The sequence below is a fragment of the Nilaparvata lugens genome, chromosome 3, assembly GCF_014356525.2.
Source record: "Nilaparvata lugens isolate BPH chromosome 3, ASM1435652v1, whole genome shotgun sequence".
NCBI classification, from domain to species: Eukaryota; Metazoa; Arthropoda; class Insecta; order Hemiptera; family Delphacidae; genus Nilaparvata; species Nilaparvata lugens.
In genome coordinates, this window is record NC_052506.1 from 29,764,385 (window position 1) to 29,832,201 (window position 67,817).

The 67,817-nt window shown below is 35.0% G+C and overlaps 1 protein-coding gene across 1 annotated transcript; it reads left to right on the forward strand.

The window, feature by feature from the left end:
• The first annotated feature begins 4,847 nt into the window (after positions 1-4,847).
• LOC111057107 lies at positions 4,848-40,629 on the forward strand. The gene is made up of 2 exons (XM_039422761.1): positions 4,848-5,172; positions 40,466-40,629. Exons 1-2 carry the CDS (start codon positions 5,085-5,087, stop codon positions 40,627-40,629), a joined length of 252 nt encoding a protein of 83 aa, XP_039278695.1. The 5' UTR covers positions 4,848-5,084.
• Positions 40,630-67,817: the final 27,188 nt, after the last annotated feature.

Here is a 67,817-nt window from a genome sequence, read left to right on the forward strand (position 1 = left end):
AGTATCCACAAGAAAATCATCCAAATTCATTTATTTGCCATAAAATAATACAGATTGATAAAATAAATATTCTAACTTACAAAATGGCACTACCGGCAAAGGAAACCTGTGCGCCGGCAGTGAGTTCGAACAACTAGGTACAGCAAACAGGTAAATAGAAAGAAAAAGAGCTTATTCAAACCACTAGAATTAATAAAATTATGGGAACCAGATCACATCTCAATACTTACAAACTGAAGACAAAGTAACAAAATCACAAGCAAATGACCAATTCAAGGAAGCCATGGCAAATATTTTTTTTCAATTTATAACACAAGACTGAAACACTACATAATGGATATAGAACATAATTTAAAATGAACATTTATCCCAATCCAATCCAGTATACGATTCATTAAGGATTTTGTAATTCTATTTATAATGAATTCATTTGGGACTTTATTTATAAACAAGTAACACTGATATCCAAACTGACGTCTGCATACACTTAAGCTGGTAAAGTCAATATCAAATTGTAATGGATTGGAGGGACGCAAATTATATGGATTATTTCTTAAGTTGAATGTATCACTATTCTCATTAATGAATAATATGATTCTTTTAACATATGTTCGCCTCACTGTAAGCACCTGGAATTCTTGAAAAAGAAGTCTACTAGGGTACAATCTTGGCCTACATAATGCAGCTCTGATAAGGTGTTTCTGTAATGTGAATCATTTGTTCATATGGATATCATAAGCAGCCCCCCATATCTCAACTCCATATTGGAAAAGAGATTACGCATAAGCATAATAAATATTTTTCATCATTACCATATCAGCTATTCGATTTAGTTTATAAAACTTATAAATTAGATATTTAAGCCGTCTGCACATATATTCAATATGAGTATCCCATTTTATATGATTATCCATCATTATACCCAAATATTTTAAGGGTTTCACCTTTTCAATACAAGGGCAATCACAATCCACATGATTTAACAAAGCGTGAGAATGCATTTGTGGAGACAAGGTTTGTACTGGTTGACCTATTCCAGTAGGAGAAAAAGTCATAAATTTAGTCTTCTCCAGGCTCATGGTAAGTACATGTCTATCAAACCATGATTTTACAATTCTCAAGCCCTCATTTGCATTGTTATATACATTCCCCCATGAAACACCAGAAAAAACAAGAGCCATGTCATCAGCAAATGAAATTTCTCTGCAGTTGGGTATTTTCAGATTCAAAAGGTCATAAACATGAATCGAAAAGAGCAATGGTGAAAATACTGTGCCTTGAGGGAGAACCAAATACAGAAAGATTTTTCAAACTTGTTTTACCATTAATTGTCAAATATTGAGAGCAATCCGTTAGATAACTCGCAAACAGATCGTTTGCTATGCCCCTAATTCCACAGTTATGTAGTTTTTGCAATGATATTTTGTGTGGTATGGAGTCGAACGCCTTTGCAAGGTCTAAAAAAACTGATAGTGTTTTATGCTTGGATTTGAAATTATTATTTATGATGTTAGTTAAGTGGAGAACAGCATCAGTGGTAGAATTACCAGATTGAAACCCATAATGGTTATTATGAATAAATTTTATTTTATCTAGGGAACAAACAAATCTAATTTTTCAAATATTTTGAAAAACCACTTAAAAGACTTATAGGTCTATAATTTCCGGGTTGTGTATGATCCAGCTTTGTGAAGAGCTATCACTTTTGCAATTTTGAACTTTTTTGAGAAGTAGCCTGATAGAAAACATTTATTAATTATATATTCCAACGGTTTAACTATGAACTGAGAATTTTTTCCAAGAACGACCCTGACATACCATCAACACCTATTGCTGCAATGTTTTTCAAAGATTTTATCACATCAAGTATTCCAGTGCTGTTAGCTGGGTTGAAAAAAATGCTGTTATTAGGACTGGGGGATAATGAGTCAGGTATTTCAATATTATGGATATCATCCAGGATTTGACTCACATATTTTTCACCAATTCTTGTGAAATGATCATTCAAAATATCATGCTGATATTTGGCGGAACGTGTTTTTTTATCTATATCAAGCATTTCATTAATACAATCTCATGTCTTTTTAGAGTTGTTTTTACTATTTTCCAGTTTCAGCTTGAAATAATCTGATTTAGCCTTTTATATTGTATTATTTGATACATTTCGATACGCTATATAATCCTCATTCAATTTTATATTGAAAGGTTGTTTACTGAGTTTCCTATACATATTGTCTCTCTTTCTTATAGATTCAATTGAACTCTTAGTAATCTATTTTTTCAACGGTTTCATTTTGTGGGGAATTTTGACAAAGAAAGAATGCTTCTCGATATAGTGAGTCAACCTGTTAATGGAAGTGTCAACCAGGGAATCAATATCATCAGCACCGCTGTAAATATCTTCCCATGTTTTATTCTCTAGGTCGGAAATGATACTGGGCAAATTCATTTTAATGACATTACTTATAGGACTGGGATTTTTGTTTGCTTGGCTTTATTTATATGTAGAGAAGTGGAATAATGGTCGGTTATGGATGTTTTTAGTATTGCACCAACAACCTCACCATCATTGACAGTATCTTATTGTTTAAAAAAAAAACATGATCTATACAATTATGTAATCTTGTGGGTTTATTTATGAAGGATTTATACCCATTTAAATGCATAACACTTAGATATTCATTTGTGAGATTGGTATCATCTAAAATATTCAAGTTCATATCACCAATGATAACAACATTACGTTGATTTTTTAGAGATTTCAAATGATTATCCAGACTAGTTATGAAGTTTTTTATAGATAATGGAGGAGAACGGTACGAAGCGATCACTGTGAGGTCATAACCATCAATATTGCAACTGATACTCAGAGGATTCACATTATCAATCATACGTTCCTTTAAGCCTGTATGCCTAGATTTATTTATAAAATATTGCAAATGATTATGTTCCATAATGAGCTGGAAGGTAATCAATTATTCTGATCCAAACGAAATTTACTTTTAATATTCTGATCTGATTCGAAGATATGAATCATCTCAATTACAATGGGAATATTCTTGCACTCTCATGTATCAGTATTTAAGGAAATCAATTTTCACCATTTTATTTTCATTATATCTATAGACCAGGTTTTGTCGTACACCAATTGACAATTAAAAAGTCTAGAATGAGTTCTGATACTTTTCAGCAAGTATAATCAGTGTGTCAACTCACAAATAGAAGAAAAGACTAAACGTTGAGAGCGTTTGAAGTGATGTCAACCCCAACTCGGAAATAATTATATCACTGATTACCTAATCAAGTTCCAATATGAAGGCCTCTCTTGATAAAGATCAGGTCATGATAATCATTGTCGATTGTGCAGCTCGTGGTGACAGAATCTGTTTGCAAAGCACTTTAAAATTGAGCCGGGCTTTATGAGGCCGTTGATTGCGGATGATCAGGTGCTTCGTGAGCGCAACCACAAGGCTGTGCTCACGCTTCAAAGGTGTTAATTGCACCGCCTGATTGAGGCCAAACTGGACTACTGCAACTGGATTTATCTCTCAAAGTTGCAGTCCAGGATAGTCTAGTATCGGACATGGAATAAAGCATAGAAGAGAAAGAACAAGTCATTTCATAGTAATATTTTACTTTATAAGGTACTGTTTGGTTTGTAACAAGAGACTATTTTGTTTTTGTTGAAACTTCTCTAATCATTGCAAGTTCATAATTATAATAATTACTGTTCTGATTTTTATCGATTTAGGATGTTATCAATGATGGTTCCATGTTAAAAATTTGTATTCTCCATGTTTTGATGTTGTGTAAATAGTTGTTTGTCTTTTCATGAGTATTGTGATTGTACATGATGAAATAATATTCAATAATGGATAATAAGTTTATTTCTTCTGAAGCAAAACATAATCAATCAGATAACTTCACAAAGAATCACATACAGAAAAAACTTTACAAATGAATAAATAAAATATACGAACATGGTACAATACATCAATACATGGATAAATAAAGTGTGGAGTTTTATCTCCATAATCAGTCTAATGACTCTAATATTTTTGGAGATCTTACATTGTTTACTCTGCTCTCCTTCTCGCAATATTCCCCCAGAATATTGTGTTGTGAAATGATAAGTATTCAAATGATCATAATTATCTGTTATAGTATCAAGGTATATAAGCACATAATCGTGTAACTCGGTTCTTGAATACAATCTTTTTCTTGAAGCTTGCACTATTGAAGCTGTTATTCTACCCAATATTTACACGCTATAGGCCCTAAGGCTATTTAATAATATTGATACGGCCAAATTTATATTGTAGAGTGATATAATAATAATATGTCGAAGAATAGGAAATAATTTATCATGATCACGGCAATTCCAAATCGAAAAGTTAGTTTCTTCTCAATCAAATACTGGTGAAACAGAACATTGCTTTGGTTTTCGAAAAATACAATTATTTTGTTTCTGAGGTACAACTGTAGTCAACCGCATGAAAATAGTCCGATGAAAATTGGAACAGTTGAGTCCAACGTTGTCGAATAAGAGTCGATTGAAGTTGTCCTCAGCTGATTATGAATGACTCAACACACCTGACGAATCGTTTCATTGATCAAACGTCACTTGTTGCGGGGGAGGAGGTAATCAGCATTTTCAATTTCCATCGGACTATTTTCGTGCGGTTGACTATAGAGAGCTAGTTGCAATAAGCGTAATTCTATTCCCCATATATCTTAGAAATTTAATCAAGTACCTAATGCGCAAGAATAGAATATTGAGCACGCACGCGCAGACAAGGACGCTGAGAAAACTTTGCAGCGTGATAAGGGCAGAGAGCTGCTTCAGTCAGACGCGTGACTTGGTTCGTATCGGTCATCGGGCTGTTTCTTCTGACTCACGCACGCCAAGTCACGTCCTTCACGCGCCGATTGAGCCTAACTCGGTAGGGATGCCGCTCGGAGTTGCGAAAATCACACTCTACAGGGTTAGCTCGTTTTTTCGGATGAATGTAATTTGCTTCGCTTGAAAACATCTAGACTGTGACATTTTATACGAACAACACGGCAAGAGGATTTTTTATGCAATGCTGTCTGTCACAAACTTGATCGTAACTGTTGTTTGTTCTATTCTGCTAACCCTGGATTTTGGTTGCAGCGCTCTGCCATCCAGAGGTGAGTTCAAGTGAATTTCTACATCTTCACATCCCAGGAGTATTCAATTTATGCATGTAAAGAAAGTATCAAGATAAATCACAATTTGTAACTGGCTCAATTTGAATAAAACAAACGATCTATCAGTAGATTGTAAGTTTGAGCCGAATCTTAGATTGTTTAGTATTGTTACCCTATTTTGTGATATCTATTACTACTGATAATAATGAGTTCCAGCCTTCATGGATCCCAGTTATAATTTATCAACCTGCAACCACCACCCTTGCCGACTAGGATTATGAATAATTCTTTCGACTATCCACTCTTCATAATGATTAATGATTGATGAAACTAAGAAAAATACTATGATTGATGATGCTTTTATCACTTGGTTCAACGTTTAACTAGATGGAGAAGTCTTATTAGTATTGTACATTCCATAATGTGGGGATCTGACATAATGATATCATTATGTCATGATATAAATAAACGTTTTCTCAATTTTCTCAGTCACAATAAGCAATGAGAATAATAATACTATTGATTATATATTATATACCCCACCATAGGTAGAATTCAACTCATTGGGTACAACAACGAGGACATTTCTAGAGCTAGATAAATTAATTTAATCTTCATTCATAAAAAAAGATTGAGCTGTGAGAATGTAGGTCTATGATTCGTGAGAGGCGGAAGAAGTGATTACTTTGTCATCACAAGTCAATACTTTTATCCAAATGAGTTCCACAGAGAGGATGTGGAAATACATGGAATCTCAAAGTCACTATGCTGTGATAGAGCAAGTAGCTATGTAAGTGAACCATGTGTAGCAGGAATATGGTTTGTATTCCACTCTACTGGTATCATAATGGAATGTTCATACTTGTATTATAAATTTGAAAATTCAGGAGCATTTCATGATAGTTCAGAATTTCATAGAGACAGCTAAGACTGGAGTTCCACAACACACACGTCATCATCCATTTTATTTATCAGAATTAACAGGAGATTGTGAGAAACTTGCAATGGTACCACATGAAGCCAAAGTCATGTTTGCTTGGTGAGAGAAACTAAAGAGGACCCAAGGGGTGGAGTTCGAACGTTCTTATCTCTGTTGTTGTATGTTACTGTGACACGTGTATTAATGTACAGTATTATACAATTCAAGTTTCCATTACAATCCAAGTATCAATCACAATACTCTGCTATGATAGCATCAGGAAAATCATGCAAACCTTGGTCCACGCAGAGAATAATTTTGGGACTTGAATTTTGAATCCATTGAAAATTGAATAATAAATAAATCCTGACCCATAATTGAGCAGATACTTGTCAGATTCTCATACAGCAACCGTATAGTATTAATGTAGAAGGTCGAGACCAGTGATAGAAATAAGTCAAATGATAAGGACCTCCTTATGATTATATTTATAGAAATTTGATGGGACAATTTAGAACCAAATCTTCAAATTTCGAGATTTATAACATGAAATTGAACAGTAATTCAGTCATTTCATTAATTCAATAGTGAGGTGAAGTCTGTAGATATCGATCATAATATAAATATTCTAAAACGACCAATCGTTGTACAGGAGACTTGGACATTGAAAAGGAAATTGGAAATTTCCAAGAGGTATGTTAGCAGCATTAACAAAACCTTGGGGAGCAATGAACGAATAAATACTCTAATGGAATTTTATGAAAGGAAAAGTAAAAAAAAGGCTGATCCTGTCCTTCTCTACAGTAGTGAGTCGTGGGTAACAACGGGACCACATGAGAGTAGATAAGTGCACGCGGCAGAGTAGCGATTCCTTCACGGAACTAGGTCTGCGATGGAAGAGATCTTTTTGGAAATGGCGATATCCGATCAGAGATGGAAATATACGATTGGAATTGAGAAATTATACAATATAAAATATACAATATTATTGAGAAAATATACTACTAAAATTGAGGAATTGGAGATTACTGCATTCAATGGAAGGAGCATAGAATATACAAAGACTGATACTACAATGAATATAATGAATATAATGGATATACAAAGAATATACGAAGAGCATATACAAAGAATGTTTGGAGAAACGTTTCCCTCACAGCTACTGTATTATATACCAGAAGGCAGAACATCTATTATTGGAAGACCACGTAAGATGACAATAAATATTTTATGTACCATGTTATGTATGAAATGTAGATTTATATACTTCGATTCAAATAACTATGAGCAGTTTGTAAGTCGTAACAGGCAATAGCCGAATCGTTGCACGTAAGATGCTGACGTCGAATCCTTTTTAATAAGTTAGTTGAATGAAGTTGATCTGAATTATTGATAACCTATCAAATCTATCTAAATAAAATGAAACTCGTATGTAACATGTTCACTTCCTATGCCAAAAAATACACTTTATCGCAATCAAAGAATACACTTCATTATGAGAAGAACAAACTATGAAAAGAGTAATTTCATCTCATTATATTTTGATTATGTATTACGTATCAAATACATATATTACGTATTGATATTTTCATTATATATTATATCATATGTGGAGCGGGTCATATTACTTCTTGTCCAACTTCAATATTGGATTCTCCTTGGAATCGCTAATGGGGTTGTTGATGTTGGATGTTGGTTGTCTAGCCGGACGTGTTGGATCAACTGAAGGTCTAATACAATCGACACCCGAAGGTTAGCCGCTCAATCCGAGTCGAATTAAAACGTCAATCATACTAGCTCATGGACAAACAATCGGAGTGTGAGTTTTGATAGATCCTACTAGTGGTCCTACTGCAGGTCAGACATTGTTGGACCACCAGTCGGATAGTGAACTACCGCTCTTTTAAGAGGCAATCCCCATATAATGTACGATCAAAAACAATGAAACAGTATATTACCGTTCCTACAATGGAAATTTTACACAAAATTCAAGTTTTGATAATCATTGAGTTACCCTTCGTCCCTTTATCCGTTGATTCATCAAATATCGAATGAAGGGGTTATAATACAAGGGGTCCAAGAGACATACTGTTAGTTTCGGGAAAATTGAGCCTAAAGTTCACGTACATTGATTAATTCTTCATTTATGAAATGGATATAGAAATGATATTCACCTATTCCTATTCAGTATACTTTTACCAAATCAAACGTACAGTTTCATGTCTCAAATTACTCTCCTTTCTCAATTATCAGCTGAATAATAAGAAGTATCACTTGTACCCCTTGTTTACCATACAAAACTCTATTGTCTAGCTACACATAAATCAATCAAATTTACCAGCAATTGAACAATGATTAATGACCTCATTGCAATATTATAGGATTCGATAATTGGTTTTTGATGTATCTTTTGCTTGGTGACATGGCTTAATCAAGATTAAATTTAGTTTGATGGATACGAGCAACCGTTGTCCTGTAAACAAGGGATCGAAGTCACTTGAACCCCTTGTTTAATCAAATAAACAGCTGTTTGAAAATGTAGTTTGAAAATTTTACACTAGATGTCAGCACTGATCAGACTTACGCTTATACATCTTGTATACTAGATTTTTACCACTTTCAGCTATCGATTACTGTAGCTAACTCAAAAAAATGAAAAATGTCACTTGGACCCGTTGTATTCTGACCCCCTCATAATATGATATTATTATTATTTCAATATGGATAAATTTTGAATGAAAGGTTGAGATGGAACTAACCTAAGTCTTAGTGTACCAAAGTACATAAGTAATACAATATATTATTTCTTCTTCATTCAACTTCAGTCCCTAGATTTGAAAATCAAACAATCTATTCATTATTTATTATTCTCTCAGAGTTCCATTTCCTGTTAATAACATGAACCTCTAGAAGGTTAAGTATGTTTTCACACTTAGCTCATCCAACTTGAATTTGAAGGCAGTCTTTCAATTATATTCCTGGTTGGAAACCAATTCTAGAGAATAATACTTTCTACATTAAACAGCCATTAGAGTTCGGAATCGGAATCAATAGTCCCTATCGATTCAAATTCGAATTCCATTGAAAGAAGAAAAGAGAATTGTTTGTTCAAAACGAGCACTCCATCAGTCTCACTACAAATTGATACTTGAGTTTTATTAGAAGTGGTCTTTCGTTTCTCAAGGAAAGAAAATAATGGTAGATTTTTGTACAAGGGCATTCTAAGCATTCTTCTATTTTTGAATATTCTTGTTTCTCTTCTTGACAAAATGGGAGGACTTGAATTCTTGATATCTATCCTTGCAGCCCAACATCTGTCAAAATTTCATCTTCATGATATATATTCATTGACCAATTCAGATATCATTCTCCAATCGCTTGTTCATCACAAAATTCTTATGGAAGATGATATAATTTCTTCAAGAGGAATGATTTCACTGAGTGATGAGCATCAAATATTCCATCCTCCTCATAATCTATAAGTATTCTATCATCTGGAATCCAACATGAGCTGCCAATTGAAATGGCAATGTGGAACTTAAATTTCAACAATTAACGGACTCAAGTCTATGTCTAAATAATAATTTGATGGGGAAATCACACTCTTCTCAACATTATAGAAACTGAGTAGAGCTGCATTTGTAGTTGATAAGACAGTCTACAGGGCTATTGACAACAACATTTTATGTACTAGTTGATCATTCATATTTTCAATACCGCTTCAATTTTGATAGTCTCTTATTGCAAGAGAACAGAGTTTGTGGCTTGAGAAAAAATTATGAGACGGCCTATCTGAAATTTTCAGATACTAGCTCTTGCAGACCCATATTCAGTGAATATAGCCTATCTACTGCTACAGTTATTCATTCAATAGATCAATAGAGCTAGCCCTTCCTGTTCTGGTAAAAATAATATTTTTGGAGAAAGATGTGTGATGGACACATATCAATCATACACGGTTTAGAGATCTAATTGATCTAGGTGAGAGACTCAGTTTACTGGAGAGAAGTCCGTGGTACATGAGTATGATATAATGTTCTATACATGAGATTCAAGAGAGTGCTACACCTAGTCAGTTCAGAAAAAAAACTGAAATCTTTTCTCTTGAATATCTTGATAAAAATTTTGAAATCGTCTTTTGTAATTTGATGTCATCGACTTCCACCCATGGATTTGAAAAGGGTGTCATGATACCATTCCCCCCATGGAGATTTGTATCATAGAATAAACAACAGTGGTGGTGATAGCGGGTCCGCAGCCCACTATCTTCATTCATTGAAAAATGAAGATAATCCTTTTATTTCAATGACGGAAAGGGTCCACAGGAATAATTGGATGAATCTCTCTCGTGAAAGTTGGATTTCATATCTGGACAAAATATTTCCAATTTCATTGATGACAGAAAGGAAAGTTTTCCACGTGAATAATGAAGAGATGACGTGTTGGTTTTTTGTAACAAGGGATCACACAAGAGTATTCAGTTGATAAGCTGACAGAGTTGATAGTCATTTGTATCTTAAAAAGAAGACAGGAATCTGATATATCTCAAAGGTATCAACTCCAATTGGAAGATCTCTTCTATCAAGTTTTCACTGGATATGTCATTGTCTGAACGATACAAAAATCATATCCATTCAGAAACCTCTCAACAAATGAAATTGAATTGCTGCACGTATGAAGTGTCCTACTTGGAAAGAGGATAAAATTTATCTGGAAATTATGAGCTCTTGGGACTCTTGGATTTCTGTTAATATTCTCTCTATTGAAAACTGGAAGATCTTTTATAGTATATTCGAGTGAGGTTCATTCTCATGATATTCTATTTGGTAATGTAATGAAAGAAGCTGAATATTAATATCTCCATTCATGACTTAATAAGGATCACTTGATATTGTTATAGATTATTTTTTATCTTAATACGTAAATCCAGTCAATTCCATCTGCAATGAATGGGCAAATTGTGACATTTTCCAATGAAATTCCATCGTCGAATGTCATCTTTGAGGTAGTCAGTTTGCAATGAGGATACAGTATCTGATTACCTGTCAATCAATACTGTAACGGAATGGTTTGAGATATCCAATTATTGGCAATCGAGCGAAAGCTGAAGTGAGCTGATGAACAATTGAACAGCCAATTTCGTAGCTGAAGTGACGTTAAGTACTTCAGTACTGGATTTCAAGTGTCAGTTGATCAGTTAGAGATATTATCAGTCAAATAACTGAATTCCATCTCAAACTCATATAACGCAATAAGGAAAATTACTTAAGCTTTCATACAGAATTAAGTGTTCATGCGTTTGTAAAAGTTATTTCGAGGAGATATCTCTCATTAAACTCCACCACCAATCATTGTATAAATGGACAATGGACATGTCCTGAATTCCTATTTCTGTCTCTTCAGTGTCAGTTTGTCTGACATTTTGCTAAATGATTTCCTCTCAGCTTCTTCATAGTGAAGTGATCTTGGATTGTAGCTATAGATTCACAATGAAGAGAGTGATTTTGTTGATGCTGACATATAATTTCAAATTTATTAACTATATGATACATTTTTTCAAAAAAATTCAAAATATGTCGAATGTGGATGTAGCGTTCCTTAAAATAATAGTGTCTAGTATTTCAATACAACCATAATAGTTTGCTCTTTTCATGACATCATCATTTTATATTCCAGTTACTTTCGTTATATATTTTTATAATCAATATTCTTTGCCCTCCTTGCCTTTTGAAATTTTTCTTTCCTCTTTGTGGGGAATTTCCAAAATGATTTATTTTGCACTTGCACCTTTCTTTTTCTTCTATCAGCATTTTTATCACTCTTTTTCTTCAAATGATCCAATTGATTTGATTTGTATCATTGAATGTATTCTTAATCAAAATATATTTAATTATAAAAAATCATGTTAATCGTATATGGAACTTGACTATGATAGAATAAAATCACTGCCTTTATTTAGATTTAGGAGGCCGGAGTTCACTCACTAAGTTCGGATTTGGAATGATAAGACGAAGCCGTGTGTACATCACTGCGATTTGAATGACGATCTCAACCATCTCACTCTAGTTTTAAAATTCTCGCTTTTCTTGCATGGGATCGTATTGATATGAACAAGGCAAAGAGTCGTTGAATTTCCAGCTATAATCTGCATACTGGACTTTTCAAAAATACTATTAATTGATGATGAATGAATGATACGGCAATCGTGATACAGGTGAGTTTATAGTTGGTGGAACTAGGAATAGTGAGCTGTCAACAATTTCGACATTGAAAACACAATATCTATTTGTTCCAATATTTACAGTCTGATCGACCTCCACTTGCACCTATGCACTTACACCTAAACAAGCAAAATGGTTATCAAACCGCGAAATGTCTAAGTATACTCAATAAGTTCGTGGAGTCATTGCTATCATCACAACAATGAAGTCAGTATGAGAATGATTGTGTACTTCTGGAATATTCACACTTGATGGATTTCAGTAATGTGGAAATTAATTCGTAAAAGTTGTAGGCCTGAAGATTCAAGTATTCTCCAACAAGCAAGCTTATATGCTTATATATATATATTAATATTAATCTATATATATAAAAGCGAAATGGCACTCACTCACTGACTGACTGACTGACTGACTGACTCACTCACTCACTCACTCACTCGCAGAACTAAAAATCTACCGGACCAAAAACGTTCAAATTTGGTAGGTATGTTCAGTTGGCCCTTTAGAGGCGCACTAAGAAATCTTTTGGCAATATTTTAACTCTAAGGGTGGTTTTTGAGGGCTTGAAGTTCGTCTTTTAGCATGTATATTCTTCTTCTCCCAATCTCTTAATTATAATTGATATTTCCATATCATATATAATATGTTACTATAGAACTATAATCTAGATAGAGTACCTCTTCGAAACAGTTATTGACTGGCAACTAAATCAATAGTTTTGTCAGGTTGGCATTAAGTTGAGTTGACTTTGTTGGTTTGGTACCAAGTTGAAGATTTCAATGCATTTATCGCGGAAAAATTGATTGGGCACTGCTACTTCAATCCTGGGAATATTATATTACTAGCCGTCAGGCTCGCTTCGCTCGCCATATCCGTTTAGCCAGACGTTTAGTCTGGACCCCCGACTGGATTGTCCTAACATATGATAAAAATGCCCAAATGAAAAATGCAGGCGAGCGAAGCGAGCCTGCTGATCTAATTCTTGGACGATCCAGACGGGGGTCCAGGGGGCGGTGCCCCCTTGCTAGACGGATATGGCGAGCGAAGCTAGATTGACGGCTGGTATTATATATATTTAATATTTATAAATATTGACAAATCTGTAAGCCTCTTGATAGACGGTTAGTAAGCTGATTCTAAGCAATGAAATTGAACAAAATAGAATGAGAAAAGTAAAGTAGATAATATCATACATTGTGATACACATCTGACAGGTATATGATATGTAAATTGTATAGCCTACATATCAGAAAAGTATGAATACATATCTGATATAAATCAGTGATGTATCAGATAGGTAGAAATATCGACCTTTGTGATATGTATCAGCAAGTATCAGTGATACATATCTGTTATGTATTGCTGATACTTGTTTGGTACATATCACAGAAGCAGACATTTCTACCTATCTGAGACATAACTGATATACATCAGATATCTATCTGTACGTTTCTGATATGTATTGAAGGTTTCAACGATATGCATCCGATACCTATCAGATACATAACCGTGCTGTGTGGGTGTGATATTTTATTGTCCTACATTGGAAGCAATAATTTCATGATTACTTTCAGGTTTGTTCTGTTACGACCCTTTTAGACCGTGACATTATATGTAACTTGTTGAAACAAGTAAACTGAGAATATATTTCCTCATAGGGTTCACGAAATAGCAGACAATGCAAACAGCAGACCCCGCGCATGGCACACACAATCAGCTAATGGAATCGGTTGCCCTAATACCAACTCTCGTACAGACCACAAGCCTTACGCTGAGCTTGATTGATTATGAACAATAGATTTGGTTTACAACAATGCAGTATTGTACACTAGCCGTTGCCAAGACCGTGAGTACCGCTTTCGGTAGAGGAGGCAATACATACTGGACGAGGAGTCAGTACATGAGCGAGCTTGGCACATGGACTAGACCCTAGACTAAACTAGACCATTATAAGATTTTGTGCCCACAATTGAAAACTCTACCGTTTTAAGTAGGATTTCATTAATATTATTTCAAAAGAGAAAATTTATTATGCAATTGAGCTTATAGGTTTGTAATGGATCCAAGTTTATTTTCTACCTGTAGCGGACAGGTAGCCTAAAGAGGCTGTTGGAAAGGTTCAGATATTGTTCCTAGGTCTATGACCATTGTTGGTGGCTAGTATGGAAGTTGAACCCAAAGGTAATTCGTCATCTGGAGAGAGCACGATTTGGAGTAATGTGGAGTACTAGGCTACACATGCATATTGGCAAGTGGACCTATGGATTTAGGAGTTTGAGGACTATGATAGTAATAAATTATTACAAAGCGCCCCCCACCCCTAATCTATCTTTACTCACTGGTAAGGAATTACACAGCTTACGAAATTAAATGAAATTTTATGTAGATATTATTATCATTACAATTACTAACTGTGCTTTTGAGTTGATTTTTCATTAGTGAGGACTGTAAGCGAATCATGATCTATTTTCACAAAAACAATAATATATCAAAGCTTCCCTGGATATTGTTCCAATTATGAATGATGAGGATTATGCTGATTGTCATGAGAAGTTAGTCTGTTATGAAAATTTATTTCGCTGCTTTGCTTTTCTGCGTTGTGTAGTGTCGACTTTGTTATTGTGTGCGTGGAAGGCACACTACTAAGAAAATCAACGATTCTCCTGGAGCATCTGCTTGGTTCATGACCTTATAAGGCAAGGAATGTGTGTTCGATTGATTTATCAATCATGCCTTATTTGGTTAGGATTTTGGATAATTGCTGTCACTTGATGGGAGAATGTATCTTAAATTGTAGTTGTACCGTCTCTTTCTATTGGCGGTGATTCTGATGAATATTTTCAAGAGAATAATAACTTCCAATCACAGTTGACTTTGGTTGAGTGGCAATAATCAAGTATGGCCGTTCACATCTGTCCACGGCAAGACGAGAGAAGTGGAGTGGTTTCATTCAGCGTCTGTCCATTGCTGCTAACAGAACTAAATATGTAGTCTCTCAGTAACTTAAACTTATGTAGTGTTACATATTTATTAAGGCTTTTGGCCGGCATAAGTCTTTCCTTTTATTGGCTGTGCAACCTTCTGTTGCAGTAGCATGTTTAGTTTGCTTGCGTTTTAGAAGTTTCTTCAAAAGTAAAGAGAGAGAGTATCAAGTCTTGTCGCCTTAAGATGGATATTAACCTCCAATAATCGCTACTAAAGGTACGCCACAGATTATAATATTTAGGAAGTTATTATCGATGAAAGCTTTCATCAAAGCATTGAAATCATTGTGATATTAGTAGAGTGACTGAGAATAGTCCTTTTGATTCTCTTGCAATGGAAGATGGTGGTTATAATTCGAACTGATAAATGTTGGAAGAAAATGAACGGTATACTCTTGTAGAAATGTAGAGTACCTATTAGAAGGAATCAAGATATTTTTGTTTGATATCATTTCTGAAGAGGAAGCTATTAACCTGAATTTAAATGACTGTATTTCCTGATGTTTGTAGTACATTGTTATGAACTCTATTAGTATTTTTATTACTGTATTTTGGTGATTTCGATTAGGATTAGGAAGAAATCACCTACATATCATATACTTTATTAAGAGAACTTTTTGATTTCAAACAATAACACTCAAAAGACCTTATTATGAAAAGTGATTCACCATGTAACGTCCTTTTGGGGTTACAAGTGCCCAGCTGGCAGTCTGTCGGTAAAGAATGTGAAATTTGAATACTTTTGATATTTTGGCGCCTGCTGAAATAGAAATACCATATTATGATTCTTACCAGCTCTTCGAGGAGCTTATACCAAATTTTGCTATCATTCGCTGCAAACTGCTGCTGCTTTATCAATCGGCATTCTTTACCGCTGCATTGACTGACTCCACAATTATAGATGTTGAAGAGGTAGATAAATATGAGGACTTCAAATATTGCACAAGACAATAAGATACTGACATCAATTCAACTCGCTACCATCTGGCAAAGGGGTCAGCGGTGCGAGATAATACCGAATGTGATTAATGACAGTATTTTGATTAGAATTCCTTATACTTTCTATGATCAGTCAATTTCAGTCAATTTGATTTTAGCGATTAGGTTGAACCATTTAGATAAATCTTGAGAACGTATTATTTCTGAAGATTTAGTGATCGATACTGTATTTTGCTGATTTATCCAACTTATCCGGTGGAGAATATAGTTGGTTGATAATTTTATTAATTTGTCAATAATTATAATAAAAAATACTTGTACAAGATTGGTCATGCATGAAGACAGGATAATAAACGGAAGGTACACCATTCAATCAATAAATATATAATAGCAATGAAATCAATACGCAAAAAATAATATATGAAACAATAAATGCAAACACAATATGAGAAAAATATCACAGATGGCTCGATTAAAACTCTTATTCTGCTTAATAGCATCAACTAATAATTTTCATGATTTTTCTATCAGCATATTATATTAGAGATTTCTATAGCTTAATCATCCGTCTCGCTTCTGCTTTTTGAATAAGAATTCATAATTCAGTATTCCAACAATATTAGATACATTAAATATTGATTCTCAGGGTATGAGTTTGGCCGTCAGTGGATTTGAGATAAATAATTTATCTTATGAGCTTTGAGCTTCTATAATTCTTATTATAATAATAATACTGATACTTAAATACAATAACTGAGCATATTATCAATACTTCAAATAGTGATATAAAATTTAATATTCAATTCTCATCTGTATTCTTAATAGGACTTTTCCATTTAATTATTATTATTCAATTTTAAATAATTTAAGGTTTTTATCAATAATGAAATTACACAGACAATCATTTGATGGATTTCAGCCATCATTCTACCCATAATCAAACACTTTCCATATGCAATGGTAACTGTAGGAAAAATTTAATGTGAAATACGTGCGCAAAGTTCCTCTGATGCACTCAAGAAACCATTCCTCCCTCGCCTACGGCTCGGGCGTAAACGTTTCTTTCGGTGCAGCAGACTGTCACTTTGCGCACTAGCTGCACAAATAACGATTACCACGAGAATGGTGATGTTATGATTTATACTGTGCCTAATGGCAGCTGGAGTGCAATATTCCCGGTGATTGGATAGAATGAAAAAGTCAGAAATTGATATTCAAGTTTCATTTCCGTAATAATTGGGAAGGTGTCTGTCATTAGGAGGCTCATTTAAAAGTTTCAATCGATCTTCCGCCTTCAAGTATTTCAAATACTCGTCTTTCGAATATTCTTATCATAAATTAAATAATAATTTTGATTCCAGACGAACATGTCTTTCATAAGAAGGATGATGGAACATTTCTCAGGAGAATGTAACAAGAATAATATTATTGATGAAATCTAAAAATTAACTCAAATACTGAACTTAATCCAATCAATAATCGTAGTGATTAGAATGAGGAAAAAGACATGAACGAATTGAAAAATTTCAAAATTATCTTTTCACAGCAACAAGTGAGCTCAATTTGATCGTGAAAAAACCATAATCCCTCTAATGGAAGTCCCGTAATCTACTTGGTGACCTTTCTGTCATGTTGTCGGTAAGTCTTCTGCTCATTGGAGACGAAATGTAATTCGGGAGAGAGATCACCTGGAGCCCACCAGAACAGATTCTCAGAAGCAAGTTAATTAAATTTCGCTAGCCTCATCCATCCAGGAGACTCTTGATCTGGCAGTACTGATTCCAACAAGGCCCTTGCAATAATCACAGAACTCAAGGTCCATTCAAAATGATAGGAACTGCTTCAATGAGAGACAGAAAAATTACTTTTTGGGAATATTCGGAAGAGGCTATGGCTTCAGTATCGAGAGATTCATTGGAAAAGCCTCGTGTGATAGAATTAGTCTTTTTAGCTAGATGTGTCTAGTGAGAGAAGACTTGAAAGCTGAAGTGGCAGGAATTATCAAATAACTATCACTGTGTGAGTTTAGATTTCCTAGAAAGAACGGGAACAGCAGAACATAATATTATGATATATTTCAAGAAACATAGTTTCTGTATGCAAGTACTTCCATGTAATATGATAATTTAATGTTTAAGAATTTGTGATTTTCATATTTATTTGACAAACTACCAGCTATTTGTGATCAGCTCATGGTTCAATCAATATTATAACTCATTATTAATGTACAACAATATCCATGCACAGGTTAACACAAATTGTAGAGAGCGAGAAACAGGCATTTCCTTTCCTCTAATATTCAATCAACGGAGATAGAAATCTAGTTGTTATCTCACAATTCAATTTCGTCCTATAACACAATGTAGCATATCTCGATTGGATGAAACTTAATGAGTTGGAAATAAAATTGTTAACTCTTTCAATTTGCATGCATATTATTGAGGAATTTATTGATGCATATATCGTTTCAATACTTAATACATTCATTTGGTATCTTTTCATAGTCCGCTACAGTCTATATTAAGCTGCGTACACATATACGCTCTTCCAACCCGCACCGAGCACGCTCCTCCCTCGTACCGCCCTCGTTCCTCCATCGAACCACAGTCGCGCCGCCCACGCACCCATCATGAACGTTACGGAAGATGTTAGATCTTCTCGCGTTCCCCGGTCGAACCACTGTTGCTCCCCGGACGATCATCAATCGCTCTGCTGGAGTGACGTTCGGTTGCGGAGCAGAGCGACAGTCTGTACGCACCTTTAGGCTCACTGGAATATGCTTACATTGCACATACACTGATTGTACTTGGTGAACCACATCTGTTCCTTTCCCATTTGCTCGAGTTCAGTTTGTGATGAAGATGTTCCCAATTTGTTGATGTGGAGACTTGAGAAGTTGCGGAATAGTTTGTATGAAACACACGACGGCAATCTTGATAATGAACTCGGTGGCTGACCCATTCCGGCCTGTTGGAATATCTTGGCCAAGTTGCGGTGCCACTAGAGACCGCAAGCGACGCGCGTCAGCGAGAAAGTTTGCTCGCACTGATCCCAGCGCCCTGCACCCGACTCTCGGTTCTGGGCTCATCTCCAATCTCCAGCTCAAACTATTCTCAAACAACGACGGCCACTGAATCCGGTTCATTACCTGTCTGTTATGTCAGCTCTCCACCAACCCCTTCCGTGACACTGCCAAGTTCTCCACTGTTGTACACCTCAGCTTTCCATCGCGTCTTTTGAATTATATAATGAATGCACCAGAATTTTTCAACTCCTGGACGTCTGGACTCTGTATACTTCATATACAAAATAGACCATGATGAATTTGGAGTGGGAAGGAATGCTTAAGGCTCTCCAAAGGCTATTCGATTCAAAGTATAACTAGCCCTACCAATTCATTTAGCAAAATAAATTTTACCCGCCATTAGGGCAGATCCCCATTCAACGTGCAAGTGCAAGTAGCTTCGTTTCCAATTTGTAATTTTAATTGCCGAATATTAGCGCGCTACCAATCCATATGATATATTATATATCATGACTGGAAAGTGGGAAGAAAATGGGTAATAGGCGAAGGCTCAGTTACGGAGTTATGCGCCACAAGTCATATTTCAGGTGACCCTTCTCTTCATCTAATTTTTTGGGGTGTTATATTCACTGATAGTGATGGTAAACACCGATAAGTGATGATATCCAAATAAAGGTTATTGGAATGATTCCAAGCAGATGTGGAGGGAGTCCTTCTTACCAATGAATGTTTCATCTGCTAAGCAGAAAAAGATTATCATTGATACTTATAAATTGAGAATGCTCACAAATGCTAAATAATTATTTTCTTTTAACCAGCAGAGGAGGGAAAATTGAATTCAGTGAGGTTGGATTTAGGACAAGTAATTGAGAAGGGAATGTATAAGAAAAAGAATAATCCCAGAACCAATGTATTGATTTTGGAGAGGAAGTGGAGTTTAAAGAAAGGAATTGGGCCAGAAAGTTGAAGAAGAATACATTCTGAACTACGGAATAATAGCTCACAAAGCAAGTCGCTCATTTACAATATTTCCCTGTACTTTGGAATTTGAATTCAGCGGAAAAGCAGTGCCCTCACACCGCAAATCAGTCATACACAGAAGCTCTCAGGTTGTTGCTTGGAGTAGAACCTAAACTTCATCGCCTGGAGATGGAATGTTCCATCATTTCGCGTGACTCGTCACTTGAATCGAGTCGAAAGTTTTTCATTAGAGGTTAGAAATTGAAGGGAGCCAAAAGTTTGCCACTGACAGATGGAATTTGAAGACCGTCTCTCGTCATCGAACTTTTTATTTTCGATTTTTCAGTCGAGCGCTCCTTTTCACGTGGCTGAAGGCTGCTGCCGCGATCAAGTAGGTCCATGTTGTTATTCTCCTCTCAACTCTCGACTCCAGCTCCAGACTCTTATCTCGACAAAATATTTCATTGTAAGGTCCTCGAGTAACGCTTCAAACAGGGCATCTTGTGAGGCATTTTGCGGAAATTGATAGCACGTCCCAGCTCGTACGTTATCTTTGTTACATTGTTGCGGCGCTTTGCATAGGGAGGCGGCGATCGTGTGGGTGCCCGCATCGCCAATTCACTGACCTGCACCAAATTTCAAAAGAAATTATAATTTTTCATCATGGAAATTCTTGCCGAATGAACATTACATGATACTCACTTGTGTTACACGGATGGAATCAAAACTCTCCACAAACATGTAATTTGAACCGAACAAATCAATGCGATGACATAAACATGATAATCATTTTGTTATGTTATAATTTTGTACAGGCCATGTTGAAGGGTTTAAGGCTATATTCAAATATCACACTCATCACCTTCAAACAACCCACAAAAATAACATTAGATACTGATTATTGATTGAATCTGATATAAATTACAAATGTTTTGAAGGTTCAACAGTGCAAGGCATCAACTTGTATTAATTTTCGTTTCAGGGTTTTTCTCGAATAATTATATTAAAGTTCAGCAGACTTAACTTTAAGATATTCCACATATTCTGACACAATCTGTTCGATATTGTAACATATTTAATTTGGATTGATAAATAAAAATCCCTAGCTGAAATATTTATAGGTCTAAGTGAAGTAATTGGCTAATATCGCCAAAGTGATAACGTAAAGATTAGATAATATCAGACGTCCTGGCTAAACTGTACAACAGCCTAAGAGGAATGGAAATAAATTTTGCTAATATATAATATTATATAAAATATTGAAAATTGAGGTTAGGCATAAACATTTAGTGATCGGCGACCTAACGATCGACCGAGCCATACAACGTAGAATCTGACCAAAAACCTTGGCAGAAATTTATTGTGGCAAAACAGTATGCAATTTGAGGAACTAAAAAGTCACGTGGCTAATTATTGTAATGTATGAAACAACTAATAACCTATAAAAAATTACTTCGCATGTAAAAAGCATATTTAAAAACCCCAACAAAAATAATTAAATGTATTAAAGAAGTAGGAAGTTACTGGGCGCATGAATACTGTAATAATTTGAATGCACCAATCAAATAGTGGCAATTGATAGGCGGCAATAGTGAGCCGATTCAAAAATATTTGTATATATTTCTACAAATAAATAGAATTTATAAAAAAGTGTTGTATAGTCTATGTTTTGGATATGGCCCGAAGGCAAAGAAATTATTATATATATAACATAAGTAATAATTTAATATTTTAGCATGGTCTATTTGAGCCATGAATGGTGGAGGACTAGAATATTCAAATTTTATGCAAATTTGAAAATCGGAAATGAGAATTGTAAAATCGAGAAACGAGAACGACACTCACCTGCCAACTGCCACCATGAGAGGTCACTAAAAATTATAGAGCTTAATACCTTGCTATATCTTGTAATAATTTGAAGTTAAATTGAATTACTAAATTTCTTATAAGACTTTGTGATGCTCTTATAAAGCAAAAGTCATTTTAAATAATTTTGTAACCCCTGGAAGAGACAACTCCGGCTACAATAATCCAGGACCACCAGGAGTTGGATCGACATCAGCAGCTCATAAGAAAATTCCGACACGTGAGTGAAAAATATTGAAATAGTGATAGGGCGCCCTCAGTGCTTCGAAATTAAATAAGAATCAAAGCTAGCTCATCGAAAGGGTTTTCTTATAAATTAAGAATTTGGTAAAAAATACTTGCGCAAGTAAATGTAGTATTAAAGGTATTTTATTAGAAGATAACGAATCAATCCACACATCAGAAGATCTATCAATCAAAAAAGTATAAGATCTAGGCTGTTAATACATATTCATATGATCATCAATCTCTGCAATATAATTTGCGATTGTTTGTTGTAGCTCTGATTCACTAGATGAATTGCTCTATTTATTCCTTCAGGTGCCGAATCTCGCACCCTGAGATAAAAAATATATTTATTACAAAGAAATCTATTAGATACTACAGAATTCAATATATATATTTGGATTACTAGTTGTCAGTTTATCATGCTGACCTAAAAATCTATTTTAAATAATTGAAATAAATTTTGCTAATATATAATATTATATAAAATATTGAAAATTGAGGTTAGGCATAAACATTTAGTGATCGGCGACCTAACGATCGACCGAGCCATACAACGTAGAATCTGACCAAAAACCTTGGCAGAAATTTATTGTGGCAAAACAGTATGCAATTTGAGGAACTAAAAAGTCACGTGGCTAATTATTGTAATGTATGAAACAACTAATAACCTATAAAAAATTACTTAGCATGTAAAGAGCATATTTAAAAACCCCAACAAAAATAATTAAATGTATTAAAGAAGTAGGAAGTTACTGGGCGCATGAATACTGTAATAATTTGAATGCACCAATCAAATAGTGGCAATTGATAGGCGGCAATAGTGAGCCGATTCAAAAATATTTGTATATATTTCTACAAATAAATAGAATTTATAAAAAATTGTTGTATAGTCTATGTTTTGGATATGGCCCGAAGGCAAAGAAATTATTATATATATAACATAAGTAATAATTTAATATTTTAGCATGGTCTATTTGAGCCTTGAATGGTGGAGGACTAGAATATTCAAATTTTATGCAAATTTGAAAATCGGAAATGAGAATTGTAAAATCGAGAAACGAGAACGACACTCACCTGCCAACTGCCAACATGAGAGGTCACTAAAAATTATAGAGCGTAATACCTTGCTATATCTTGTAATAATTTGAAGTTAAATTGAATTACTAAATTTCTTATAAGACTTTGTGATGCTCTTATAAAGCAAAAGTCATTTTAAATAATTTTGTAACCCCTTGGAAGAGACAACTCCGGCTACAATAATCCAGGACCACCAGGAGTTGGATCGACATCAGCAGCTCATAAGAAAATTCCGACACGTGAGTGAAAAATATTGAAATAGTGATAGGGCGCCCTCAGTGCTTCGAAATTAAATAAGAATCAAAGCTAGCTCGTCGAAAGGGTTTTCTTATAAATTAAGAATTTGGTAAAAAATACTTGCGCAAGTAAATGTAGTATTAAAGGTATTTTATTAGAAGATAACGAATCAATCCACACATCAGAAGATCTATCAATCAAAAAAGTATAAGATCTAGGCTGTTAATACATATTCATATGATCATCAATTTCTGCAATATAATTTGCGATAGTTTGTTGTAGCTCTGATTCACTAGATGAATTGCTCTATTTATTCCTTCAGGTGCCGAATCTCGCACCCTGAGATAAAAAATATATTTATTACAAAGAAATCTATTAGATACTACAGAATTCAATATATATATTTGGATTACTAGTTGTCAGTTTATCATGCTGACCTAAAAATCTATTTTAAATAGAATTGTCCAAGTCGACAAGTATTAGCAAGCTGATATCGCAGCTACATGCAAATGAATGCATATGATCATAAAAATGAAAGCACATGGTAACGTTTCGTGCTATAAAATTTAAAGAATAGTATTGGCCTGTGATATTTTATTGATCTCGATTATTGCTTCATCTTATATTATATATTTTTTGTCGCTCTATATATTTTTTGCTCTGATTTATTTTTTGCAATATTTGTTAATATATGTATCAAATTGTTTATGGTGTGCGATTTATTATTCCTCAATACTATAGGATAAGTACCATATATATTCTTTTTAATAAATTATCAGTATTATTTTTATAAGCTCCTGTATGAGCCCATTAATGTATGATGACAAGAACATGTCGTACTGAAGTGAGACTGTATCCTATAAAAAACCACGACCTGATTTTTATAATTATTAAAATATTTCATGCTCTACCGACTGATGCCAAGCAGGAGGCTAATCGTTATTTAACTAAAAAAAATAACGTGACAATATCTTGACAAAATGCGTAACTATTATATGTCTAACTCCATTATCAAAGTACCTAAATTCAATTCTACATGAAAACCGAACCAGGAAATTATTTTCCATTGGAATATTTCAAATCAATAACAGTTTTGAGCTATGTCATCGAATTATCAATAATTTGACTAATGAATAATGGTAATATTCTAAGTAGTAATCTATTTGATAAGTCACAGTCACAGACGATTGACAAATTTATTTTTCAGGAAAACCTGACCAGTTGTCAGTCAACTCAAAATTTGATCTTATTCATCACTCTACCAGTGATGTACTTTCATGTCAATATAAAATTTCATAAACGAGTATCTGTGGAATATTAGAGATAATGTTTCCAGGCAGAGGACAACCTAGAACAGAGGATTCCTAGAACAGAGAAGTTCAATAATCAATTACGAATTCAGAAAAAGCCAATATTCTTGGAACGAAGAAGAATCTTATACAAAAATTTTGATATTCTTGCAATCATGCTGAGTAGGTAAGGTAGATGGAAGATTGAGGAAAATCGATCGGAGTATAAGAATAAATGAATTAAATCTCTTAGCTCCTGAACATCATCATACTAAAATGATGACACTTATTCTATTCAGTTCTGGTTTTCTGGGTACGTAATCAATTTGGTCAATATAAAAGGTTTCGCGCATCTGATAGACTGAAAACATTCCATCAACTCCAATTCATCAACGTTTTTGAACTCTCTGAGCAGAGCGAGTACCAGTTGGCCCACTATTTTAATGAATATCCTTCTAACAATCTGGGTCACCTGAACATTCACACCAACTACGAGCTATTGATAACTGAATCAATATAGTTCGTTAAAAGACAGGAAACATAATCTATTGTTGATTTCTTCAATTTTTCACGTTATTGTTCATGACATCGATTATCAATCGAAGAACAGTTACACTGTTATCTTACCTTCGACCTTAGCTGTCACATTGTCAGAGTTGTTGGTCTTCCATACGATATACTTCAGCTCATTCTATTTATCTATGTATTGCTCTTTTTGAAAAAGCATGGTCTTTTTTGTGAAGCTTACATATTATTTATTCGTGAATTCACAAAGGTAATTTACTAGGCTATCTGTCAAGACTTGTTACCTCTGATTCATTCATTTCATACCTTTGGATCTATAAGTAGTATTGTGTGATTAAAAATGAGTATAAGAACGAAATAATATAAGTACTGTACAGTAATTACAAGTTGAAGATTTTGAAACCTGTACAATAGTTCATGAGCGAGTTTTACAGCCTGGGGGGCTCACTAGCAAAACTATGTTCCTCTCCAATCACTTAATAAGCTGTTTTTTCCCTGTTTTTAGCCTGGTTTTCATTAGTAGAGTGAGTGGTAGAATTCCCTGGGCTATCTTGTGAACTCTCCCAATGAAAACGTTCATAGTAGAGTAAAGTCATGGTAGAGTACTGGTTTTTAGTAGAGTAGAATGGTATAGCACCGTGGGAGAGTACTCTACCACTTGCCTTCCCCTACCACCGATTCTCAAAGCACTCTACCACTTCAATCTAATAGTAACAGTTTCGAGCTAGTAGAGCAGAATAGAGTAGAGTTCCGTATTGACATTTCAAGGTTAGTTTTGTTCACTAGACAACAAACTTTACCTACTATTCTCAATTGTAGTGAGAACAGTTACTTGACCAAGTAAGTAGAGTTAGCTCGGGAGAGTTCGTACGCCAGTTACTCGACCAGTAACTCCACCAGTTACTCTACTAGTAAAAACCAGGCTTATTTAGGATGGGTGGGCACCCCTGGGATAGAAAATATTTTTCAAAATGACATTTGATTCATCATAACTTCACTCCCTCCCGACGTACAAAACAATAAGTCATGAGAATTTGACATTTCTGAATACGAGAAAATACCAAGCTTTCACAAGTTCTATAACAAAAACCTGATGTACTATAATATATGATAATCATATAAGCATTGGGAAACAGTTTTCAATATATTTTCAAGATTCCTTTGAATACATCCCATACTTGGAGAATTTACACTTCGGATTTTGGATATTCAGCTTACTCAAGAGTCTAGACGATTGATCAGGTTCCGAGCCAAGATTGTTTATTGCCATAAGCCAAGATTAGGCGTGATAATAATGTTATTCTGTTCGTTGAAAGCAGCAGATCGCTGTTTCGTCGATTACCCGAAAATAATAGTCAACTTTGAGTTACATGGAAAACTGAGTTAATGAAGAAGGGAGGTGATATAGAATTTCGAACGTTCGAGCTTTTGCCGCCTCTACTAAAAGATGCAAGCGAGAGTTATAATTGACTTCGAATCTTGACGATACAATCTGGCAGAAAGCTATAAAGCGAGGCGATGATGACGAAATCCACGCTGAAACTGGGAAAGATTGGAGTGCCGAGTGTTATTGCCACGGTTAAGGATCTCGACGCGCCTGAGGAGATTTGAGGAGAGACTACGATTTGAATAAGTGTTCGCTCGTGCTTAATAGCTTTGGCAAAAAGGCAGCAAGCTGTGAGCAGAGCAGAGGAGGGCTGAGAGAGGAGGTGACGTCAAAACGACCGTCTCAGTTTGTGTGTTCTCCGGGGACCGCAACTTTCTTGACGAGCCCCGTCCCAAAGGAAGAATAACTGTCTTCTTCGAATTAAATAGGAGAAAAACATTTTTTATCTCTTTAACGCGCAACCAGGAATAATGCACGAAGCAACCTCCTCAGAGACACGCATTGACGCGGCAAGGGAAATGCTTCAGAAGCTGGTGGGTTAATAAAGAGAGATGGAATGTCATGAAAGGTACTATCAGTAGAATAAAGGAACACAATTCTTGTGTATTATTCTGTTAACAAAAAAAACTAATTCCTACTTTCTCTTGAAGTGAGTATTATGAATCTTACATGAACCAAAAAAATAGATGATTCTTACATTCAATGTGAATTTATGATAATTTTCAAAATTATTTTCCCCATTTTATTGAAAATTGAGAACTTCTCTTGTATACTCCTAGTATATAGACCTATATACAATCCTTGTGAGTGATATTCCAGTCAATAGAGACATGGAAAAGGGGTTTGAATTTATATTGTAGTTCTTATTTCCTGATATATTGTTTGGATTTACATAAGAGAAGTCCATAACCAATTTTTTCATGCGAAGTTTTCCTGTGCTTTATACATGTTGCCCCGAAAACCTCGTATTCTCGGTTCATTTTCCAGTTATCAGTTAATTTTGCCAACTCCAGGCATCGGACAGAAAATTTCACTAACCCCTTCATTCAGCACAAGAATGTTTTGCATGAAAAAATGGTTCTGGACTTCTCTTATATAATATCCGAACAATATTTGAATAAATCAGAACTTTGTTATTGCAATCACCAAGAATTTAGTGACTGGTCCAGTGAGTAATGAGACGGATGATGATGATGAATTTGATCTAAAATTAAATGATTGGGGTGATTATTCCATTCCCACTACTAGTGCCATTATTGTTTTTTTAGTATTTATATATAAGTCTTTTTTGGCCACATAGGACCACTTGAGTCAACTAACTAAAATCATCTTTGGTTCTGAAGCTGTCTAGCTTTTCGATCAGCCCAATATTTCTTCATTCTCTCGGATCGTTGTCGTCTTTCTGCATCGGTGATTACAATCTCCCTGTGCATTTTTGGCAAATTGAATATGTGCGTTTTGAGTGAATGGTTTTTTTCACTTTATCAATGGCATCCTCAACTTTCAAGCCTATTCCTTGAGGATCCTGTTTTAGTTCATCAACATACTTGCCACTTTTTCTCTTTCTTAAATTACGCATTGAAAGCTGTTTCAGAGCTCGATTCTCAGGCATTTGCAGAACATGGAAAAAATGAGAAATTCTTTGTTTTTACATTATACTGAGGATGGGCTCTACTTCCTTATAGACTGTCTCATTGGTTGCAATTCTCCAGACTCCATTCTTTTGATAACTTCCATTTATGATGGCTCTTATGGACCTTCTCTCTGTTTCACTCACCTGATAGGGGAGTAGTAGATAAGAATGAGAACGGCCTGACGTACTGTTTTTCAGCTCCTGTTTATTCGAAAATAACTCGGGTACTTTGTGACTTGCAGGATTGATATTTGGCATAAAGTTAATAGTGGTGAAGTTGATTGTGATCACGAAGTTTCGAATTGATACGTACAATAGTTTCTGTGGAATACGTGAATATATTTTTCTTGTTCGACATGATTTCTCAAGGAACGCGTAGCAAGCAGCTAACCGGCAAAGATAAGGCTCAAGGCAACAACAGCCCGGCCGGAGCTCCTCGACCCCGCTCCTCCTCATCATCCACCAGTGAGGGGCCGGCTTGCGGAAAACAGCTGATTCGGGACACAATATCTGAATTTCTTGCGGAGGACAATCAATTCGACAATATTGTTGAACGATTGTTTGAAAAGTTTTCTGCCAGGCTGGAGGAATCAGTGACGGCAGCTATTAGTGTTAAATTCGAAACCAGGTTTGCGGAGGCAGAGAAGAAGATTGCCACATTAACCGCTCAAGTAGACAATATGAAAAAATTGTCTGCGGTACAAGTTGACGAGTTGGAGCAGTATCAACGGAGAAATAGCGTGCGAATTTTTGGGTTGCCAGAGGAGGGAGGTGAAAACGTTTCAAGCATTGTTACGGACTTCTTCCGCACCAGGCTCAATAAGGAGATCGACGTTGCGTCAATCGACAGATGTCATCGCGTTGGCCGACGTATGGTGACTGATGCTCAACAACAACCACGACCGAGAGCAGTACTCGTGAAATTCATCAGTTACCAGACGAAAAGAGCCGTCCTGACCGATCGGCGCAAATTGAAAGGGACGGGATTGACGATACGCGAGGACCTGACACAGAGACGAAACGACTTCTATCGCAGCGTAGCCAGGAGAGTTGGAGTGCGAAATGTATGGACCGTTGATGGACGCGTGATCTGGAGGGAGAATGGTAATGTAATGTCTGGCGGATGGGAGCAGACGCTTGATAGACTTACCTGACATAGTATAAGCACACTAAAACAATAATAAGCATAGCGTTGAAGTGCTCTGAATAATTCGGTGAATGATGGACAATGATCATGTAGGTTAAACTCATTTTATTTTTCTTTATAATATTGTAGTATATTTTTCGTCTTATTTATTTTCTGATATTGTTTTTCTCCGTATGATTCAAAAAATCATACGCATATGGCATTAAAACATTTTTATTTTTTTTTTTCACAATGATGAGAATTTGCATTAATAATTAATAATTGGTATGAAAGATGCGTCTGAGACATGTTTGTGAATGAGTGAGAGAGATTCGTGTGGGAGAGATTATGAGATGTACAAGATTTTATGCTAGATATTTATGAGAGGTTGACCTGCATTACATTTTTTGTGCATTTCTTCTTGGGTAGTTATTCGTCCAAATCATTTGGTACGATTGGAATCAATCTGTATTTTCATTCGTGCTCTTATTGAAAGACAGTAACTGCAATCAGCCTACTTATCTGCCGTAGTGTTGTTTATCTCATTCTGCCAATACATCTTATCATTATTTATCGCAAAGTGCACTATAGAGCGAGGTATATCTTCTATTATTTATTTTATTTTCTGTCGATTACTTTTCTGGCTATCCATCATATCTGCTGATCACAGACATAATAAAGAAATATATTTATGTTCTGGATGAGCTTTTTTTTTCTCATGTTCTATACTATTGAATTCACTATCATTTTTCTTTTTATGTCATGAGCGGAGTTTGCTATAATGTTTTTATTGTGGGTACCGAGTCTTATTAGTTCTGTTAATAAAGTTAGTTGTTTTTCTCATATCACTTTCAGATAATACCTACCCAGGTAGATTAGTATCTAAACCCGATTGTTGTTATTTGTGATTTTGTTTGTTTGTTATTAAATTTTATCAAACAGGGGCTGAAGTTATAGGCCTGTAATAGTTTTGTTCACTTATTATTTGATATTGATTTAAATCAATTTGAATTTATCGTTTAATACCGGCCCAGAGTAATGGGTGTGAGTATTATCGTCAGTATTGGTACATATATTTTTTTTGTAAGTATGTTTGGATGTGCATGTATGATTGAAAGTATGAATGTGAAAGTTAAACTGCCTCTCGTTACTTATAGCTTGCGATTGCTCTCACTCAGATGCGGTTGCGGACTGCAGCTCTCGTTAAAGAACAGCTATGAGTGCTGTAGATGACCGATCTGCCGCGTCGGACACCAAATGTTTGCTTCAAAATAAACTACAGCCCTTTTCTGGTTTTCTTAAGATAGCTCATGTTAATGCACAGTCTGTTGGTGGTCACATTGACGAATTCAGGTATATTTTTGAGTCGAATCAGTGCGATGTGGTCCTGGTGTGTGAAACATGGTTGAAGCCATTTGTGTCATCACGAGGAGTTGATTTGGATGGTTACACTCTTGTTAGGAACGACCGATTGCATAAGGGTGGAGGAGGAGTGGCGGCATATGTTAGAAGCGAACTGAAGCCAGTCTCGAAGTTCAAATCTGATACATCTAGAGCTAATAAGCCAGAATATTTGTTTTTAGAAATAACTGTTTCAAGACAGAAAATTTTGTTAGCTGTCTGTTATAGACCGCCTCACATAGGCTTTATGGATGAGTTTGAAGAGGGTCTTACGCAGTGTATGGCCAATTATAACCATGTTATTGTTATGGGAGACTTCAACACAGACTTGTTAGGACCGGCTACTTTTGACAGAACACAACTGACGACAATATTTGACTCATGCAACCTGACTCTGCTCCGTCTGGAGGCCACCCACCATACGGCTACATCCCATACCCTCCTTGATCTAATAGTAGTCTCTAATCCCAAATTGGTAAGAACTCATGGACAGATCCCAGCTCCCGGACTTTCTGGACATGATCTAATATATTGCGTGTACACCATTAAGCCCCCCAAAATGAAGCCAAAAATAATCAAGTATTATGACTACAAAAATATAGATAGTACAGCATTATTCCAAGAGACAATTCACATGCCCTGGGAAGGAATTTACTACACTAATAATATCAATAACATCCTTTTAATAATAGTCAATAATCTACAATATCTCTTCAATAAATATGTTCCCTTAAGGAAAAGACGTGTCACCAGGACACCAGCTCCATGGATTACTCAGGATATCAAACAATTAATGAAAGAACGAGATAGACTATGTACACTGGCCAGACGAACACACAATACAAATACTTTTGACGAATACAAAGCAAAAAGAAATAGATGTAAACAGTTAATTAGAAATTCCAAAAGTCAATATTTCAAAAATTTGTTAAACTCTAATAGATCAATGGCTTCCAAATGGCGCGCTTTAAAGTCTCTCGGGGCAGGCAAGGATAAGTCCAAGTTGGTGGTCAGACATACTGTTGAAGAATTGAACTGTCACTTCTCTCAGGTTCCGGTGAGTTTGGATTTGGCCTATGAGTATTCTAATAATTATGAGGTGTTACGGTGCGATGATGAGTTTCACTTGGCAGCAGTAACGCAGATGGATGTCATTAGATCAATCTGTGATATTAAGAGTAATGCTGTCGGCGCCGATGCACTTCCAGTGAGATTCATCAAACTAATTCTGCCTCTCATTTCTCCGTTTATCACACATTTATACAATACTTCATTTATGACCTCCAGCTTCCCATCTGCATTCAAATTTTCCATGATCATTCCATTCAACAAAGTTCCTGATCCCACTTCTCCTTCTGATTATCGGCCGGTCGGCATACTGTCTGTCTTGTCTAAGGGTCAGGAGAGGCTTGCTCATAAGCAAATGAGCGGCTATATTACTCGGAAAGGAATCATCAGCGAACATCAGTCTGGATTCCGAGGAGGACACAGCACCACATCAGCTTTGCTCTGTGTTTCAGATGACATTCGAATGGCCATGGATAGGAGACAATCTACACTGGTGGTGTTGATTGACTTGAGCAAGGCATTCGATTGTATCTATCACCCGCTGCTTTTGAAAAAACTGAAAAATTATGGTTTTTCTGAGAGAAGTGTGGCATGGGTGAGGTCATACCTTCTTGACAGACAGCAGTGTGTTCGATTGGACAGCACGTCTCGATGGAGGGTGGTCAACAGGGGGGTACCTCAGGGTTCAGTTTTGGGACCACTACTGTTTAGTTTGTATGTAAATGACGTAACTGACCGACTCAGACACTCCAGATATCATCTTTATGCAGACGACCTACAGATTTATAGACATTTCAAGACTGATAACTTTGGTGAAGCAGTTACTCTCATGAATGAGGATCTGACTGCTGTCTCACTCTGGACAGCACAGCATGGATTGAAAATTAATGAATCAAAATCCAAAACAATCGTTATAGGTAATAGGAGACTTTTGAACCAACTTGACTTTAACCATGGACCTTTCATCGAAATTAACTCTCATAGACTGGATTATAGTGAAAACATTACAAACTTAGGACTTACATTTAACAGACATCTAGACTGGACTGAACAAGTGACAAAGACTTGCAACAGGGTCTTTGCAGGCATTCACTCACTGAAGAGAATTGGAGCTGTTATCCCCTTACGGGAGAGAATAATGCTTGTGAAGACCTTGATATTTCCGCATTTCCATTATGGAGATGTGGTCATACAGGACATGACAGTGACTCTTTCTGAAAGACTGCAAAGGGCTCAGAACTACTGCGTGAGATTCGTCTTTGGCCTTGAAAGGGACGTCCACATAAGCCCTTACATCACTCAGATGGGTATTTTGAAGCTTCGAGACAGCAGAATTTATCATGTGCTGATGCTCCTCCACAAGGTTCTGGCAACTGGGTCTCCTCTCTACTTGAGTCAGAAATTTCAATTCCTCGCAGGAATCAACAGAAGAGATACGAGGCATGGCGCAAGCCTGTTGAGCATTCCCATCCATCGCACTGTGACATATAATAGGTCGTTCTGTGTGACTGCTTGCAGACTGTGGAATAGCTTACCCGCATCTTTGAGGAGTGTGGAGAGGCGGACACTGTTCGGCGCGGAGGTCTTGGCGTGGCTGAGGGAGGGCGATCGGGGCATAGGATGAGGAGGTGTGTATGCGTGGTGTGTTTGCTTGTGTGAAAGGTGTGTGTTTGCATGAAATTTTCTTGTTTCTTGCTTAAAAATAAAAAAAAAATTTTTTTTCCTATAACTCTATTTTCTAACTTTTTTTTTAATTTTATTTCAGTCCAAAATATATTCTACTAAATTAAATTAATTTTTTTTTTTCAATTATTGATTTGTATATACATATTTTTTTTCTATCATATTACTTATTATTATATTTAAGAGATTATTTCCTTATGTTGTTTGCAATGTAGATGCATTAGAATTGTATAGGAGGGTTAAGTGGGAGAGAGGGCCGGCTGCGCCCTATCTTAGTACTCACTGGGTTCTCTACTTGCCAAATTTTTATTATATAGTCCAGTGCAATATTGAATAGAAGTGGGGAAAGCCTATCTCCTTGTCTCAGTCCAGTCTTTATTGAGAAAGGTTCAGAAAGCTCTCCTCTGAATTCAACTTTCGACTGTGTATTTGTCAAAGTCAATCCTATCATCTTTATCAACTTTGGATGTAGACCATAATACTCAAGAAACTTCAACAAAGTTGGTCTGTGAATGCAATCATACGCCTTCTTGAAATCGGAAAATGTTATAAACAGCTGTTTATTATTGATTTTAAAGTTCTCAATTATCAACTTCAAAGCTAGAATCTGGTCCGCACAACTTTTGTAAGGCCTGAATCCTCCCTGATATTCCCCCACTTGAGGTTCCAATTAATACACCTTTTGATCTATTAAAGATTTAATTTAAAATTATTTAAGTGTAATTCAGGTTACACAAAACTAATGTTCCTATAAGACCAGTGGTATCTTTTGTTAATTCCCTCTGCTCTAGATTAGCCCACAAACTGAATAGCACCTTTCGGTCATTGACGGGTTTTCAACCAAAATTCAGTATTGAAAATTCATTGGAGTTAGTCAACAATATGAAACATATTTCTGTTCTATGCTCTCATAAACTTGTGTCATTTGATGTTACTGATTTATCCACTAGCATTCCGGTGGTGGAAGTCTTGAAAGAACTGAGGAAATAATGAAAGCCTCTATCAATGGTCATACACTCAGAGAAGAACTGATAGGATTGATGAAGTTATGCACTCAGCATAATTTTATTTCAGATCTAACAATAGATTTTTTGAACAAAGAGAGGGGTTGGCAATGAGGTTACCCCTCTTAACACTCCTAGCTGAATTATTAATGGATAAGTTAGAAAGTAGAATTATTGAAAATGGTCATTTCAAAGATGAAATTGTTCACTGGCTTCGATATGTAGATGATATCATTTGCTTATGGAAAGGGAGTAACAGACAACTAGACAATTTTCTTTCCTATCTGAATGAATTACATCAGAGTATAAAATTCACTGTAGAGGTAGAACAGGATTGTGTATTGAATTTTCTAGATATAAGAATGGATCATAGCACTGGTTTTCACAAGTTTTATATTTTCAGAAAACCAACCCATACTGATGTTATCATTCCTCTTCATTTTTGTCATCCTATTCCTCACAAACTTGCTGCTTTCAATAGCATGGTCTATAGAGCACTAAAAATACCTATGAGCCATCATGATTTTGATATTGAGATCACTAAAATTCAACAGATAGCTGTCACAAATGGGTATGAAGAAAGTATGGTGGACAGATTATTGAGTAAAATTAATAGACAGATTTCAATCAATTCTAGCTTTGTAGGCTCAAACTGTGAGGAGAAGACTTGTATAACAATCCCATATTTGGGCCTTGTATCTGATAAGATAGGTAGTAAATTGAAGAGGAATGGATTTCATGTTGCTTTCAAGACCAAACCGATTTTAAGTAGTCTATTTAGCTGGAGTAAAGACAAAATTGATATTTGAGATAAAAGTGGGGTATACAAACTTAAATGTGGTGATTGTAATGCTTGTTATGTGGGTCAAACCGGTGAAAGTTTCAAAAGTAGAATTAAAGAACACATCAGAGATTGGAATAAACAAAATGGGGAATCCAACTTTGCAGAACATTTGATAACAAATAATCACAAGTTCACAGTTAAGGAGAATGTTGAGTTTCTGCATGTTAATAACAAAGGCAGATCTTTGAATATTCTAGAGGCATTAGAAATAACAAGAGTAATAAAGGAAAATTCCCAGTATTGTTCAAATGACCAGATTCATTTCAACCAATACAACACTACGAATCAAGTTTAATCATAAAATTGTCAGCATACATTAGTCAATAGTTTTCCAATCTACATATTTGTTTTATTATCTTTCACACTTGTTTCTTGGTTCTTATTTTGTAGTCAATCAATCAATCAATCATTCAAGCAATCAATCAATCAATCAATCATTTTATTCAGTAAAATGCATTTCAAAATTGGTCTCGCTAAACCTAAAAGATTTTACAGCAGGTGCCTACAAATAATAAAATACATAAATAGAATGAATGCTAACTTAAAAAATAAACTAAGGAAAAAATTTTTTTCATGAAACTGGGAGTTTAGGAATTCAAAAAGGAGTATTAGATGAACTAAGGATGATTAATAGGGTGGTAAAAGGGTTAATGGAAATTGGAAAAAATGGAAAACTCAAAAACCTCAAATCATAAAACTAAATTAAATTTAAAATAAAATAAACTTGATACTCTATAGTAAGTAAGCATCAAAAGATATTAATCTTATTCAGAATAAAAGATAATACTAAATAAAAAATACAATAAGTGATCGGGAGTCTCAAACGTTAATTATCCATCCATATAGTATATGAAAACTAAATGATATATGAATATATATTATGAAGAATTAGATAGTCACTCTAAGGCGGCGGTGTTTCACAGATACTGAAATTAATTTTACCAGCAAACTAATATTTTGTAATTATAAAAATAAAAAAAAGCAAAAAAATGATGATTTTTCACTATCTAGTGTACATTAAAGTGTTGGAGTAGTAGTGTCACAAATTAAAATCATTCACAATGATAAGTTGGAAAATATCTTCCTTGGAATAATCTCGGATGATGATAGGGAGCAAATTAAACAGTTCTGGAATAGTGTATTTCAATGATCTTTTACCGTACAAATTATTATATCTAGGAATTGAATATACACTGAATGCTCTAAGATTATATTGAGGTATAGGTGCAAATTGTCGGTTAGAATAATTATTTCTGTACATTAATACTAACTTATATAGATAGAATTTTTTTGGAGTGAGTGTGTGAAAAAATCGTTGAACGGATTGTTTATCATGAACTGTGAAATTTAATCGGTTAGATACGGACATTATACATTTGAGGGTTCTGAATTGGATACGCTCTACCCTGTCTAATAGGTAGTTTGCAGCACATCCCCAAGCCTCGATGCCATACGAGGATTGGATGGATTTATTAAGGATTCTGATAATGATTTATAAATTAGATAAAGACAATCTGGTGGTATATTTCTACGTAAAAAGAAGATTTGAGCACTGATTGCACGCAACTTTTTCGAAATATGATCTATATGTAATTCCCATTTTAGTTTATCATCCAAGATTACACCGAGGTAACGGGTGTTATTTGTAACTTTCAAAGGGGTACATGTGCAGGGATCACCATTATTCAAATAAAGACACTTACAATCATGATTTCTTATAACTGGGGGATTAAGAACTCTAGTATGGGGTGTTTTAAAGTGTAGGACCACTGTCTTAGATTTATTAATAATCAAGTTCCTATCATGTGACCATCGAAGAATATTATTATAGTCATCTTGAATTTATTTTTCGGCTATTTCGAAATTTTTATGGGCTACTATCAAAGCAGTGTCGTCTGCATACATAAATAGCTCTCCATTTTTTATCACAGATGGCAATCCATTAACGTAAATGTTATATAACAAGTGGAATAAAACTTATTCTATTCAATTCTATAAAATAGGAGCTAGTATACTTCCCTGTGGTACTCCTACATCGCATCCATAAGATTGACTTGTGTATTTATCTAATTTTACGAGCTGTTATGTAAATAACTCTTGAACCAATCATAATTGTAACCAGAAATACCAATTTTATTCAATTCATTTAAAAGAAACTGGTGATCTAGGGTATCAAAAGCCTTTGAACAGTCAATGAATATATCCAGTACATGTAGTCTATTATTAAAATGACAGTTAATTACATTTGTAAATTCGACAAGAAGCTGTTCAGTGCCTTTTCCTTTTTGAAAACCATATTGAGAATTCGTATTTATTTCATTGGCTCTGAGGTATTTGTTCAAAGATGCAGATACATATTTTTCAAATATTTTTTCAAAGATTGGGAGTTTAGCAATAGGCCTGTAATTTGCTAGACAGCTGCGAGGTCCACATTTGTGTATTGGTTTGACTATGGCTTTCTATGGCTCTGGAAAAATGCCTTTTCTTATACTTGAATTAATCAGATTGGAAGATGAATGACATATTTTTTCTTTTATCATCTGCACATCGAGAACCCTTATATTATCAATACCAGGAGATTTGCTCTTATTCAAGTTATTGATTATTCTCAAAACATCATCTGAGTTTGCTTTTTTAATATAAAGACTTTGATTTGTAGGAGTATGTATATTTTGCAATAGAATATGGGGGCATTTGTGTACAATATTGTTTACGTTCCTCCTGAATGATTCCGAAAATTCATCACAGATATTTTCCTTAGAAAACAAGCCATCAAACTCACGTAAGATAGAGTGGTCAGAGTCATCTCTTGCCCTTCGCCCCAAAATAGCATTTATGCATTTCCATTTCAGTTTGATGTCGTTCCTTGCATTTTGAAAGTTCATTATAATGAAATCTCTTTTTTCATTTTTTATTAATTTATTCACTCTATTTCTGAACGCACAGTATTGTACTTTGAAAGTTAAATGAATTCTATTATTTTTCCAACGTCTAAATAATCTATCCCTCTCTTTAAGCTGATTATATAAGTCGGTTGTCATCCATTCATTCTTAAGAATAGGGTCATCATTTGAACGTTTATTTTGATATTTACTAGTTGTAGCTAATTGATAAGCTTTAGCAAAGTTTGATGTAATAGAATCATATATTAGATTTGGAGAGTGCAATAGGTCTGTTATATTCCAATCTACATGATCTAGTAGCTCAGACAATAGCAATATATCTGTATATTTATCTAGAATTCTATCAGAGTTATCTGTATCATTGCAGAGTGGAACTATTAGATGAAGATTACATGCGATAATGTAGTGGTCTGAAATTTTTACGTTGATAAACGTCAACATCATCAACATCATCATATGATATTCACTGAGAGTAAATTTTGTTAACATGGCGATTCTGTTGCTTAAGCCGCCATTTTGTCACACCGTTGAGTGGGAGGAGACTGTCTAGCTGGGCCAATAGCAGGCGTTCATGCCCTTGACCAATAGCAGTACTCGCCTACTAGTATAAATTCTGCTGCTCTTGTATTTAGTTTTAGTTTACCGGTCTTTCTAAGTATCAATAAATCTGTGGTTCTTGACAATTAGTCTTTTTCATTCAATATGAATAATTACCACAATATCAACTTCTCAAAAAATATCAGATTATCTATTTATTATTTATATATTATTTATTCGCAGCATTGATGTTAATTTCCATTTTATAAATTTTACCATGTAATTTGTGATAACGATTCACTAACAATTTTTGTCATTCAATTGTGGCATCCGCCTTTAACTGTAGAATTTCTGTAGGCAAAAAAGTTCTATCGATAAGGATAGCCTGAACGGAAAAGACTGATCAATATTACTCTGAGCGTATCTTTTGGGAACTTGAAGTCAGTTTTATTGAGTTCAATTCGTTGATTTTGATCCTTGAAAGACTATCTGCTATTAGATGATAATCTAGATGATTATAGAATATTTTCAGAGTGAATGATATTCTCAACGTCAACTAAAAGTAATTCTGTGGTGTAGTTAGAATGGGGGAGCTCAGAAGTTCAGTGCTTAGTGAGCTTGTTCATTATTAAGTTAATAAGTATTAGAAGTCATTAAATGAGTCCCTCATCTCATTGTTGCTAAACTTTGGTTTCAAGGCCACAATAATTGCTCATATTTCAGCCAAAACTGATTGACTTATGTTTGTAATTCATATAATATAATGCTTGTTAATCATTGATAAGTCATAGGCTACTCTGCTGGACGGTTTCCTTATAGTATTCATGCATAATATCTTCAATCTGAAAGACAGGAGTGATGTTAATGAAATAAATTTTTCGACAGAGCACTCCTTCCACTCTATCACTGTCGATGGTCTTTTTTGATGGTGTTCTTGTGGGTTTGAACTTTCTTCCCTGATAATTATATGAAGTTGGCGCCGTTACATGATGGTATTACATAATATTATAATAATATAAACTACATTTCAGTTAGATCCTCATACCTACCAGCAACCTAAACCAGATTGATAATAATTCATTCAAAGAAATCTTTCGAAGAGCCGCTCTAAACGAAGAGAGTTTATCGCATTCAGTTAGTATTAGCTTTGGTGCATACAAGAAATGCAACACAGGAGTATCAACTTGGTTGAGATTGAGTCTTAATCTTACAAACTGAGCTGCTAGGTGATGTGAAACGTTGAATTTCCCCAGAGTCAAATTGCTTCGAATTGGGTTGTTCCTTGTATGTAAATTGAGTACAATATCCTCACACTCCCATTCTTTTTCCTCTTTGATCTATGTGAGCATGATCTTTCTCAAATCACTGGAGAAAGTAGGATGATTGAACTGCACTCAAGACGAATAAAACGGAAATAATATTGTTTCTCCTTTTCAGGTTTGAAAAATAGACTCAGGGAGAGAGTTCACATTGGCTCATCCGATCCACCAAACTTCTTAACAAAGGGACAATCCTACAAATCCGTTATTGGAGACACATTGGTTCTACCATGCGAAGTGAAGAATCTAGGTAAGTCTTTACTTTTCTATTATCTTCCGTGATATCTTGCACAACTTTTTCTCACCAAGATATTGAATGGAATAATCAATTATAAATAAATGAGAACATTCTCTCAGAATGTTGCAGTGGTGCAGTCATGATGCAAAAATGTTACCATACTCGATGCAGTTGAATACTTTTTTGTTAGAATCATCATTTGCTCAAACTAACAACTACAATTTGTAACTTTGAATTTTATATTAGTCTCTATCACAGGAATGGCTCCAACTTTGAACTGGGTTTGACAAGATTCAGCACTACACCTACACCTACTCTAAGGTTTGCAAGTTGGCGATTCCCTCAAAATTGATGATATAAATGATTGAAACAACCCACTAGCAGTTGATGACTATCTTGTTATATTGATTATCTACGGTAATGTTTACCAGAGTAACAGATTCTTCATCCACATGCATAGACCACATATTATGTTTAAGATCACAACATTTTTTCCTATTTTGTCAAAGGCGCTGTGATCGATTTATTTCATCAATCAGTTAAAATAACTTCTTAGTCTTCTTCCTTTTATTGTTAAGGCATCATAACGCCAAAATCACGATCAGTCAATGAAAAGGCTGGTTAATTCATAAATCTAACTGAGAAGAGGTTAGCTCTAGAGTCTAGACCAGCGGTTCCCAACTGGTTGTCTGCGGACCCCTGGGGGTCCGCCGGGCATGTTGTGGGGGTCCACGACATATAAACCGAAAATTAAGGTAAAGTACGGTATAACTTAAATATTGAATAGAGAACAGGTTGGTATTTTTCTCATCGATACTGAGTACGCAGATTTGCTCACAGACTTTTCCTGGCTCTGCTCAGTTGCCTTTCTGGTTGATGTTTTTGAACATTTGAATGGGCTGAATCAAAGTCTAAAGGGGAAAAATGTTGAAATTCTCAAAGTGGAAGATAAAATTAGTGCCATGGTGAAAAAGTGTCGAATGTGGGCAACGCGGGTAGAAAAGAAATCATTCGCAAATTTCTCTACAATTTCTCTCTAGCAATTCGTGAAGGCTTCTGAGAAAAATTTACCTGATCAAATAAAGAACAAAATAGCAGAATATTGAAGCAGCTTATCAATAAGTTTCAGGAAATATTCTCCTGAAACTGACACAGATGATAATTGGGTTAAAAATCCCATCTGCTGGAAAGATATATAGGTGAGATTCGCGGGCTCACGAAAAACGAACAAGATCAACTTGTGGATTTATCCAGCTTTAGTGAAATGAAAAACCAATATTTGATAGTAACTCGATTCTGGTAGACTTTTGGGCAACAGCACATAGGAACTATAAAGAGCTTGGACAGAAGGCATTGAATTTAATCCTTCCCTTTGCAACGACTTACCGTTGTGAACAAGCATTTTCATCAGTGAAATTTTATTTAAAAACAAAAAAATTTTAATGAAAAACAAGTTTAGGAATCGACTCTACATGCGGTCAGATTTTAGAGTGAATGTGTCAAGTATGCCTGATATGTCAGGAATCATGAACTTGAAGAAAAACAACTCTGACTGTAGATGAAAATATTTTTATAACTGTGTATTAACGTTTGGTCCGGTAGATTCGTTCAAATTTGAACGTTTTTGGTCCGGTAGATTTTTAGTTATGCGAGTGAGTGAGTGAGTCAGACAGTCAGTGAGTGCCATTTCGCTTTTATATATATATAGATTATGATGTTCATCATAATATAATTATATTATATCATTATATTATATTAATTATATTATTACTCTTGTATATTGTCAGGGTGAGATTAACTAAACGGCTTTATGAAGCAACTTTATGTGAAGAAATCATTAATAAACGACTACCTACGTTTCATTTAATATTAATAGGTATTTTGAATTAAATGATTCCATATATCCTAAACAGACAAGTAAATGCTTTGTTTTGAAAAAGTTTGTTTATTTGGCACAAACTGGCATGCCAGCTTTTGTCGATCCGTCCCTTAATCAATTCTCTCAGTGTCATTTGACGTCAGTGATGATATTCTTATGAAACTCTTACTCACAAAAATGCTTCAAGGGTCAAAATGAGAAAGAAAACTATCCAGTTCTCTATTGAAGAATATTTCACTCGCAGAAACGGAGGTGAAAACAATCTTTGTTTGTTTGTGCACCATACACTCACTTCAGTTTTTTTTTAAATAAAGAGTGCATGAAATAACGTTGTCTTGATGAAAATAGGAAGCAGCAAATTCACCACCAATCGAGAGACCCTGGTTGTAGCCCGTATAAGTGGAGGTGGGTTGATCAAATATGCCAGACTCAGGAAATTAGAATAAATTACGAGCTCCGGCCAGAACATCGACCCAACTGCTGCATCTTCAACTTTATAATGCTAATTTTACTCTCTTGGTGCGAGTATGAGCTTCGTCAGGTACACTACAAAAAAATTCTGTGCGTAACTACTTGAGCTCCAGCTTCATCGATGCTCTGATCATTTCCATTCAGACCGCTTCTTCAAACGATGATTTTCTGACGTTTAACAACATTAACATCCAAAAGGAATTATGGCTTACTCCTAATTCAATAACAAGATTCTAATGACCTAAAGGAGAACGCTAATCAACTATTCCTCTTCAACAGTCTTTATTCTGAATATTTGAATCTATTCCTTCATGATCATGAATGATGTGTTAAATATCGTAACCCTGGGATATTTTCACTTCTCATCAGAATCACCTATCCCAGAATATCCCTCACACTGTGAGTTTATAATTTTGAAATATCAAATAAATAATAACATCCGCAAAATTTATTAAGAATACATCGAATCATGTGAGAAATGTTCGAGGTCGAGAGAAACACAATCTATCATTGAAACTGATTAGGCATAAGATACATTAGGCAATATCTATTATGACAACTTTCATATAAGCTCATCGTCTGCTACACTTATGATGAAAAACGAGATTGAGTAGGCATGAACTAGCTGACATGAATTATGAATCCTTAACATTTATATGGGTGTCAAGTTGATGAGTATGCCTCTAATGTTGTATGCTTTCTCTATCGTGTTGTGCGGGTGGAAGAAAGGTTGGGTTCTAAGCTATTATAGACTTGAATTCATGATGATAATTACACTGATCAACTACTCATCATTTTTGCAACCTAAATGATGTGAATAAGGGGTTCTCAAATTCACATAGCTGGTCTTGATTGATTGATTGATTGATTGAGTACTTTATTTATGTAGATTACAATATATACTGGCTTATACACTTATATACAATAGCTTACAATACAGCAAAGTCATAGATGAATTTACATAATATAGACTAAGAAAATAACTATTGAACTGTATATGATATGGAAAAGCAATTTGTAATATAATAACTATAGATAATAATCATATTGTTATGCATCTACATAAATTGGCGGAGCTTTGGACATATCAATGTCCATTCTTTGGGAAGAATATTAAAAATATCCTCCCCACTAACTCTCTACCAAAACGTTAATTTCGTTATTTAAACTAAGGATTTATTTATTAATGGAAATATTGTAAAAGTTTTAATCAATATGAATATTGAAAAGAAAAAAAAAACAGAAAATTGATAAAGTAAAATAATTATATAGGTAGATAAGATCAAATAATTGATTAATAAAATGAAGTAGGCTGAAAGTAGATCAGGGTTATCAAATTTCAGTAATATACAGCAGTATGCAGTGGATAATTGAAATAACATGAGTTTATATATATATATATATATATACAATTCGTTCTATAACATGGTTTAAAGGTTTATATTGGTGGAATGGGTGAGGGATGGTTGTCATGTGATCGTTCTAGGGCCGGACAGTTTCAGTCATTTGTTCCAAAATATGTTTTTTTAAAGTCAGGTTGAAGCTCGCTCGGCTCTCGATAGACCTGATAGAAACAGGAAGTGTATTCCATGCACGACAGGCACTGACTAAGAAGGATTTTGTGAAAATAGTAGTTCGATGATTGGGTATCCTTAAAGTACTTTCTCCGGTTCTAGTATGTGAAGCATCTATCCTCCTACCTTCAGAGACAAATTTGAAATCATCTTTAAAATAGTTCGGATTACCGTATTTCAAGATATCTCTAACAAGCTTGACTATTCGAAAAAGCCTCTGATCGGGAAGCTTCAATGTTGAACTAGCAATGTGGGCTGGGGTGATATGATCATGGCGTTGGAGAGAGTAGACGAAACGTAGACAATAATTTTGGCAACGCTGTAGTTTATCATTCAGAGTGACTTGCATATCGTTAAGAACAGAATTACAATACATTAAATGTGGGAAGATGAGAGATTGAACCAATAATAATTTAATGTTTCTAGGGAGGATATCGTGCATTTTCTTCAATGCATGCATGGCTGAGAATACCTTTTTACAAGTTTTGTTCACTTGTTCTGACCAGTCAAGAGTATTATTCATAATAATGCCTAAATTTTTAACTGAGCTACAGTAAGGAATGTCATTACCGTCTACACTAATTTTGTGAATCGATTCAAGGTCAATATTGTTTATAAGACGAGAATATCCAATTATAATGGGTTGTGTTTTGATGGGATTAAGCTTAAGGCCATTTTTCTTTGTCCATTCCACTATCGAATTGATATCCTGATTCATTATTCCAACTGTTTCATTAATTTTTGTTATGGGACAGCTTAAATAGATTTGAAGGTCGTCTGCATAAGTATGGAAACTGGAGAATTTGATAATGGAAGAAAGGTCATTAGCATACAAAGTGAAGAGGAGAGGGCCTAAAATTGAACCTTGTGGTACTCCATGCATAACGTTTTTCCAAGTTGACTTTTTGTCACCGACAGATACACATTGTTTCCTACCTAATAGATAGGATTTAAACCAAACTAACGAGTTGTGACTGAAACCAAGAATAGCCAACTTATTCAGAAGGACTGTATGATCAACAGTATCGAATGCTTTAGAAAAATCAAATAGGGTGAGGATGGTGCATTTTCTTTGGTCCATAGCTAACCTTATATCATCAGTGACACGAAGCAGAGCTGTCTCAGTTGAATGGAATTTTCTAAAGCCTGATTGAAAGTTATGAAGCTTACTATTGTTGTCTAGAAATTTTACAACTTGAGCATGAATGAGTCTTTCTAGCACTTTGGACAATGCAGGTAAAATACTGATTGGTCTAAAATCCTCAACTTTATTGGGTGATGGAACTTTATTTAGAGGGCGAACCAGAGCAAACTTCCAGTTTTCAGGGAAAATGCCTTCTTCAAGTGACTTGTTGAAAATGTATGTAATGGTTGGTAAAACAGCAAATAACATCTTCTTGATAAATTTAATAGGAATTTTGTCTACACCCGTAGCATTACTATGAATACGTTGAATTGCTCTGAAAGTGTCTTCTTCTGAGATTGGATGGAAATGAATTGATCAGTGATTGGTAAATCTAAGTTTGTAACCTGCTCTTCAAGATCATCTATATGATTAGCAATGACAACTTCGTCGCGTTGGTTAGAGTGTGAAACGAAATGGTCATTTATATTATTCAATGGTAAGTCAATTTGTGGATTCGATTTCTGTTTGCCAAGCCCGAATTCTTTTATTCCCTGCCAAAGTGATTTAGAGTCTTGTCTATTGTTTGTCATAAACGAATTCAAGTACCTAATCTTTGAGTTCCGTAATTCCTGTTTAACCCTATTTCTAAGGCTCCTATACTCTATCAAACTGTCCAAGTCAAATGTCTTTTTAATTTTCTATGTGCTTTGTCTCTACGTCCCATCATCTTAAGTATGTCTTCAGTCATCCACGGTACTCGTCGTTTTCTATTAATCCTCCTTGTCACATAAGGTGCATGTTTGTCATACAAAGTCAAAGTCCAATTCTCGAAAGTCTTGACCATGTCATCAACTGAGGGTAATGCTTCAATTTGATGCCATGGAGTCTGAGCCACATCAGTCAGGAAGGCGGCTTCATCAAAGTTTTTGAAGTCTCTATAAGTGATAATTTTCTGTTCTGGCTTGGGTATCTTATGGGAAAGTACACAGTAGATCAAATCATGTCTAGAAATAGCTGGGACTGAGATTTGGCCTGCTTGAACAACCTCATTGGGATCACTAACAATGAGAAGGTCAATGAGTGTGTCTGATTCATTAGTATGATGAGTTGGATCGAGGGGTAAAATAGTCATGTTTAGGCATTGGAAAATTGTAGTCAGTTGAAAGTAGTCAAAGTTACGATTCGTCATGTTCAAGTCGGTGTTCATATCCCCCATAACTAGTATACGGTTATAACAAGGCATAAGAGAAAGCAAGGCATTTTCGAAATCTGTGAAATGACCTATTTTTGGTGGGCGATAACAGATACCAACGAGTAATTTATCATTACTAGATAAGGATAATTCAAGTAGCATAAACTCTGGTCTGGAACAATACTCTTGTTTAGATGTGATTAAAACTTTTGTTTTGATACCATCTTTCACATAAATTGCTACACCCCCACAAGCTTTATTTAATCTATCATTCCGGAAAAGATTATATCCAGGCAATGCAACAAAATTTGATGAAATACTAGGCTTCAAAAATGATTCGGAAATTCCGATTATATTGAAGTCCTGAAAACGGAAGATTGCTCTGAGTTCATCAATGTGGCAACTGAGGGATTGTACGTTAAGGTGAGCAGCCTTGAAAAGTTTTTTGAAAGAGTGGAGCTTATTTGCTAGAAACATACCTGCGTCATTATTACTATTATTGAAATAATCATACCTACTTGAGGGCGAGCGAGCTGACGTGTCAGTGAGAGGCATCATGGAAGCAGCAGACCAATCGTGAACCGACCTCAGAACGACACATGACGGGGAAATGGGGATGAAACTGATAAAACTTAACCTAAATGAAAAAGTCTCTTGATTCGAGTGCATTCAGTATGCCTTGACAGTTCGGCTCCCTTCACTATTTAAAGCACTAGTTCAAAAATTCACTAAACACAATAAGATGTAGATGTGTGGAGTTTCGGTGATGAATAATCCTAATGGTGAATAAGATGAAGATTGAGGAAGAACTGGTAGTGGGAGATCTGGTCCAAGTGGAGATAGAGCGAGTAGGTATCCAGTAGTGGAAGAATCGGGTCCAAGTGGAGGTAGAGCGAGAAGGAATCCAGTAGTGGAAGATCGAGTCCAAGTGGAGACAGAGAGAGATGGAATCCAGTGGTGGAAAATCGAGTCCAAGTGGAGATAGAGAGAGATGAAATCCAGTAGTGGAAGATCGTGTTCATGGTGGAGATAGAGCGAAATGGGATCCAGTAACAACTGAAAAAGAGAAGAAGAAACCAGCAGAAAACGAAAAATCTTTGAAGAAAGTTATCAATAGAGGAAAGATACATAATACAACTGATAATGAATAATATTCGCATAAAATTGAAGAGGAATAGTATGATTTAATGTGGGAAAGAATCGAATATTATATGGATAAATATATGGATATTATAATATAATATATGGATATTAGTAGAAGGTAATCAGATAGAAAGAGAAAAGGTAGAAAGATAAATAGATATAGAAAGAGAAATAAACATTTGAACATGCTGGATAGCAAGTGGAAAAATCACAGGGAAAATAATGATAATAATAGGGAAGAAAAGAAGAGAAAGAAGGAATGTGCACAAATTGCGAAGAACTTATGAAACTGAACTATAGAATAAGAAATAGAACATCGCATTGTGATCTCGAATTAATCAAGGAGAGAAGAAAAAGAAGAAGAAGAAGAAAAGAAGAAGAAGAAGAGAAGAAGAAGAAGAAGAAGAAGAAGAAGAAGAAGAAGAAGAAGAAGAAGAAGAAGAAAAGAAGAAGAAGAAGAATCATCGCAAACAACAATATTCAAGTAATCATTATAAATATAAGATCAAGAAGAGAAACGAGAAAGAAAAAATAAGAAGTAGAGGAGACGATGGAGAAAGTGCTAGATTATTTTAGATGAGTTTTAAATAGTATTGAACGGTGAAGTGTGAAAAATATTATATAGTATTAGAAGTATAATTAACTATTGGGAGTTGCAATAACGATAAAAGTAGTAAATTGAGAACTGTAATTGTTTAGTGATGAATGTCTAAGATAACGTTAAATGAAACACAGCCCCTATATAAGCATAGTAACTCGATTCTGGTAGACTTTTGGGCAACAGCACATAGGAACTATAAAGAGCTTGGACAGAAGGCATTGAATTTAATCCTTCCCTTTGCAACGACTTACCGTTGTGAACAAGCATTTTCATCAGTGAAATTTTATTTTAAAAACAAAAAAATTTTAATGAAAAACAAGTTTAGGAATCGACTCTACATGCGGTCAGATTTTAGAGTGAATGTGTCAAGTATGCCTGATATGTCAGGAATCATGAACTTGGAGAAAAACAACTCTGACTGTAGATGAAAATATTTTTATAACTGTGTATTAACGTTTGGTCCGGTAGATTCGTTCAAATTTGAACGTTTTTGGTCCGGTAGATTTTTAGTTATGCGAGTGAGTGAGTGAGTCAGTCAGTCAGTCAGTCAGTCAGTCAGTGAGTGCCATTTCGCTTTTATATATATAGATTATGATGTTCATCATAATATAATTATATTATATCATTATATTATATAAATTATATTATTACTCTTGTATATTGTCAGGGTGAGATTAACTAAACGGCTTTATGAAGCAACTTTATGTGAAGAAATCATTAATAAACGACTACCTACGTTTAATTTAATATTAATAGGTATTTTGAATTAAATGATTCCATATATCCTAAACAGACAAGTAAATGCTTTGTTTTGAAAAAGTTTGTTTATTTGGCACAAACTGGCATGCCAGCTTTTGTCGATCGTCTTTAATCAATTATCTCAGTGTCATTTTGACGTCAGTGATGATATTCTTATGAAACTCTTACTCACAAAAATGCTTCAAGGGTCAAAATGAGAAAGAAAATTATCCAGTTCTCTATTGAAGAATATTTCACTCGCAGAAACGGAGGTGAAAACAATCTTTGTTTGTTTGTGCACCATACACTCACTTCAGTTTTTTTTTAAATAAAGAGTGCATGAAATAACGTTGTCTTGATGAAAATAGGAAGCAGCAAATTCACCACCAATCGAGAGACCCTGGTTGTAGCCCGTATAAGTGGAGGTGGGTTGATCAAATATGCCAGACTCAGGAAATTAGAATAAATTACGAGCTCCGGCCAGAACATCGACCCAACTGCTGCATCTTCAACTTTATAATGCTAATTTTACTCTCTTGGTGCGAGTATGAGCTTCGTCAGGTACACTACAAAAAAATTCTGTGCGTAACTACTTGAGCTCCAGCTTCATCGATGCTCTGATCATTTCCATTCAGACCGCTTCTTCAAACGATGATTTTCTGACGTTTATCAACATTAACATCCAAAAGGAATTATGGCTTACTCCTAATTCAATAACAAAATTCTAATGACCTAAAGGAGAACGCTAATCAACTATTCCTCTTCAACAGTCTTTATTCTGAATATTTGAATCTATTCCTTCATGATCATGAATGATGTGTTAAATATCGTAATCCTGGGATATTTTCACTTCTCATCAGAATCACCTATCCCAGAATATCCCTCACACTGTGAGTTTATAATTTTGAAATGTCAAATAAATAATAACATTCGCAAAATTTATTAAGAATACATCGAATCATGTGAGAAATGTTCGAGGTCGAGAGAAACACAATCTATCATTGAAACTGATTAGGCATAAGATACATTAGGCAATATCTATTATGACACCTTTCAGATAAGCTCATCGTCTGCTACACTTATGATGAGAAACGAGATTGAGTAGGCATGAACTAGCTGACATGAATTATGAATCCTTAACATTTATATGGGTGTCAAGTTGATGAGTATGCCTCTAATGTTGTATGCTTTCTCTATCGTGCTGTGCGGGTGGAAGAAAGGTTGGGTTCTAAGCTATTATAGACTTGAATTCATGATGATAATTACACTGATCAACCACTCATCATTTATGCAACCTAAATAATGTGAATAAGGGTTTCTCAAATTCACATAGCTGGTCTTGATGACTGATTGTATAAAGATATAAAGAATAGCTCTACATATCCAGTGTAAATGAGAAAATTCAAAGTTATAATGAGATCTTGGCAATGTACTCAAACACCATCGTTAATAACTTGTCAATTGCAGAGCAGGAAGTTGAAAACTTCTGCCGTAGACTACGTCTTGCATCTTTCTGTTCAAGTTTGCAATAACTGTTGATTTTCTTTATACTGTATTACGAATACAGATTCAAATCTTATTTTCCCAATATCAAATCTTGATAAATATTACCTACTATCCCAAAGTTATCGATGGATCAATATTAATTCATTCTTTCAATAGAATATAGAGATTTGGTTTTAGATGTTATCAAATATTAATATTTTGGTAGAATTTTATAGGCCCATGTTGTTATGGTAAACATGTAATATCTACTAGTCATAACTGATTGACATCTCTCTCACTGAAGAGTTATCTGCTGCAAATAAGAATGAACATAGGCTACATTTTCTTATAGTGCTATATTTTATGCATTGATCTCAATGTACATGGAGCATTATTATTTCTTCTGCCTAAAATCTGACCATTCCTTGCTATTATTTTAATTCATTTGCTCTTTCAATTTAGATAACTATTATCAGATAATAAGATTATTTACGGGGCTATTAGATTCTAACCTCGTAGATGAGGTTGGGAATTGAACATCGAACTTTTCTGGTTAGTTTTGTGGACGTTTTATCTAGTGGTCCAATTCTAATAGAGTTGAGATATTAATATCAATCTTGTGGATTGTCGTCCGATATAAAAAACTTACAAAGATTTCTCTTGATCCCTCTCCACCTACTGTAGAAATCGTACATATGAAAAGTAGTCGTGCCAAAGTCATTTCGGTCTCCAACTATTTCAAGACTTGAATTTTCTTCAATACTATGAATTTTTCTACGCTATATTAGACCTATGATTTTCCTCTCACTTAGAATATAATAATCATGAAATAGTGGATACCATTACAAAGCTGATTATCATAGCAAAAGTTGAATCAACTACAAGCTAGGCCTATATATTCTGTTCAAGCAAATATTTCTAACGTAATTAGGATTGTTAGTGTAATGCCAGTCACACACACATCGATTTTTGGACGTTCGAATTTTTGTCGTTTTCACTTTCCTTGCCCTATTACCATAGATATTGCTTTCCGAAAAAAATTAAGATACCCCAATTTCTATACGTTTCAAGGTCCTGTGAGTCCAAAAAAGTGGTTTTTGGGTATTGTTCTGTATGTGTGTGTGTGTGTGTGTGTGTGTGTGTGTGTGTGTGTGTGTGTGTTGTGTGTGTGTGTGTGTGTGTGTGTGTGTGTGTGTGTGTTTGTGTGTGTATGAGTGTATGTGCGTCTGTGTACACGATATCTCATCTCCCAATTAACGGAATGACTTGAAATTTGGAACGTAAGGTTCTTACAATATAAGGATCCGACACGAACAATTTCGATCAAATGCGATTCAATATGGCGGCTAAAATGGCGAAAATGTTGTCAAAAACAGTGTTTTTCGCGATTTTCTCGAAAATGGCTCCAATGATTTTGCTTAAAATTATACCTGAAATAGTCATCGATAAGCTTTATCAACTGCCAGAAGTCCCATATCTGTAAAAATTTCAGGAGCTCCGCCCCATCTATGCAAAGTTTAAGAATATAATAGGCTTATGATGAATCGAGAGGATCACCACAGGAGAAATACATCCACCCTCGCTCACACAAACACATAATTTTATGTGATCCATATGAGGGCGATAGGGGAGGTCAGGTTCTTCTGTAGGTTATATATTATAATTAATCTTGATTGGCAAGCTGAAGAACCTGAGAGATAACTTATGATATTACGATTCCAAGCAAGGAAATAAAATTTAGAACAACAGATTTTAAAATATTGAAAATTTATCAACAAGACAATACTCAATAAAATGATGCCAATTAACAGAACCAAATTTAATATGACACTATTGATAATTTATTTGGAATAATGGAATAGTCTTTCTTATCAATACTATTAGCAATTATTTCTGCATGAAAAGTATTTGAGTTCATGTGATGATTTTTGAACGATCTTTACAAGTTTTGATAGGTTTGTGATAAATCGTCGAGATATTTGGTAATGCACTATTGATTTAGGCCTTTTCGCGCACTATTATGGTACTTGTGCCTGATCAGGACTCTATAATATATTATTCACTTACGCGTACGTATGGTGACTGTCCTGTGAGGCTGCTGGTGGACATCATAATATGGAATTGTTGGCAATACACACTCAGTAGAATGTTCAAAACAATAGGAACTTCAGTTCAAGATTCAAAAATAATAGTTATTAGGAACTTTATTTTTGTGCTACATAGATTATATTTAATATAATTATATTTCACATTTTAGGGAGAATTGGCTGCAGGTCTCCTTTCTCCTTGAGATTATCAGTAGCAAGTCTTCTGTTCTGTCAGGTGAGGAGGTTCTTCAGGAGGAAGAAATTCCACAGCCTAAATAATATAATAGGCAGTAGAACTGCACATGCAAGAAGGGAGAGGAATGATCAATATTTTGATATATAATTATAATTTCCAGAAATAATAAATTTCAAATTAATTCGACAGCTTGACTGACTATTGCTTGTCGGTAGAAAAAAATACAGAAACACCCAAACACGTTGACATAAAAATGAGAAATACTTAAACAAGGCCTTGAAATCACCTAAAACCAATTTTGTTTGAGTTGCCCTTATCACAGATGGCATATATGATGCAAGTGTCAAAATTCACATATCTGATAAGCTAACTTAAGTTACAATGAAGACAATGTTATAGGATAGAGAGTAATCCTATGGCTAAATTTAATTGAATTCAGTTACTTTCAATAAATAATACAAATGGTTTTTGTTCCTACTCAAATTATTTTCAATTTGTTTTTATTTTCATGTTTGATTCTTCAACTGACCTTAAAATTTAGGTTAGCTGGATGGATAGATGACAGTCAAGAGTCAGCTGTTCGAGAAAATAACAAAATATTGTTGTGACGTCAGACAAGGCTAGTAAGCGCGAACTATTCAAATGCTCAAAATTATTGTGAACGGCAGAGGAGCCAGAAATTCTACTCAAATAAAACCATTCCGTCACACTATCATCCTTCAATGCATCTTCTAACAAAGAGGAATGTTCTATCCAATAATAATATGATAATGATGGTTAATTACAGATGAGCATTGATGATGAAGAGCTCTATAAAATCATTGCTTGAATCGCCTCCATTCATACCACATTTAAATATTTCAAACATGAGATAATGTTTTCAGTGGAAATTTCAGATCATTTTCCAGCTATGTTCATCCAAAACAGACGTAGTAGGTAGCTTGATTTTGTAACATTGTTTATTGTCATTATGAAGATTCCTGAACAATAACACAATGATAAATGAAATACCAATCAACAACCAATGATCTTCTTTTTCTTCATCTGGTTCCTTCTCCTTTCGGAGGTTGGAAATCATCACGGCAATTTTCACTTTATTGATTGCAGCCTTGAATAGTTCCCTTGAGTTGCAGCCATACCATTTTCTTAAATAACGCAGCCAGGATATCCTTCTTCTTCCCACACTCCTCTTTCCCATGATCCTTCCTTGCATTATAAGTCTCAACAGTTCATACTTTTCACCCCTCATTACATGGCCAAAATATTGTAATTTTCTTATCTTTATAGTCGCAACAACTCCACATTCCTTTGCCATCATTAACATTACATCCCTATTTGTCACTTTTCTTGTCCATGGTATTCTCCACATCCTTCTATAGCACCACATTTCAAGTGTTTTTGAGGTTTGACTTTTTCAAAGTCCATGCTTCCATGCCGTACAGCAATGTAGAAAACACATAACAACGCAGCATGCGTATTCTAAGTTCTAGTTTAATATCTCGGCTACACAGAAATCTTTTCATTTTTATTAACACCTGTCGTGCTATTTCCACTCGTCCTTTGATTTCCCTGGTCTGATCGTTCACTTCAGTACCATGCTCCAAGATACTGATATGCTGTGACTCTCTCAATAGGTGTATTGTCCACTACAATATTAATTGGCACTCTCCGCTTTTTCGAGACGATCGTGCACTTGGTTTTCTTGAGATTTAACTTCAACCCATAGTTATTGCTGTAGTTATTCACATTTTCTAGTAATTGCTGCAACTCATTCTCACTCCCCGCTATCAGAAGTGAGTCATCTGCATAGCGTAAATTATTAAAAGTTAGATAATTGGTAGTAAATAATGGAACAAGAATATTGTCTAAATATATCAAGAATTTACGAATATATATATTTGTGTCATATCCAGTGTGACAATTCAAAACTTAAAATTATAGACAACTAGCAGGTAACCCATGCTCCGCAAGAGTCCATTTTGAAACATGACAAACTGAAAACTTGACGTAATGAAATCTTGAAGAATTTAAAATAGGCCTATAACCATCCTCGGTTAATTAATAATCTATATTATGCAGAATTTCAAGTTAATCAGACCAGTAGTTCAGACGTGATGATGCGTGAATTTCCTATCCCATACGTGTATAAAGTCAGTTCTTTCCTTTATTATAGTAAATCACTATGTCTCATCAAAAACAGTATCTGAAGATCTGATGGCTTTATCCTGGCCGCTGAGTTTAGAAACGAAATTCATTTTATAGTTGGTTCCATCAATTACAATGAGTCTGCCAATCTCACTTTACCGTGATGTAATAATATGTAAGAATTTTTATTGATTATTATGGTCAACATGGAATAACGAGAACGTAGACAGAGTTATTGACAATATTTCAGTTACGGGGGTTGAATTTGGAACTCGGTTAGGCTGTTGATGAGCTGCTTGGAGCTCATTATCGGCTTGATTAACGAATGGCTTATCGGGTATGAAATTGATAATTAGTTGTCAATCAAGCAGCATTATCGTCGCTTGTTCACAACGCCACTAAGAACACAATAGACAGCTTGTAGTCTGTTGATAGCAGTGAGGTTCCATACATGAAGTGCTATGATGTGTCTATACTGATGAACACATTGGATTAAATTTCTAAATAACTTGAAAAATAAATGGTATTATATAGAAACATTTACTCGCCTGTCAAAATAGTAGTTGGCATCTTCTAATTCAATATTTTCTCATGAGGAACAAAACATTTCGAATGAAATGCTTGACGACTTGTTCCAATATTAGACGTCCATATTGATTTTTTGTAGACCTACTTCCGAATTATTGGTCTTTGTCGTCCTCCCACTTTCTTATGTTTAATAAGGAAAACGAATGAGAATGTTAGTTTATACTTATTAGTAATGTTCTAAAGACGACTTACGACTTAAAATCTCTCTCAAGATCAAAAATACACCTCGAGTGAATAATAGGTTTGTAACTAGGTTTGTATGGTTTCCTTCTTTTTAAGAGTGTTTCCCAGTTCCGAAATGCTTCATGATCGAATAGCATTCAAGTGCTTTTTGTGTAGTTGAGAAGTTGAGATTGTGGTAATTATTCATATTGAATGAAAAAGACTCTAAGACTCAAATAGAGACTCTTTCCAAGTATCAATAAATCTGTGGTTTTTTGACAATTTATTGGTCTTTTTCATTCAGCATTCAAGTGCGATCTTTCATAGAGCCACACAGTTGTTCATCATTCAAAGTGTTATTTTGATACAATAGGTTGTGTAAAAACATTAAGAATTGGCCATTGCACTGACAGATTTCTTGCAGTTAGATAACAAGAATAAAATAGGCTACTCGCGATTAAATTAAAATGATGATGGTGGTCGTATCGGTTTTGTTGAGGAAATATATACTTACGAGTGAGTTAACCTTATCTGTTATAATAGTCTACAAAATTTAGTGAATTCGAGCTGTTCAAATAGTGAAAATAAACAAAATTCTTGAATATGTTATAATTAATTCTAATTATGCCTACACTATCATGAATATTCTCAATCACCATCAGAATATCGTTTTGATACACTCAACATTCAACATCATTTTTGATGGCATCTCGAAAACTTCGATTCCATCACATGGTGGTGGAAGAGCATCGAAGTTTGAAGCCGATGCTCATCAATATTACATGTTATCATAGCAGAGATTGACGTAATCAGGTTCTGTTCTCACGAAATGCAAGCTTTAATATTTCAAATCTACAAGTAGTTCCCAGCCCTGCTGTTTAGTGCTCATCCTCCCACAACTTAGCTTTCAAGGTAGCTTCAAACATCAATATCTCAGCTCTTGATGCTAACATTTACAAGGAAAGTGTTAATTGGATCCCAAATACACAGAGCAACAGTTTCTTCACAAATTGAACTCCAGGGATGAGGGTTGTGCTCTCAGATTCACCCTGAGTGAATGTTCCGATGGAGCAACAATTTTTCAGTCTTAGCAAATTCTCCTCTTCGTCTCACGCTTGATTGAGAATAATCTTGATTATTATATGAAACGCAACTTCCTTCGAACTTTCGGATTCTGTTCAACTGTATATTCAGATTTAAGTAGAGTAACTATGGATGAAAAAATGAAGAATATTGATTTTTTCAATCGAATACAGAATAAACCAAGCATGAACAGTATCAATTGATTTCATTGAAGCTTGAAAAATTAATTGAAGCCCCTTTCTAATCAATATCATTACAACAACTGTCAAAAATGAAACATGAGATTATTCAGAACAAATGGCAAAGAACGGCACTTAATTTCAATTATTCTCAAAAGACTAAAGAAGCTTGACCTGCTCTGTAATCAAAATGAATTTTCTCTATTCAAGCCATTCATTGTCCGACTAGTGGTCCAACTTGTTGGACCAGTTGGACCACTATAGGAATACTATTCGGATCTTTTCATACTACTTAGGCTTCGACTTGTTCTCCAACTCCAGTCTAGGCAATGGAAAACAAATGCTAATTGAAGCACTGACCTTAGTGTTGGACCTCTAGTTGATCCATCTCGTCCGACTAGACTCTCAGCATTCAACAATCTCATTCACGGTTTAATGTCGGATCGAATGTTGGGCCACAAATTACACAATGAAGTAATCAGTTAGGGAATGACCTGCATTATTACTAAAATGTGTGCTCCTAATGTTTGCCGCTTGAATGAGAAGATTGAGGAGGAAGTTCTGATGCCTATGCCCTGTTTTATGCTGCTTCTGGAGTGTATCCTGAACATTGCTCTTCTTATATACACAATAGTAATTTCTTGAGTTACTCTGGGTGGAGAGACAGAAACGATCAATATAAACCCTATTCATATTGATATTTTCCTGATCAATTACTCGTTTTTTGTTGCAAATGCGTTCATGAGTGTGAATGCCTCTACAACTTGGAATGACGGAAAGTTGTCACGTTGTCAACTAAACCACGTTTTCAGTTGTGAATGCGAAGCGAAGTTCAAGTTCCAAAATGATCTTCGATCGCATATTTCACAAAAAATGACTTCCACCAATCGACTTTCAAATTTTGAACTGATATTCTAGAAATCATTCAATATATCATAAAGTTCGTTGACCTACACTTCTCCCTCTATCCTGATTCTTTACCCTCTGCTTCTTTCGCGAGATTTTTACTTTCAGGGGAAGAGTGTTTGCCCGTGCCGTTGCTGGCCGATTCGGCACTCGGCCTTTGGAATACAGGGTGGGTGTTAGGGAGATTAAGATAACCCTATACAAGGAGACGGATCTGACTATCAGATCCCTACCAATAATTCTATTTATAAAGGTAGTACGCAATCTGAACCAACTGCGAATTGACGGCGAGCAAGCTGTACCTGCAAGCCCGGGATGTGGTTTTTCTATGGGGTTTAAGGTGAGAGCTATGGGGTAAAGGTATGATGGAGCTATGGAGTTATTAGTAGTATTTAAGATGTAGTTAAATAGGGCACGGTGTAGGGTGTAAGCTATAGAGAATAGGGTGCACGGTATGAGGTATACGGTATAGGGTATAGGGAACAGAGAATCAATAATAAGATTATTATTCTCTACAGCAAATAAATATCTGCACAATAATCCGCAATCTGAGAATTGCGCTCTAGCTCTTAGCAAGCTGGACCGGCTAGCTAAACATAGTATATCTATTTCAATTTTATGATAATTAAAGTTTGGAGGATGAGGTTTCGGGTGTCGGATTTCTGAATCGCGAGTCTGCAGCTGCGAAAGGATTTTCAGCAATTCTGAAACTGCTAAACAGGATTTCCGCGCTAATCTGGTGACTGCGCGCCGGTTATTAAGGGCCAATCTGTGACTGCCCTTAAGGGTATGGGAATCACTCTCAATCGTCCGAAACGCTTTTAAATTAATAGTCAGTATGTCGACTATTATGAGAGGATAGAAAAGATTTTTCACAGACACAGTCTGTAGAATAATATCGGGAAGACAACAGTCTGTCGTTGTCAGGGTAGGAAAGGATTTTTCCAGGATTTTCCACAAGGAAAATATCGAGTCAGAGACTCCTAATTCAGGAAAAGATTTCAATAGACTTTTCCAAGTAATTGCCAGTCTAAGGACTACCACAAGATCGATCTCTAATTTGCAACTGAGATCACGGGAAAATTCGTGAATTTTCCACAGGGAAAACCAGCAAATAATATTTGCTATTAAAGAAGACAGGTTTCTAAGAATTTTAGAAAGGATTCGCGGTTCTGAAAACCCGCGACTAGGACGATCTCGAATCTGAAACTGAGATCAGGAAGGATTTTAGCACAGGAAGAATTAAGAGGAAGAAAGAGAAAGGATGCCGCAGTCTAAAAACTTCGGCGAGGAAGTCCTCAAGCTGTACCTGAGAGCTAGAAGGATTTCAGAATAGGGAAAGTGAAGAGAAGTATAGAGAATGGACGTCGCAGTCTAGAAACTTCGACAAGGACGAACTCAAGCTGCACCTGAGTTCTCTAGGAAAAGGATTGGGCTTTTCGTACTTGGAATTACAGCAAGTCAGAAACTGCTAAGCGAATTTAAAATACAGGGCCACTCTATAGTATGAAAACTAAGCAAGGAAAATTTACCATAAATGATAATAATCTCTCTACAAGGATAAAAATTAATCGAGAAAACTTTTCTCAAAAGGACAGGGATTTCCCTACAAGGATAAAAATTCAATGGAGAAAAATTACTCTTCAAACTGAAGGCCACCTTACTACAGAGAAGGAAAAATATACAGACTACCAGTCCTGACATACATTTACCTGAATCGACGTGGATACTGATACGGAGAATAGCGAACCGATTCCCACTTCCCGTATTATAATTAAAAACGTCGTGAAGCGACAGAGTCGAGGCTTATGAATTAAGCACTCAAAAATAATCCGCTATAAGAGCCTAGCTAAATTCCCCACTCAACTATTTGTAGCACAAACTTGAGATCCCTTACAGGTTTCAAAACCAAGGATAGCTCGTTCACCCCCAGTGATACGAATTTAGGAAAAATAACCGACAAGAAAGAAAATCCCCCAGGAAAATCCACCTTCAAATACAGTCGGCAATTCGACAAACAATATTCCATTCACTAAAATACAGAACAGAATATTAACCCTCTAGTACACCACTATTAGGAGCGCCGCTCGGAACGCAGCCGTACACGAACCCGTTCACCAAACAACTGCTTCTCTCTGGTCTTCTTGAAGCTGCACCGGGTCGCTGAAAATTAGGAGGCCGGGGGAAAAGGGCTTGCTGACCAATGGGAGTCTGAAAAGACGATCACGCCACTGGTCATGTGACAGGGTTTGACTCAGCTGCTCCTGATGTTAAGGGTGCAGCTAATGATGACAATGATGCTAATTGCTACACTAAATCAGGCCGGTAAACAATATTTCTATTCCAGAAATTTCATGAAGAACGATACCAACCCGACTCGGTAGCCGCTTATCGTTCTGATGACACGGATGCTGCTAATGCAATACAAAATGCGAGAACGCTCAGAGTGGTAAACAAGATCTGGAAATATCTGGTTAGATGAATCCGCCGCTGATGATTTAAAGGGGTTGACGGCGATGGTGATAATGCATATACACAACTACAAATCTAACAAAATATATCCGGCAGTCGATCCTATTCCTATTCTAAAACAGAATAAATTCGCTAAATTATACACTGGACGACGGCTCTCCATCCGTCACAAAAATTCACTTTGTGACAATTGCTATCCTTTGATAGTCAATATATGACGCTATCTATACCTTCTCATATTCTTTTGCCTTTCTCAATAGGATAATCATGCCCTAGTCATTGATTTACGCATGTACTGCAATGCTCATAATTGATGTCTGATTGATAGAGTTGACACACGATTGATAGATTATTGGAGAGTTGAGACCTGAAGAATACTCAACTGAACAATAGGATATTGATTCGTTCAATGCGAGATTAGAAGAAGTTCAAGTCCTTCACGAATGATGAATATCTGAGAAATTTGGTATGAGGATATTTGTTTTGGTGATCATTTTATATGCAATTGACGATTATTTCATATATAATTTTTTCCATTTGTAAGATAAGCTACATATTTTGAATCAAACTCACAATATTCCCGTATCATCCTTTATCTATGCCTCTTATTATTAAATCCAGAAATATTATTCAACAAATGTAAAAAATACTGTATGGATAACTATTATTGCTCAGCTCTAGGATTGAGAAGTCACACCCTCAACTTTTTTTCTTATAGAGTCTAATTATATAATATAAAAGATGTTGGGCGTTACTGAATTCAAGTGTGATGAGAGCCTGAACTTCAATAATTTATTTTACTAATACTTTTTTGGAATCTCAGCTATCAATTGGTGTTACAAAGACAATATCACAAATTATGAGTCCAGTGGAGACCATTTTTATATGTGAAAGCGAAGAAGGTTCATACATGTTATCTCCATAATGAAATAATATTTATCAATCTTATAAGATGTATTATGTATTATGTATTTCATGGAAGAACTATTTTGATCGAGATTGGAATATTGCAACATATTCCATGATGTATACTTACAAAAAAATGATGAACAACAATATTATTATTAGCAGCTCAGCCGTGCATTCGTCGGTATTCTTGTCTTTTGGATAGGAACATTGTTTTTATGATACCACTGTGAGTTACAAGCGTGTCCCATGAGTTGCGTGTACGGGTATGCGGAAATACCTGTCCACCATGAAATTTTTTCTCCTTTTTTGACGTAGCACTCTATAGCACGGAATATTCAGAAGCGCGTAGTTGTCACGCGCATGCGCGCTCACCACCCTCACGCATCAAGGGAGCAACACTGTCGCAATCACACAGGACACGGCACTCTGCATTAACTTTCGAATATAAAAAAGAAACATTAGAGAGGGGCATTCGCTGAGTTTTTCACTCTTCAAATGCTATTCCAACTGAAAATCCAGTCTGTCATTTTCAAATTTCAAACTTTTTTTTCGTCAGTGAAAACCTACAACGTTATTTAGCTAAGAGAGAAGAGAGTAAGGAGTGATAATAATGTAAGAAAACCTCACGCAAAAATATAATAATCATACAAGTGACCCCCTGTGTTGGGACACTCGTTCATGAACTTTTGTATAATCTCTAAAATCTGCAACTACTAATAAATTATGAAGCGGTGGTGAGAATTATCATGAAAACAGCTAGATATTTATTTCACATGTATGATAATATAACAGTAGGTTTCAAGGGAATCCTATTCCAATTGAAAAAAAAAACTTTTTGTCGCCTCAAAACTATTGTCCATCATCTTGGATCCAACTTCATTCCGAATCCAGCTTCATTTTAGATTCAACTTCATTTTTCAAATGGGAAGGTGGCCATGTGATACATGATTCCGATACAGAATTTCAAAGGAAAATTAATGGCGAAACCCGCACATCGATATCTCAAACCATTTCAATGATCTCAACATTTGATACTATATAATAAATGATACTGATAAATGAAATGAATGAGTACCTACATTGAATAATCAAGTATTAGTGAACACTTAAAATAGCTTCTACACACAAATTTAACATTTTTTCAAATGAATGAAAAAATACAAAAAACATACAACCAATCACTACTGAACAATGAATCACAATATTTTTTCATATGCACTCTTTCAATGTTATTTTCATGTCCTGGACGAGGACAAAGTAGCGAATTAATTTTGTTGTCCTACGAACTTGACATTCAAAAAGTTTCAAAGAATACGTGTTCAAGATTTGAAGCTTTATTCATCAATCTTTTCTGAAGCAATTGTAGAACATACAAATAAGAAGACAACAACTTTGCTGGCCTTGCGTAAGTCAAAAGTGAGAACTTGCTAACGCTCGTTAAGTTATAATATTGTATTGTCATCGCTCAACCTGTGATATTCCTCAAGCTAAAACACCCACTCCCTGTAAACTGAGACAGTAAAGTTATAGAGGATTTTGTGAAGTATATCTGGGTAGTCAAATTCCAGTTTGTGATCTGATAGGCTACTCCACATTGGTTATAATACTGTATCAGAGCAATATCATATTTATTCCTTGTAATTCTTTGAAACCTTGGAGTCTTTGAAACGTTGGAAGTGTCTAAATTGTGAATTTAGTGAATCAAAAATGCACGACAATGAATTTCCTCAAATTTTGAACGACTTCAAATAAGAATTCTTAAATGAAGCGCGGCAAACTATCAGCCAGCAACTTACGATGGTAACTTCGGAGCTTAAGAAAACCAATGAAAGTGTATCGGAGCTACGTAAGTCCATAGAATGATTCTTCTCAGCCAAGATTGACGATTTTTCTAAGACGGTGGAGGAGGTGAAGAGGGATAAAAGTGAACTTCAAAAGGAAAATACGATTTTTAAATCAAATATCAGTGACTTAGAGATTCAGCTGAATGAACTGCAACAATATTCAAGAGCTAATAATATCGAAATACAGGGTATACAATCTACTGCTAATGAGGATGTGTACGAAATAATAAAACAGACTTTCAAATGTTTTGAATATAGATTACAATATATCTGAAATAAATGTCGCTCACCGTTTGCCGTCATCAAAAGAGAAAATACCATCAATTATAGTTCCCTTCAACTCGAGAATTTATTACAAAGCAGACATGGATGAAGAAATACAAAGAGATGCATGCGAAAACAAAGGCACAAGGAGGCTTTTGGACTCAACGAATCAATAAGAATCTACCGGACGGACCTGTTTATATTGTGGATAATCTTTCTCCAACATACCGAAAACTTTTGTTTGAGGCCAAACAGTTTTGTAAAAATCATGATTACAAGTTCGTATGGGTATCAAGCAATAAAATTCTTATCAGGAAGAACGAGCAGGTTAGAGCAATCAAGATTAAAGCATTCAAGCTTTCAAGATTAAAAGCATTTCTCATCTTCAAAGTCTTGCCAGGCAATCCAAATAGGATCAATGATGTATTTTATTACTTGTTATTTAGTAATATGGACAATAATGTACTGGTTTTTGACGGATTTTCTCCTATCGCGCATGCAATTACTTTTTTCACTGATATTCCTGAACTTTCTGCGGACGTTGTAGGTAGTGGACGGTTCGTAAATACGATTATGATAGATAGGTGTAATCACTTGGAAGATAAGAAGAGCACCGCTGGTCCATGCTTTTTCAGAAATTCTTTCTCTCTTCCAGCTATTTCGAACAATTTAACTATCTCTACCTTGATTATTATAACGTTTGATAATAATATTTTGGATTTCGATAAACACCTAATTAATCATTGTGGTGGCTATTTTAAAAATTACAATAGTAATAACAATTGTTTCAAGGCCCATATAAGGCTGAATATCATTCTTAGAGAGATCTCTGATCTTGGAGAGAATGCATTGTATCAGTTTCATACTAATTATGGAAATAGAGGAACTTTTTGAATTGTATGATACCGATAACCGTTCAACTGTAGAAATAGATGACTATCTTAACTATGTACCCTCTTGCAATATTGCAGATGTAACTTTTTATAATTTTTGTTATGAACATACGTAGTCTAAATAAAAACTTTGATGAATTGCTATGCTGCCTTCAAGACAGCAAAACCATGTATGACATAATTGTACTTACAGAAACATGGATTAGTGAGGATGCATTTTTTTCAATATTCCGGGATACAAATCGATAAATAAATGCGATAGCCTATGTATATATGTTAAGGAAAATATTAATTTTAACGTGGTAAATTGTGATATCGATGAATGTAATTCTGTTTGTCTCGATGTTTAAACTATGAGTGGGGAGTCTCTAAGATTGTTGGGAGTTTATCGTTCACCAAATAGTCAGGTTTCTGAATTCTTGTCAAGTTTGAATGAATACATAAGTAGCATTCCGAATAATACTGATGTATGTCTGGCAGGTGACATCAGCTTGAACTTAAATCACTTTGACAAATTTATTGCTGAGTATAATATCTATATTTTAAGTAGAAATGGTTTAAAGTCCCTTATCAATAGTAATACGAGGATCACAGAGTTCACAGCATCTTGTATCGATCACATTTTTCTAAGAACTGATGACAGATTGGTGGTGGATATGAAGGCCAATGTTTCAAAGACTAATATCACAGATCACTTTTCGATTTCTCTTCACATTGGCTATCAGATTAACATTGTCAGAGAAGAGATAGTGCCGAGGAAAGTTAGAAAAATCGATTATATCAAGCTGTGAGAGTGCCTGAGCACAGAAACTTGGTCCCAGATTTTGAATAATAACTTTGATAATATATATATATATATATATAATATATGGTTGAAAATTTCGTTAATACTCTTAACAATCACATTCAATTGTCAAATTATGAGATTTCTATATCCCACAAGAATAGACTTTTGAATCCATGGATTATACCGGGACTGATAAAATCAATAAATACAAAAGATAGAATGTATAAGAAACTAAAAAGAGAACCTTTTAACTCAAAACTCAAGCAGGATCTGAAAGATTATAGGAAGATATTCATAAGAAGATATTTTTTCTCTGGACGAATCAATCAAAAAGGCGAAAGAAATATAAATCATAGAAACCAAATAAATAATTGCAAAGGGAACCCAAAAAAACTTTGGAAAAGCATAAATGAAATTATTGATGGAAAGTTTGTGAAAAAATGAGAAAATTGATATTGATGCCCAAACATTAAACAATTTTTTTGCTCGTGTAGGGGAAAACCATGCTCAGTCAATTCTAAAATCTAATACTAGACAAGTTGAACTAATAAAATATTCAAAATCTGGACATCATTTTGTAAATTCATTATTTATGGCTCCGGTCTTTCCGCTTGAAGTTGAAGGCGTGATAAAATGTCTAAAAAATAATTCTAGGGATTGATGAAATTAGCAACATTACTTTTAAACAAATAGCTGTACTTATATCTTTGCCGATTTCACATATAATAAACACAATTTTCTTGACAGCTGAATATCCAAAACATTTATAGATTGCTAGAATCAAACCAATATTTAAGAAGGGTGATAAGAATGATCCGTCAAATTAAAGGCCTATCAGTCTATTAAGCAACTTAGCCAAAATAACAGAAAAACTCATAAAAAACCGCCTACTGGATTATTTAACAAAATATGATAATATATTGGAATCAAATCAATTTGGCTTTCAGAAAAACAAATGCACAGAGGATGCACTGAGTCATTTTATAAATTTAGTGATCGGAAATATAAATAAAAATAAAAAGACAATGGCTATTTTCCTTGATTTATCAAAAGCATTTGATTCAGTTCCACACGATAACCTATTCCACAAATTTGAGAAAATGGGAATAAGAGGCGTTGCACTTGATTTGCTGAAAAACTACTTGAATGATAGATCTCAAATTTTTACTTTGAACAATAATTCTTTAAACAATAATTCTTCAAACAATAACTCTTCAATCAATAATTCTTCGAACAATAATTCTTCCAATTTGAATAATTCAAATACTAGTACAGTTTGTTTATCTGCCTTTGGATTGCCTCAATGAACAGTTTTATCCCTTCTTCTTTTTCTTCTATATGTTAATGATCTCCTAAAACTGAATATCAAAAATGGAAAAATAGTGTCTTTTGCTGATGACACGGCTATTATTTTCTCCGAAGATAGCTGGAATAATGTGTATAGGGTTGCTGAAGAGGATATGAATACGATAAAACTATGGTTAGAATCAAACACACTTAGTTTAAACTTAACTAGAACCAAATTTATTAGATTTGCCGCGAGTGCAGCTGGAAAGCCCAATGATGCAACAAAAATAACGTTACACACTAACTGTGGAGACACACTTACATGCAACTGTCCGTATATTGAAGAAGTGGATGAAATAAAAATATCTGGGAGTAATGATTGACCAATACCTGAAGTGGAACTCCCACATAAGCTTCATTTGTAAAAAACTCAAATTCATTTCCTATAAATTCTATAAAATCTTAAATCTAGAGTACCTTAAAATGATATATTTTGCTTTTGTACAATCGTTGATACAGTATGGTATAGTCGTTTGGGGTGGGACCTATGATAACCACATTAGTGATTCATCCATAATTCAAAAGTGCATAATAAACACAATATTGAATAAACCTAGGCTGTATCCAAGTGAATACCTATTTTTTGATTTCGAAGTTTTGACAGTAAGGCAACTTCTTTACAAGAGACTCTTCAAATATATAGTCAATTCTGAAGGATTTAAATCTGATCTGAATTCTGTAGGATTGTTAAACTGTCGGTCCCGGCTGAAGTATGACAGTCGTAAGGTCCATTTACGGCTTAAATTATATATTTAGGCGGTGGGACCTTCCCGCAAGGGACTCCCCACCAACAAAAGCCATACGAATTTCCTTTTTTTTTAGTGTAGGATTGATAAAACACTTTACAACTTGAGACCAAGCAGTTCGCTGACGTATGTTGTTCAATATTCTTAGTTGAGCATGTTAAGATGACTGTTGATGTATATGAGCTCTAGATTTATCAATATAATTCCATTCGATTCATCAAAGAGTAGATTTGAAGGGAATAGAGGATTGGATTAAGAAAAAGTATATTTTTTCCCTGGGACCTGAATGGTGGTAATAATAGCCTATATTTTTATATGTTTTTATAAAGCAATCTATTTTATTTTTTGTAATTCCTGAGACCTGAATGGTAGTCATATTTTTTTATCTCTGTTAGTTTTTCCTATTGGAAAATCT

What these genes read in the sequence shown, in the direction of transcription:
- LOC111057107 (XM_039422761.1), top strand. Translation starts at nt 5,085, where the DNA reads ATGCTGTCTGTCACAAACTTGATCGTAACTGTTGTTTGTTCTATTCTG. An exon ending in CAGCGCTCTGCCATCCAGAG is followed by an intron (nt 5,173 to 40,465) that starts GTGAGTTCAAGT and finishes TCTCCTTTTCAG; the next exon opens with GTTTGAAAAATAGACTCAGG.